At 44.6% G+C, this 71,006-nt stretch overlaps 5 protein-coding genes across 5 annotated transcripts; 4 read left to right on the top strand and 1 right to left on the bottom strand.

Annotated features, from left to right (window-relative positions):
- Window positions 1-17,277: 17,277 nt before the first annotated feature.
- On the top strand, window positions 17,278-20,752 carry LOC123055242 (probable LRR receptor-like serine/threonine-protein kinase At3g47570). Its single transcript, XM_044479228.1, has 2 exons — window positions 17,278-20,209; window positions 20,292-20,752. The coding sequence occupies exons 1-2, from the start codon at window positions 17,278-17,280 to the stop codon at window positions 20,666-20,668; spliced, it is 3,309 nt and encodes a 1,102-aa protein (XP_044335163.1). The 3' UTR covers window positions 20,669-20,752.
- An 8,119-nt stretch (window positions 20,753-28,871) lies between these two features.
- LOC123055241 (E3 ubiquitin-protein ligase AIRP2) lies at window positions 28,872-31,575 on the top strand. The gene is made up of 6 exons (XM_044479227.1): window positions 28,872-29,246; window positions 29,343-29,493; window positions 29,626-29,692; window positions 29,803-30,043; window positions 31,070-31,271; window positions 31,371-31,575. The coding sequence occupies exons 1-6, from the start codon at window positions 29,158-29,160 to the stop codon at window positions 31,398-31,400; spliced, it is 780 nt and encodes a 259-aa protein (XP_044335162.1). The 5' UTR covers window positions 28,872-29,157; the 3' UTR covers window positions 31,401-31,575.
- Window positions 31,576-36,863: 5,288 nt separating this feature from the next.
- LOC101290664 (mevalonate kinase) lies at window positions 36,864-39,831 on the top strand. Its single transcript, XM_044479226.1, has 5 exons — window positions 36,864-37,313; window positions 37,392-37,644; window positions 37,739-37,998; window positions 38,341-38,754; window positions 39,392-39,831. Exons 1-5 carry the CDS (start codon window positions 37,184-37,186, stop codon window positions 39,499-39,501), a joined length of 1,167 nt encoding a protein of 388 aa, XP_044335161.1. The 5' UTR covers window positions 36,864-37,183; the 3' UTR covers window positions 39,502-39,831.
- A 783-nt stretch (window positions 39,832-40,614) lies between these two features.
- LOC123055240 (tetraspanin-19) lies at window positions 40,615-43,628 on the bottom strand. Its single transcript, XM_044479225.1, has 6 exons — window positions 43,231-43,628; window positions 42,246-42,345; window positions 41,833-41,913; window positions 41,637-41,741; window positions 41,037-41,228; window positions 40,615-40,936 (listed from the first exon to the last, which is right to left on the bottom strand). The coding sequence occupies exons 1-6, from the start codon at window positions 43,383-43,385 to the stop codon at window positions 40,922-40,924; spliced, it is 648 nt and encodes a 215-aa protein (XP_044335160.1). The 5' UTR covers window positions 43,386-43,628; the 3' UTR covers window positions 40,615-40,921.
- An 18,989-nt stretch (window positions 43,629-62,617) lies between these two features.
- On the top strand, window positions 62,618-68,502 carry LOC123055239 (general transcription and DNA repair factor IIH subunit TFB2). Its single transcript, XM_044479224.1, has 16 exons — window positions 62,618-62,905; window positions 63,491-63,612; window positions 63,696-63,863; window positions 64,343-64,411; window positions 64,658-64,751; window positions 64,884-64,984; window positions 65,448-65,493; window positions 65,570-65,629; window positions 65,713-65,781; window positions 66,257-66,340; window positions 66,407-66,490; window positions 66,637-66,722; window positions 67,373-67,463; window positions 67,547-67,627; window positions 67,716-67,790; window positions 67,921-68,502. Exons 2-16 carry the CDS (start codon window positions 63,500-63,502, stop codon window positions 68,053-68,055), a joined length of 1,356 nt encoding a protein of 451 aa, XP_044335159.1. The 5' UTR covers window positions 62,618-62,905; window positions 63,491-63,499; the 3' UTR covers window positions 68,056-68,502.
- Window positions 68,503-71,006: the final 2,504 nt, after the last annotated feature.

Below are 71,006 nucleotides of genomic sequence, written 5' to 3'. Positions count from 1 at the left end.
GTGAAGCTGCTTACGTGTTGAGCATCAAGATCTATAGAGATAGATCAAGACGCTTGATAAGTTTTTTCAATGAGTACATACCTTGACAAGATTTTGAAGTAGTTCAAAATGGAACAGTCAAAGAAAGAGTTCTTACCTGTGTTACAAGGTGTGAAATTGAGTAAGACTCAAAGCCCGACCACGGCAGAAGATAGAAAGAGAATGAAAATCATTCCCTATGCCTCAGCCATAGGTTCTATAAAGTATGCCATGCTATGTACCAGATCTATTGTATACCCTACACTGATTTTGTCAAGGGAGTGCAATAGTGATCTAGGAGTAGATCACTGGACAGCGGTCAAAATTATCCTTAGTGGAATAAGGATATGTTTCTCGATTATGGAGGTGACAAAAGGTTCGTCGTAAAGGGTTACGTCGATACAAGTTTTGGCACTGATCCAGATGACTCTAAGTCTTCATCTGGATACATATTGAAAGTGGGAGCAATTAGCTAAAGTAGCTCCGTGCAGAGCATTGTAGACATAGAAATTTGCAAAATACATACGGATCTGAATATGGCAGACCCGTTGACTAAGCTTCTCTCACAAGCAAAACATGATCACACCTTAGTACTCTTTGGGTGTTAATCACATAGCGATGTGAACTAGATTATTGACTCTAGTAAACCCTTTGGGTGTTGGTCACATGACAATGTGAACTATGGGTGTTAATCACATGGTGATGTGAACTATTGATGTTAAATCACATGGCGATGTGATCTAGATTATTGACTCTAGTGCAAGTGGGAGACTGAAGGAAATATGCCCTAGAGGCAATAATAAAGTTATTATTTATTTCCTTATTTCATGATAAATGTTTATTATTCATGCTAGAATTGTATTAACCGGAAACATAATACATGTGTGAATACATAGACAAACAAAGTGTCACTAGTATGCCTCTACTTGACTAGCTCGTTAATCAAAGATGGTTAAGTTTCCTAGCCATTGACATGAGTTGTCATTTGATTAACGGGATCACATCATTAGGAGAATGATGTGATTGACTTGACCCATTCCGTTAGCTTAGCACTCGATCGTTTAGTATGTTGCTATTGCTTTCTTCATGACTTATACATGTTCATATGACTATGAGATTATGCAACTCCCGTTTACCGGAGGAACACTTTGTGTGCTACCAAACGTCACAACGTAACTGGGTGATTATAAAGGTGCTCTACAGGTGTCTCCAAAGGTACTTGTTGGGTTGGCGTATTTCGAGATTAGGATTTGTCACTCCGATTGTCGGAGAGGTATCTCTGGGCCCACTCGGTAATGCACATCAATATAAGCATTGCAACTAATGAGTTAGTTGCGGGATGATGTATTACAGAACGAGTAAAGAGACTTGCCGGTAACGAGATTGAACTAGGTATTGAGATACCTACGATCGAATCTCGGGCAAGTAACATACCGATGACAAAGGGAACAACGTATGTTGTTATGCGGTCTGACCGAGAAAGATCTTCGTAGAATATGTAGGAGCCAATATGGGCATCCAGGTCCTGCTATTGGTTATTGACAAGAGAGGTGTCTCGGTCATGTCTACATAGTTCTCGAACCCGTAGGGTCCGCATGCTTAAACGTTCGTTGACGATATAGTACTATGAGTTATGTATGTTGGTGACCGAATGTTGTTCGGAGTTTTGGATGAGATCACGGATATGACGAGGAACTCCGGAATGGTCCGGAAGTAAAGATTGATATGTGGATAGTAGTGTTTGATCTCCGGAAAGGTTCTGGAATCCATCGGTGATGTTTCCCAAAATGTTTGGGCACGAGAACACTTTATCTGGGCCAAAGGGGAAAGCCCACGAGGTTTTTGGAAAGCGCAAAAGGAAGTTTTGCGGAGTCCAGGGGCCAGACGCCAGGGTCCCTGGCGTCTGGCCCTGGAGTCCGAGAAGGACTCTTGCCATTCAGGTGAAACCGACTTTGTGGAGGCTTTTACTCCAAGTTTCGACCCCAAGGCTCAACATATAAATAGAGGGGTAGGGCTAGCACCCAAGACAGATCAAGAAACACCAAGCCGTGTGCCGGCAACCCCGTCTCCTCTAGTTTATCCTCCGTCATAGTTTTCGTAGTGCTTAGGCGAAGCCCTGCGAAGATTGTTCTTCACCAACACCGTCACCACGCCGTCGTGCTGCCGGAACTCATCTACTACTTCGCCCCTCTTGCTGGATCGAGAAGGCGAGGACGTCACAGCCGAACGTGTGCAGAACTCGGAGGTGCCGTGCTTTCGGTACTTGGATCGGTCGGATCGTGAAGACGTACGACTACATCAACCGCTTTGATATAACGCTTCCGCTTACGGTCTACGAGGGTACGTAGACAACACTCTCCCCTCTCGTTGCTATGCATCACCATGATCTTGCCTGTGCGTAGGAAATTTTTGAAATTACTACGTTCCCCAACACAATTTATTTATGATTGACGGATAAATAGTTATTCCTCACATAGATCTCTAATTTTCTGTGAGGGCCCATTGATGTACGCTGGAGTGGAGATATCGGTATGTGACCGAATTATCGCAGATAGGAAATATTTTGTTGATTTCCACATACTTACTACAGGGGGAAGTAGTAATAATATGCAGTTGGTATGATTTGGATCATACTTACGGTGTGTAAGGCCTGTGTCCAGCAAGAGGCTGGTAAATTTACAATTCTTTAAGAGTGGTCATGTAATTCATTTGACTATCTTTTATAAGAAATTTAGCTAAACCATTCTGGGCATGTACATAAAGTACTGAATGCAATAAAAAAGTTCATCGAATGAGTTCAACAACATTGTTCATTCTAATGGGTTTATAGATCCTGTTTTCAGGAGAATTTGCTCTTACTTTGATAATTTGAGCAATTTATTTAATAAGATTATGCATGGTTGTGTGTGATAAGAGACACACATGAAATCATTTTATAAATGTTTGTAAAAGTATCATGAAGTGTCTTAATAATCCCATATAATGGTTAAGTAATTCACATATATCTTCTAAATGTGATCACAGAAGAATGGCTGCATCCTTTGGAATTTTAAGGTGAGAGTGCCACTATTGGAATCAGGATCTTTGCCGTCAGCCAGCTCTTTGTCGTCTGCTAGCTGACGGCAAAGAAGGTCTTTGCCATCAGCTTACAGAAAGCTGACGGCAAAGAAAGAGCGGACGGCAAAGAGGGTGTTTACCATCAGCCTGCTCTTTGTCGTCTGCTAGCAGACAACAAAGAGGGTGGGTGGTCCACTAACGAGAATGACCTAATGGCCACTTTCATTGCCGAGCCCGAAAGTAGACGGCAAAGAAAATAACCTAATGTATCTAACGGCCGCCCCCGCCCCCAGCAGACGGCACGGATCGATGACTTAGCACACACCCACCCACGACCCACACAGCCCCGGGCCCCACCCACGATGCACACACACACCCACGCCCAACCCACGCACACCCACACCCACGTTGGATCCCATCTCTCTCGTTTTCCTCGATCCCCTTTCTCCAACCCACGCCGCCGCCAGATTCCGGCAATCCCCGTCGTTCCCACCGCCCAGCTCTCCTCCCCGAGGTCACCTCTCCCCGCTCACCATCTCCACCGACCGGTTTCTCTCCTCGCCCAGGAGAGCCACGCCCAGGCACTGGTGGTGGTGCACCGCGAGGAGGCCCCAGCGGCGTCGAGCTGCTGTTGCGGCGGGCTGTTGCTGCGGGCACAGCGACGTCGGCGAGGTCGTGAAGGTCGCAGCCCTTCAAGATTCTCAATGGCGGCGTCTCGGCGCTGATGGCGGAGTCGACGGCGAGCATCGGCGGGTACAACCGGAGGGTGGCCGGCGTGCAGCTCTCCATCAACCACCTCAAGCCCGCCCGCATCGGCGACCGCATCGAGACCAAGGCGAACCCCATCCAGGTCGGCCGCAACGTCCAGGTACGTACAATCCCCACACGAAAGGATATTCCCCTAGTTCCACCGTTGGGATGCTGCTCCTGCGCCGAGCTACTGCTGCTGCTGCCCCCGGTCACTCTCTAAAACAAGTTGAAGAATTACTGGAATCAACTCTAATCTATGAGCATTTAAGCTGCTATTTTGTAGAAATTTTAGTCAAACATATGTTATGCACATGTTGCCTCAAAAATATTGGTTTATATATTTCTCACACATATACCACATGAATATTTACATCTACGAATGGCTGGTCATGGCCGGTGCCTTTTTTTTGTTGATTGTAGATGAAGTCTTCGGTGGATTAATTATTTCGGTGTCTTGATGATGGCAGTAAGATAGCGTGCTTGTCTATGTCCTCTGTTTTTGTATTGTGTCCTAACAATAAATGATGCATTTGTTGATTTGTGGCAGTGGCTATCATCGTCTTATAATCTCCAATAAATGGTCCATTTGTTGATTTGTAGCAGTATGTCTATCATCGGCTGATAATCTACTCTGTACTACGTAAGAGAATGAACAAAAGACATATTAAAATAACTAGCTTTTTTTGGGCCTTTGTAGGAGTACATGTTTTATGTTTGAAGATGACTAATACTATTATTTATTGGTAATACATGGTTGGAGCTCCTCTTGTGGAATGACATGCATGATTGGCTGAGCATGGAAGAGTTGTCAGAAGTAATGGTTTTGCAATACATTTCATCTTGCTTTGGATAGTTCTATATGTGACATTTATATAAACATGTCATTTCAACAGTATGTATTACTAGATGGAACAAGTAATTTACAGTATGTAGTGCTCCCTCCGTTCACAAATACAAGTTGTTCTAACTTTTTTCTGAATCGGATTTATATAAACATGTTTTATTGTGTTCATTCACTCATTTTAGTCCATATGCAGTAAATATTGAAATCCCCACATGTCGGGATGCTGCTCCTGCGCCGAGCTACTGCTGTTGCGGGCACGACAATGAGCCGGGGAGCAACTGCGTCAGGCTGCTGCTACTGCGAGCTGCTGCTGCTGCGGGCGCGACGTCTCTCCTTTCCCCACCTCCGTTGCCTTTTTAATTTTGGTTATGGTGGTTGCATCACCGGCGCGGTCACAAATCAGTATGCAGTGTGCTTGTGGAGTTGGGTCTGGACTACAGTGTCCATCCAGTAGGTTAGGTGTTGTTGCTGCTAGATCCCATGATGCTCACCTAAGTTTTGTGTTATGTGGAGGCCAACCTTTGTGATCTTATTTGTCGACACTTGTGTGGTGTTGTCTTACTTTTTGATACAGGTCGTATGATATATATGTTTTTATGGATGATTTTGTGATGTTCTTATTTTCCTGTGGTCTGTGTTGATATTTGTGATATATGCATGGGCTATACATATGAATATGAATTGTTGAACATACTGTAAATCAATGACAGAGATGGCAAAGAAGGAGATTTGCCGTCTGTGCATCTGGACACTTTGGACACTTTGTCGTCTGCTGGCAGACGGCAAAGACCTTTGCTTCTTTGCCGTCAGCGGCGGATGGCAAAGGCTGCCGTTAGCCGCCTAACGGACTAATAGCGCATTTATTGCCGTCGGCTTTCTTTGCCGTCAGCCGCTGATAGCAAAGGCCCCTTTGCCGTCCGCTTCAAAAAACAGACGGCAAAGAAGCCCCGATCCCTACTTTGTCGGAGCCTTTTGCCGTCCGCGGCAGACGGCAAAGGCCTTTGTCGTCCGCCATCCTTGCCTTTGCCGTCTGCCGTGGCAGACGGCAAAGTAGCTGATTCCTGTAGTGTGCCTTAAAATTGATTTCCTTATGACACATGTGGTGCACATAAAATCTGATGATTTTAGGGAATTTTCCAACTTATTAAGTTGTGACCAATAGAATTGTCAATAATTTTCTAATCATCCCCAAACCAGGATGGATAGGGCTATCAAGTCAAACTAATGTATTAAAATTTAGAAAATTATTGTGTACGCAATAATAGTAAGTATGAATTGATTCATACATTCAAAATTTATGAAATACATGTCCAAAAAAATAGGATATTGAACATCGCACAACATGTAGTAGCACATGTTTAGGCTAAAGATATTTTGGGAATAATCCGGAGATTACATGAGGTCTCCAATATTACTGAAATATTTATTACGCAAACCCATGATCGGTGCAAAGGAATTCACCATCCTTTTATTGCACTAGATTTTTGGTTCTCCTTCTGATGAAGATCTGAGAACAATCATTTACTAGAATAGTTTCTGGTTATAAGTTTGCAAATTTTCAAATTTATCCCAATGAACTTCTTTGCCTTTTTAATAAATTTGTGGTGTGGTTTGAGCATATGTTTGAGGGTTTGGTAATCATAGGTATGATATTTGTAGAACCACACATTTGACAAACTTGAGAGTTGTCTTTGTGATCGTTTGAAAATGATCTATTCCCTATTAAGAGGTAATTATGTCTTTGGTTGTATTTTAGGCTCCACTTTACTTTGAAGTCCTCATGGTTATATTTCGTCGCTACTGACTTGCATGGTATTCAGTACCAATAAGATTTTCAAATGATGGTATCACACTTGATGGGTGAGTCTGATGATTTTTATGGAATTCCATATTTCTTCATCATGGAAAATGGTAGTACCATGATAAGAGGGTGTAAAGTGTATTTAGGGCTTTTCAACCGGATCTAAAATATTTGATCATTGGATCTCAACTTGAAGTTGATTAAATTGACAGAATTGTGAGCAGAGATAGACTTGAGGTCTTGAGAACGAATGGGGGGGTGATCCTTCGCGATGTGCTCATGGCAACATGTTTCTCTTAAGGCAAATATTCGAGGTGAATAAATATTCATCCATTATGTATTAGTTTGAGAACTAAGTGAAGCTGGTGACATATAAAATGCAATATGTACATACTTAGCTATTAAGAGAATAACCATGACATATTTTCCGGAAGGTGGAGTTATAGTGGCAGTAATGCCACAGGTGGATACAATGACTGATGTCATGAATCATCTTAAATGAAATACTCTCACCTAAGATGAATTTAGTGCATTTGGAAATGTCATCCATGTGTTAGATGAAAATGCTCGTGCATTTCTTTAATTTGCTTCTAGGAGTTAGCTATGTATATGGATAAAATGTTTTGTCTGAGAACAATCATGGCCAAGGTGATCCTTGGTGAACCTATGTGTAGTCTTCAATACATGGCATGCGATGCAATCTTCGCTAATGTTTTGGACTTAATTCTAGAAGAGTCAGTGCTAAAAACATATACTTTGTATGTTTGACATTGGTTAGTCACTATTAAAGTATAACCACAATGTGATGTGGACCTTGCAAGAGTGTTGAGACACTGAATCGTTGCCATAAATTATGGGATCCATCTTGATGGATGGACGACACTATAATTAGAAATAGTGACATACGATCCATTGCCATGTATTTTACCAATGTAATAGAAGGTAATCACCAGAGTATGCAAATATTTGCATAATTTTCTATGAATTATTCAAGCAAAGTGAGGCTCAAATAGTTGATATTAGCACAAAAAATACCATTTTAGTGAACAACAACAAATGCTTCAGAGGAGCAATTATATATGTAGCTGATGCTATCGGGGTCATATGTGTATACCACAAATTATATAGGAGTAGATAACACTTTGAAGAGAATCATCGGATACGGTGTAGATCTCACAGTATTGATGGATAATCTGCAAATGGTGCAGAAGATGCCACTACTACCTTATGATCCACAAATATAATTTGGGCTAAGCATGACACTTTATAATTCTTATTTAAATTTCATTAAGATTTGTAAGAAAATTATGTTTATATTGCAAGATCATAGTTGTTGTCATAAATCGTATGTAAAGACATGGATGATGTCTTAAATTCCGAAGGAATTGGGTTTATGCAAATATATGATGCTATGAGGTCTTCAAATAGCAATTTTACATGGTGTAAAACGACGCATATTTATATTTTATGCAATTTAGGAATGCATTGGCCCTAAAGCCAATGACTTAAAATGTATATAGGACAACAACCAGAAGGTTAAAGCGCTAAAATAATAATTAAGCTAAGGGCTAAGCTGCAAAATCCAAATGGCCTGATGGCTAGGTCGTAGTGAATTAAAGTAAGACAGAGGTCTGAACGGACTTATACTTGATTAGCATATAATCCTCGGACAGTTTTTGCATACTGAAACAAGCCCTAGGACTTGAGAGTGAGAAATATAGGTCCTTTCCGTTAGTAGATAAAATAGGAAAGACCAAAATGCAAATGTGCCGAAGGGATAAGGTTTTCCAATCTCTTCTCCCGTGCGTGCGTGGTGGAGGAACCGCACATGCTTCCACCGCATGAGTTTACCTTATCTGTAGTCGGGAGATGAGAGGGGAAAAAATTCACGCTGGGGGCTTCACCGCATGCAGTCCGTTGTCGCTGCGTCGTCGCGCAGGACGGAGCCGCCGCTCCAAGCGCTGGCCGTTGGCTGCGCCTGAGGACGCGCCGCCGGGTACCACGGTCGCTCGTGGAGACGCCGAGGCCAAAACTACCGGAAGCCGAGACGTGTTGTCTATGGTCGCCGGAGCCACCTTCGCCGTTGAGGCCGAAGGCCAGGGCTGTGCCGCTGGTGGACTCCGTCCCGGGCTGCTACGCTGATGGGCGCGGCCTTTGTGCGGGAAGGGCGAGGTCGCGGACGCAGTCATCTTCGCGTTCGCTGTGCTACGAGCCGCCTCCACAAGCAGCAGCCGCGCCGCGGACGCGGACAGCCTTTGCCATGGCCGAAGGGACGTGCTCGGAGGAGCAGCGCCTGGGGTGTCGCCTGGCGCCATAGGGAGTCGGGGCTGATGGCGCCGCCGAGCGTCGAAGGACGCTGTGCATGTCGGCCGTGGGCCGTCGTCCCCACCACCGTTCACGGAACGAAGCTCCGACCGGTGCTGGTTGCTTTCCTTCTTCTCCCTGTTTTCTCTTGGCCTGATGCTCTCGATAGAGACAAAGTGCTGATAACGTGAGAAGAAACAGAGATTGAAAGAAAGAATGGATGCTTGTATTGATAATTTGTTCAGACTTATATACTATCTGAAGAGTCGTTTACAATGTCGGTTGTTACAATGTTTACGTCCTTTGGAAGAGGCAAACTGCCTGTTCGGCATACATAGCGTTTGGACAACGCAGGTCTTCTAACTGCTACTAGTTTAGCCTAATACTAACGCTACCTACTCCTAACACTCCCCCTTGTACGACGTTGTACTTTCTTCAATTGATCATCTTGAAATTCTTCATGTTGTTGTTATTGTTGTTATTACTACTACTACTATATTATTATTATTATTATTATTATTATTATTATTATTATTATTATTGTGGCTTTTAAACCACCTTGTTCCCTTCTGGCCTTTCCTTTCAAGACCCACCTCCCAAACTTTGCAAGTAGTGTTTTTTACTCATTAGAGAGCTACCACATTTTAGGAATGTTACCACACTCCTACGTTGCACCCCTAGCTCAAATATTCTTCTTGGCCTTTTCCTCTTTTAAATTCAAATCATCTTCAAACTTTGCAAAACTTGCCGGATATTTTATTGGAGCTTTGAAATATATGTCAGAGAGGCCACATCTAAAATTTCAGCCCATTTTGAATTTGTTTGGTCCTCCAGATAAATTCATTTCCATCTTATTTCTATTTTGTATGCCCGGAAATGGAAAACCAATCTAAACTAACCCTAGTCGGCCCAATGGCTTTCCCCCGCGCAAACCCAACAACCACCAACATAGTAGGCCAGCCCAACTCGCTTACCTGCTCCCGTGTGAGGCCCAACCCACACGACTAACATGTTCACTGTCGTCTTCCTCTCTCGGAGAGGAGACGCGTACGCGAACGTCGTGCATGCCTCCTCGCCGACGACACCACCCACTGGCCCCACGCCCCCCGGCCTCCATAAAGTCCTCGAGGACGCTAAAACCTAGCCACCTACCCTTCCCTTCTCCCTCATCGCCCCAAGTATGTCGCTTCCCTCCCCTTTCTTCCTCTCCATGAAAATAGAGAGCACGCCAAGAGCATGGCTATTGCGCCATCATGACCAATGGCCACCCCAGCCCATGTCATCAAGCCATGCAACCGGAGTTTTCTATGCACCATTTGTCTGACCACTCTGGAATCTACACATTGCAGCCTGTTTTTGTCTCTCAAGTTTGTTGTCAGTACGTTCAAAAATAGTTTTTTAAGTGGAATAAAAATAAGCAATTTTTCTGAAAGAATTGCTTGCCTTGGGCCACTTTTCAGAACGGGCCAAATATCACGGGATGTGTGGGTGGAGCCTAAGCCCTGCTCTCTCTGGCAATGAATGAATGGGAAATCCCCAGGAGAAAGGCCAACCCTGGAAAATCCTATACAATGCACTTTGCGTCAAAATTTTGGGGTATCACACACTCTTTCTTAGCGATCGAACGAGACGGGACGGCCCATTAGAAGCGTTCCATCGATCCCGGTTTTGGGAACCTGCTGGAAGGTTCCAGCCATGTTTTCCCGGTTTTGGGAACTTTCTAGTAGGTTCCTGAACTGGTTTTTCTTTTTTTGTTTTTCTTTCTTTCTTTTTTCCTGTTTGTTTATTCTTTTCTCTCTTTTGTCATGTTCTTTTTTCTTTGTTTTTTTCCTTTTTTGTGTTTTTGGAAAAATGTTCTTAAATTTCAAAAATGTTTGATTTATCATAAATTGTTCAATATTTCAAAAAATGTTTCCATTTTCAAATTGTATTCAGAAATTCAGAAAATGTTCGTGCTTTCCAAAAATTATTCACAAATTCGAAATTTCTTCAAAATTTCACAACTTCTCAAATTTTGTTCAGTATTACGAAAATTGTCTCAAATTTATAATAATATTTCGGTTTTCAAATTTTGTTTGGGAGTTTAAAAAATGTTCACGCTTTTTTAAGTAATGTTCATGTTTTCAAATTTTGTTCTGGGATTTCAAAAATTGTTTGCAATTTTCAAATATTGTTCGTGCTTCGAATTTTGTTCTGGAGTTTCAAACAACATTGGTGTTTTCAAGTTTTCTTCGCGAGATTCAAAAAAAGTTCCCATTTTGCAAAAATGTTCACGTATCCAAAAATTGTTTTGCCATTCAAAAAATGTTCGTATTTTCAATTTTTGGGGGGAAGTTTAAAAATTGTTTCCATTTCCAGATATTCTTTGTGTTTTTCGAAATGTTTGAGTTTTTGAAATATAACACACTGATGGTTTCATACAGAATTCACCTTTTTCTCCGAAATAATATTTCACGTTCAAAAATTTGAAAAACTTTCGCATCCGCGCTTGGTTTGGTTCTTAAGTATTTGTGCTTCCCACCAAAACACCTAGCTCAAGTGGTAGGAGTACTACTTGTGAAGCACGTGGTCCTGTGTTCGAATCCTGCTTGGCGCATTCATTTTTGCGAGCGAGCGCAATAGTTTCTTCGCTAGCCGGAACGGGAGAGCCACATGGGCCGGCCCAGTCGGGGAGACCCGCCTATGCGTTCCTTCGACATTTTGTCGCAGATAGGAGCTCTCAGCCCAATCAGCCGAATATTGTATTTCTTTTAGGGTGTTCGTCTCCCCACCTGTGCGTTCCCTCGATATTTTGCCGCAGATAGGACCTCTCAGCCCAACCAGCCGAATATTGTATTTCTTTTGGAAAAAACTAACGCCCACACGTGTGGCATCTTGCACATCGTCTACACGCCTCTTTTACCACTCATTTTGCCACATGTGAACAGATGACATCAACAGTTTTTTTTAATTTTTGGCTTAAAAATGTTTTATCTCCTAATTAAAAAATTGAATTAAAAATCCGTCTCAACGAGATCTTCAAAACTAGACCCCATGTTGATATGTTTCGACAAAATTTTTTTGGCCCAAAAGTTGCCATGATAATTACACTATAGTTGCCATAGTGCTTAAACTAAAGTTGCCATGTGACAATTTCAGTTTGTAGAGTATGGAAATTTTAGTATTTTGATGTTGGCAACTCCAGTACTTTGACCATGAAAATTATTTTTTGTATGAACCATGGCAATTTTAAGTGCATGTGTCATGGCAATTTTAGTTTATGGTTCATGGCAAGTCTAGTTTCTTAATTCCTTATTTTATAAATGTCAAATTTTACTTAGATATGTAGAAAAAAATAGTTGAAATATATCATGGCAACTTCAGGGTAAACATCATGGCAATTCATGTGCAATAGACATGGCAACTTTTAACCGAAAAAAATCGTCGAAATATATTGATATGAGATCTAGTTTCGAAAATCTCGTCACGAGTGATTTAATGATGAAAACGGATCTTCAATCGGATTTTTCATTTAAGAGATAAAACATTTTAAAAACTGAAAATCCAAAAAGATTCCCACATGCATGCGGTGACGTGGCGCAGTCTGTGTGTTATAGAGCGTGTGGGCGAGTTTCGCTAACACCACACGTGTGGGCGTTAGCGTTGTCCTTTCTTTTAAGGTGTTCTGGATAGCAAGTACTACTTGGGCCATTTTCATGTTATGTAAAAAAACACTTGCACATGCGTTTAGGGATTTCTTTTCCTTCAAAAAAAGGCATTTAGTGAAATGGAATAAATATTGTAAATTTGAAAATCTGTCTGAGAGCCCTCTATTTCAATGGGTAGACTCTACTTATAGGCCCTAAGAAAATCGTTTGCTACAATGGTCCTTTTATCTTGCATGCTGGAAAACATCTAAGTGTCTGGCTCCTCTTTGATCGTCCATGCCGTACCTGACACCAGGATTCGATGCACAAATCGCCTATCGACCAAGAAATCGATTCCGGCGCCCTCTCCAAGTGTCGCGCATTGGGCATGCCCTTAGACAACGAACTTTTGTTGGGCTTGTTTAGCAATGTTTAAATCTTTTATATTGTTTTGCTTTTGTAAGTGTATTTAGTGTCTCATTTGTTGTCTCCAGTATTGACGACAAGAATGATTAAGGGACTAATGTGTTTGTTTGTATGCATAGGAGAAAATCCCTGAAGATTTAGTTGAACTGTCATAGACGGCCCTTAAGAATGTATAAAATACATTAAAGATTTTGGTGCGCCCTTGTGAAGAATTAGTTGAAGACTTGAAACGCGAAGACTTAGTCGTTTGGTAATTCCTTTTTCTTGTTACTTCAGTCATTCGGAACACAATTCTGTTATGAGGGTTTAGGTGATACGATGATAGTATCTCTGAAGTGATGCTTAAGCCAAACCTATTTCTTCTAGTGAAGAATTTGAAAATCTTGCACGGTGTAGTCATTTTCTTCAGCGTCAGAGACAATATTCTTGGGGCATTGTGGTCAATTAAGAAACCGTCAGTGTGGTTCTCCTACTGCGGAAAAATTGAGAGTTCAAATTTTCAACCGTTGTTGAGCGGGCAACAACTGATTTGTGGGCCTCCACCTGCGAACGATCATATCAGAATCTTGGGTCGCGACCCTGACTATAAATAGCCACCCTCGCATCATTAATCGGTTGGCTGCTTTGAGTTATTGCATGACAAGTGTCATTTGAAGCAACACATCCTCCTGAAGCACTTGAGATAATCTTAGTGAGGAAAACCTCAAATACATAAAGACAAAGTGATTAGGCATCATTGAAAAAAGAAATACTGGTAATTTTTTTTAAGGTTTGTCAATATCTTTGAAAAAAAAAGAAGTGTCCCCTTTGTTTCATAATGTAATACATATAATTTTTTATCGAAAAAAGGCTTTCGCCCCGCTTTATATACAAAGCAACGATCATCAACAGTCCGGTACAAACGCACATCACCACAACACACGCACACACCCAAGGCAGGATACAAAGACGCCGAGCACAGCAACACCACCCCTATCACTACGAAGAGATGAAGCCACATACGATGAACCGTGGACTCCAAGGCAGCGCCTTCAGGAAGGAAACGATACTGGAGCACCGCCACCGCCCGATCCGAGTATCAGAGTTTCCCCTGAAGCAACACGACAGGCAATGAGAGGCGCGATGACGCCTTCATGAAAGGAACGAGCTTCGCTGCCGCCGGAACGTTCGAAGATAGATCAGGTTTCACCCCGACCAACACTCACCGCCACCGAACGCCACACCCCGTCTACCACGCCGCCCACACGGCCATGGCCACCGGGCAGCACCGAGCCACGGGCTCTGCCCATGAGCACCGCCCTACCACCACCAGGGCCGCCACCCCGGCATCCAAGACATTGACACCACCTCACCCAAGACCCGCCGCTACCCCAACCAAAGAGACGAGCGGGAAGGCCCTGACTTTCGCACCCCTAGGCGGCCCTCGGCGCCGAGACCCAATAGGCCGGCCAAAACTGGCCTCCATCGTCCCATCCCGCAGCACCTGGTACCTGGTGTGAGACGAGTTCGATCCTGCGGCATCGGACGCGAGACGATGGCCAACCCTTCGACAAAAGTAACGCCTGGACGACGAGGAGAGGAGTCAAAGGCCGAAACAAGCCGCCTACAGACGAGGCGACACCGAAACATGCCAGCCGCCGCCGCAGCCGACCTGCCAAGCTACCGTGGAGCCACCCACGACCGGAGCAGTAGCCACACCGGGCCACTACCCAACCCGCATTGTCCGGCGAGCTCCAAGCGTCGGAGCCGCCGGGCACGCACCCGCGCCACCGGCCACCATGGCCACTGCCTGCACCAGAGCGCGACACAGGCCCGCGCAGCCACCGCGCCACCACCAGCCATCCCCGTCGCCGCGCCCAGGGAAGCGCACAATGCTTAGATCTGGCTGCTAGCCCCGGCCGACCGCTTCCTCCCCACCATGTGCCTAGGCCACCACGATGACACCGGCCCCTGCCAGCAGCCCGTCGTGGACCGCCGCTGCTCCCCGCCGCCGGACCTCGCAGATCGGGCGCGTGCAACCGCCACACACACTGAGGAGGGGAGGAGAAGAACATAGGGCGCCCATGGAAAGGCCCCGCCGCTGCCCTCACTAGAGCCCCGCCCGGGCTTCGCCAGCGGAGCGCCTCCGGTAGCGGCGAGAAGAGAAGAGGAGGGGAGAAGGCCCAACGGCGCTCGAGGGAGTAGCCCCCCGTGTCGCCATGATACGTCTCCAACGTATCTATAATCTTTTATTGTTCCATGCTATTATATTATTTGTTTTGAATGTTTAATGGGCTTTAATATGTTATTTTATATTATTTTTGGGACTAACCTATTAACCGAAGGCCCAGTGCCAGTTTCTGTTTTTTTTGCCTATTTCAGTGTTTTGCAGAAAAGGAATACCAAACGGAATCCAAATGGAATGAAACCTTTGCGATGATCTTTTTTGGAACAAATGCAATCCAGAAGACTTGGAGTTGAAGTCTGGAACTCCGCGAGGCGGCCACGAGGCAGGAGGGCGCGCCCCCACCCTCGTGGGCCCCACGGAGCTCCACCGACGTACTTCTTTCACCTATATATACTCTTATACCCTAAAAACATCAAGGGGAGCCACGAAACCACTTTTCCACCGCCGCAACCTTCTGTACCCGTGAGATCTCATCTTGGGGCCTTTTCCGGCGATCTGCCGGAGGGGGAATCGATCACGGAGGGCTTCTACATCAACACCATAGCCTCTCCGATGATGTGTGAGTAGTTTACCACAGACCTTCGGGTCCATAGTTATTAGCTAGATGGCTTCTTCTCTCTCTTTGGTTCTCAATACAAAGTTCGCCTCGATGTTCTTGGAGATTTATTCGATGTAATACTCTTTTGCGGTGTGTTTGCCGAGATCCGATGAATTGTGGATTTATGATCAAGTTTATCTATGAATAATATTTGGTTCTTCTCTGGATTCTTATATGCATGATATGATATCTTTACAAGTCTCTTCGAATTATCGGTTTAGTTTGGCCTACTAGATTGATCTTTCTTGCAATGGGAGAAGTGCTTAGCTTTGGGTTCGATCTTGCGGTGTCCTTTCCCAGTAACAGTAGGGGCAGCAAGGCACGTATTGTATTGTTGCCATCGAGGATAAAAAGATGGGGTTTATATCATATTGCTTGAGTTTATCCCTCTACATCATGTCATCTTGCTTAATGCGTTACTCTATTCTTATGAACTCAATACTCTAGATGCATGCTAGATAGCGGTCGATGTGTGGAGTAATAGTAGTAGATGCAGAGTCGTTTCGGTCTACTTGACACGGACGTGATGCCTATATTCATGATCATACCTAGATATTCTCATAACTATGCGCTTTTCTATCAATTACTCGGCAGTAATTTGTTCACCCATCGTAATATATGTTATCTTGAGAGAAGTCACTAGTGAAACCTATGGCCCCGGCCCGGGTCTCTTTCTTATTATATTGCATCTCTTTTATTTACATCACATCTCGTTTTACTATTTTGCAATCTTTACTTTCCAATCTATACAACAAAAATACCAAAAATATTTATCTTATTATCTTTATTAGATCTCACTTTTGCGAGTGAGCGTGAAGGGATTGACAACCCCTTTATCGCGTTGGTTGCAAGGTTCTTGATTGTTTGTGCAGGTACTAGGTGACTTGCGTGTTATCTCCTACTTGATTGATACCTTGGTTCTCAAAAACTGAGGAAAATACTTACGCTACTTTGCTGCATCACCCTTTCCTCTTCAAGAAAAAAAACAACGCATGCTTAAGAGGTAGCACGCCACAGGAGGGCGACGCGGGAGTGTTTTTTCTACGCCTCACATATACTTTTTTTGAAAAGTCAAATCTCACAAATTTTGACCAAGTTTGGGGAGAAACACTTTTACAGTTAGAATGACAAACATATGTCATTAGATTTAAGACAAGCTGTAGTTTCATATTTTATATAAACTTGATCAAAATTTGTAAAGTTTGACTTTTTAAAAAATCTATGCGTAATGGAATGAGGGGAGTACTAATCTAGTTTTAAGTTGCGTTTTGAGGATCATGCCCATGTCTAAAATGTCATGTTATGTGAGCTGGAGAGCCTGTAGGGGCCGAGGGAGTAGCAGACATGTGTGGCTGTGGCATTCTAGACCGGAGATTGTTATCCTTATTGCATTGACTAGCACTCCAGTCTTGGTGGCGTGGAAGTTTTTGTCTCGTTGCCTCGACATTCCAGGACGTATTACATGCGGTGCGTGTTTGACGGGCTTGAACCGACCGATCGCTCTAGACTGTAGTTTGATATAGCCGTAGACTGTGCCGACAAGCCCACCGTGCCGTGAAGCGGCCGGAAGGTGACCAGTGACTACGATCGGTGCACCAGCTTCTGCCACAGAGCAGGATGATATTCTCCACAAACCACGTATAAATTCACCATTTTCACGGTTCACGGCGAAGGTAAACAGCTCCAATGGCCGCTGCTGCATCATCATCCGCCCGCATTCCTCTCATCATAGTTCTGGTGCTAGTACTATCCGCCGTCCGGGCCTCTTCTTCTTCCTCGAGTTCGGCCAATGGCACCGGCAGCGACGCAGACCTCGCTGCCCTGCTGGCTTTCAAAGCGCAGCTTTCCGACCCCGCCGGCATCCTCGCCAACAGCTGGGTAGCCAACAGGTCCTTCTGCCACTGGGCCGGTGTCACCTGCAGCCGCCGTCGCCGGCGTGTTACAGCTCTGTCGTTGCCGGACACTTCCCTCCTCGGCTCCCTGGCGCCTCACGTAGGTAACCTTTCTTTCCTCTCCGTCCTCAACCTTACAAACACCGGCCTTATCGGCTCCATCCCACCTGAACTTGGCAGGCTACGCCGGCTTCGATATCTCTCTCTCTATTGGAATAGCCTTTCTAATGATATTCCTCGTGTCCTTGGGAACCTTACAAGGCTCGAGTTCCTCCATCTAGGTCACAACCAACTCTCAGGTCAGATCCCTTGTGACCTACTGTTGTATATGCAGAATCTTAGAAAATTTACTTTACAAACAAATTATTTAAGTGGCCCAATACCACCCTATATGTTCAACAACACACCTTCCTTGAGGTACATCCGTCTTGGAAACAACAGCTTATCGGGTCCTATACCTAACAATATTGCCTCCCTCTCCAAACTTGAGTTGTTGACTCTGCAAGTCAATCAACTCAGCGGCATGGTTCCACAAGCCATGTACAACATGTCCAGGTTGCGAGTCATGCTACTTCCATCCAATAATCTAACTGGACAAATTCCGGATAATCGAAGTTTCAGCCTACCAATGTTGACAAAAATTTCCCTCACTGCAAACAAATTCTCCGGACGGTTTCCTTCGGGGCTTGCATCATGCCAGTACCTTGAAATATTGTCCCTGTCCACAAATTGTTTTATGGACGTTGTGCCAACATGGTTAGCCAAATTGCCGCATCTCCAGCGGATTTCCTTGGGTAGTAATAACCTTGTTGGCTCAATCCCATCCGAGCTTAGCAATCTCACTAACCTTCCTTTCCTGGAGCTCTCTAATGCCAACCTGAAAGGGGAAATCCCACCACAAGTAGGTCTAATGCAAGAACTCTCCTATTTAAATTTTGAAAAGAATCAACTAACAGGTACAATTCCACCTTCCCTTGGCAACTTGTCCAAATTGTCCTATCTATATTTGGACACAAATCACTTTTCCGGCCAAGTACCCACAACACTCGGGAGAATTGCAACTTTGAAAAGGCTTCTTCTATCTAAGAATAAATTAGAGGGGAATACGGACTTCTTGCTTGCTCTCTCCAACTGCCGACAACTCCAGGACCTTGTAATACCGAATAATTATTTCACAGGCACCCTTCCAGACCATATGGGAAACCTCTCTACACAGTTAATCACTTTTCGTGCAAGTTACAATAAGTTAACCGGTGGAATTCCAGCTACTCTCTCAAATTTAAGCAGTCTGAATTGGATAGATCTTTCCAACAACCTACTAACAAAGGAAATGCCATACTCCATCACTACAATGGAAAACCTTGTGTTACTCGATATCTCAATGAATGAATTGTTAGGCACTATCCCAAGTCAAATTGGTATGTTCAAGAGTCTTGAGCGATTGTTTTTGCAGAAAAATAAATTCTTTGGCTCTATACCAGATAGCATTGGCAACCTTAGCAGGCTACAATACATTGACATGTCCAATAACCAGTTCATTTCTGCACTACCTACAAGTGTATTCCACCTAGATGAACTTATCAGATTAAATCTTTCTCACAATTCCTTTGGTGGTGCGCTTCCAGATGATGTTAGCATGCTAAGCCAAATCGATCAAATAGACCTTTCTTCCAACTTCTTGGATGGGAAGATTCCTGGATCAATCGGGAAATTTAAAATGCTAACCTACCTCAATCTATCATGTAATTTGTTTGAAGGCCCAATTCCAAACCAACTTAATAACCTAACTAGCTTAGAATTATTAGATCTCTCCTCCAATGATCTTTCTGGCACCATCCCCACTTTCTTTGCCAACTTTACATACTTGAGTACCTTGAACCTCTCCTTCAATAGGCTAGATGGTCAGATACCTGAGGGAGGTGTCTTCTTGAATCTCACATTGCAATCTTTGATTGGAAATGTTGGGCTATGCGGTGCTCCACGCATAGGATTTCCACCATGCCTTGACAAATCTCATTCAAGTAACAAACACTTGTTGAAATTTCAAATCCTGATTGTCATTATTACTTTTGGCGGTATTGCAATTTGCTTATACCTATGTATCAAAAAAGAACTTAAGAAGCGAGAGGTCAAAGATTATGTCGATCCAACCGATGGCATGTGCAATAAGATAGTCTCATATCATGAGCTCCTTCGCGCCACCAACAATTTCAGCGAAGATAACATACTTGGCTCTGGAAGCTTTGGAAAAGTATTCAAGGGCCAATTGAGCAGTGGTTTGGTGGTCGCGATAAAAGTTCTGGACATGCAACTGGACCAGGCCATCCGAAGTTTTGATGCGGAGTGTCGAGTTCTTCGCATGGTGCGACACCGCAACCTGATGCGAATACTCAACACTTGTTCCAACCTCGACTTTAGAGCGCTTATACTTCAGTACATGCCAAATGGCAGCTTAGAGACACTCATACACCAGTCCCACAGTACAATGCACTTGGGATTCCTTGAGAGGTTGGGCATCTTGCTTGACGTGTCGATGGCGATGGCGTATCTGCATCATGAGCACCACGAGGTGATCTTGCATTGTGACCTGAAACCTAGCAACGTGTTGTTTGATGAGGATATGACTGCGCATGTTGCGGACTTTGGCATTGCAAGGCTGCTTCAAGGTGATGACAACTCCATGACATATGCGAGCATGCCCGGAACAGTTGGGTATATGGCACCAGGTACTTAGCTACAACCTTTTAAATCATAGATTTTCGGTTCATCATACATGTTGTGATGTTTGTTTCCGTGTTTCTTGAGCAGAGTATGGGTCTCTTGGAAAAGCATCGCGGAAGAGCGACATATTCAGCTTTGGAATCATGCTCCTCGAAGTCTTCACGGGAAGGAGGCCGACAGATGCCATGTTCGTCGGGGAACTGAGCCTTCGGCGGTGGGTTTGTCAGGCATTCCCCTCGGAGCTTGTGCATGTCGTCGATGAGCGGCTACTACAGGGCCCGTCTTCTAGCTGCAACTTGGCCGATGGCTTTCTTGTGCCAGTACTGGAGCTGGGTCTTCTCTGCTCCTCCGACTTACCTGACCAGAGAACGACGACGATGAGCGATGTGGTCGTGAGACTAAAGAAGATCAAAGTGGAGTATATCAAATCGACACCAGCGATGCCGGGGAGCGCAGCACAGTGATTGATCACTGCCCTTTCTTCTATCGATCTACAGCTGGATGTATCTGCTCGTCTCGTGCAATAAGGAGTTAACGACAGCATCAGGTGTTACTCCCTCCGTCCCAAAATTCTTGTCTTAGATTTGTCTAGATACGGATATATCTAATACTAAAATGTGACTTGATACATCCGTATTTAGACAAATCTAAGACAAGAATTTTGGGACGGAGGGAGTACAAATTACTGGGTCTATTGTACCTACGCCTCGTTGGTCCGTGCGTGTAATCATTTCTTGTTCTTTTTTTTTAAGGGAATCAGTTCTTGTTCTTGGTATATATAAGGTGTTGCTTTGAAGTTGCTCCATATATACAGATAGACTGTGATGTTCGTGTCGGAGTTTGCAATTTCAGCATATGAATTGATGTGTTACTCCGGTTTGATGGATCAAATTAATGCCACAAAGTACAACAACCTCACTGGCCGGCATTAGAAACCGTAGGAACGATCTCCAGTTTAAATTAGTTCCAGCTTGAGAAAGAGATAAACGCATAGGCAACCGCTGGCGGATCCAGGAGTTGAAGTTTGCCGTGGGAAAATTGAAGAGCTTCTAAGGTCTCCTTTTTTGCAGTACAAATGCAAGTCTATTCAATCAAAACTGATGAAAGTAATCTACCAAAAGCAGGGAAATGCATCAAAAGATCTTAGAAACTCTTTTTTTTTACTATATACATATCAAATTCAAACGTGACATGTCAAAAAAATCTAGAAGAGCAGGGGGAGAAAGACGTTGCTACTGTTCAGTACCATGCCCCGCTTGAAAAATGTAGAAAAGAGAAAATGCGGTCACACCATGTCGGAGTGCTAGCATGTGATGTTGCAAGCAGATGACTGCAACATGCACGATTCAATCAAACAAACCTAATTTGTTTTCATCAAGTTTGGATTGCTTACCACGAGTGTCACGTGGTGACCACACAATCTGGGAATCAGAATATAAACAGCTCCGGTTTGCTTTGCTCAGTCGATGTGGTACTATATATAAAACTTCCTGCATGCTTTTTTTTAAGACAAACTTCCTGCATGCTTTTTTTAGGGATAAACCAAGCTTTATTCATCAAAAGCCACAGATAGTGGAATACATCTTTGGTCGTGGGGTTGGCCTAGCCAAATGTGACGCCCCGGACCCAAAGAAAATGCATGCTTGGCTAATCTATGTGCCTCAACATTAACGGCACGACCTTCAAAAGTAAAATTACAAACCAAATTTAAAGCTAAGCTATGAACCTCAGTGATGATAGCACCGTTCGCTCCAAGGCTTCCGTTGTTGATAGCTCCAACTGCTCCCTTGGAATCTGATGCAACAATCATACTCTGGATATTAATATCATGTGCCAACGCTAGCGCCTCCCTACAGGCTATTGTCTCCAGAATTTCAGGATCGTCGACACCTGCGACCACAAGAGCTGAACTTCCAAGATATGCTCCCGTTTCATCACGGCAGACAGCTGCCGCTGCACCTCCTAGCCCCTTACGGCAGGCAACATCGACATGAATTTTTGCATGGCCCGCCGGTGGTGATTTGGGGCGTCGGTTGGTTGCAGTGACCACCCGAGCAGCTTGCTGATTTTGAGAAATAGTGGGTGCAGCCAGCACGGCGAGCTCCTGAAGATACCTGTTGATGAAACCGTTTATGTTTTGAGGGCTTTGGAATATACCTTCATGTATCGCTTTCCGTCGTGCCGCCCAAATAGCCCATAGAGTAACCGAGAGCTTCACGAAGGACTCATGCGGTAGTGACATCATGAGGGTAAACAGCCATTGTTTAGCTTTCGGTTCTGTGTTCGTTGCAAGTGTTTGTGCCAGTTCTTCATCAACAAGGGCCCAAGTGCACCTTGACGTAGTGCATTCCAAGAGGGAATGTCTCCATGAGTCTTGGGCGCCGCAAATGCCACACGCGCTGGAAACTGTCATGTGTCGGTGAGCTCGTACATCATTGGTCGGTATAGACTGTTTTGATAATCTCCAAAGGAACATGCGAACCTTCCCCGGTACTGCAGTTTTCCATAGCCTTTTCCACTGCACCTCTTCTGACGCCGTGTTGGAGGGTCCAGCCCTGTTCTCCAACCACGCTTCCCGCCTTTGTCTCGTGCTTACTAGCATGCGGTACGCCGACTTGACTGTAAAGATTCCATTCTGTTCATGGCTCCAACTCCAGAAGTCCTCAACATTCATTGTGCACAACGGGATACCCAAGATAATTTTAGCATCCATGTTCAAAAACATTTCCTGCACCCTCTGTTGGTCCCATGTTGCGGAGGTCATATCAATCAGTTCCGACACCAAGTTTGGTGGGTCGTTTGACAAGCTGCCATAAGGCCTCATCATCTCTGTTCAGGGCAGCCAATTGTCCTCCCAGATTCTCGGGGTCGCTCCGTTTCCGATGCGACGTACTACGCCCTGTTTAAGGATATCTCTGCCCTCAAGAATTGCTCTCCACACTTGGCTCGGGCAGCTACCAAGTTGGGCAGTCAAGATTGTTCCATTGGGGTAGTATATACCTCTGAGCAAACGCGAACACATACTCTCCGGGTTTTGCAAGATGTTCCACGCCTGTCTTGCAAGCATCGAGAGGTTAAAAAGCTCAAAATCTTTAAAACCCAGACCCCCCCCCCATGCCTTTTGGCTGAGTCATCTCCTTCCATGAGACCCAGTGAGGTTTCCTCTTCCCTTCTTTACTACCCCACCAGAACTTCCTAATCAACTTGTTGAGATGTTCACACAAACCTCGGGGAAGCTTAAAACACGACATTGAGTAGACAGGTACCGCTTGAGCTACTGATTTGACAAGCACTTCTTTACCTGCAGTGGACATGGTAGTCTCAATCCATACTTGTACTTTGCTCCATAAACGATCTTTGAGGTACTTGAAAGAACCATTCTTGCTGTTTCCTATGTTAGATGGCATTCCCAGGTACTTTTCATTAAGGGTTTCATTTGGCACATTTAACAGAATCTTTATATCATTCCGAACACTCTCTGGAACCCCCTTGCTGAAATAGATTGATGACTTCATATTGTTTATTCTCTGACCCGACGCTTGACAATAATATTCCAGAACTTGGTTCACCTCATTAGCACCCGCACTATTTGCCTTAAAGAACAGCAGGCTGTCATCAGCGAATAAGAGATGATTAACTGGTGGAGCCAACGGTGCCACCTGTAACCCCTCCAAGTTGGATGACTCACTTCTCGATTTTAACAGGCACGACAGGCCCTCTGCTGCTATCAAGAACAAGTACGGGGAAATTGGGTCCCCCTGTCTGATTCCTCTGGATGGTTTAAAACCTTCAAGCTTCTTCCCATTAAACAAAACAGAAAAATTGACTGTGGTAATAAGGCTCATGACAATGCTTACCCAGTTTGCAGTAAAGCCCAACTTAAGCATAATAGCCTTGAGGTAATCCCACTCAACTCTGTCATAAGCCTTCATCATGTCTAGCTTCAAGGCACATGATTGGTGTTTCTTTGCTTTATTCCTTTTCATAAAATGCAGACACTCATAGGCCATGATAATATTGTCAGTAATCGACCTACCTGGTACAAAGGCTGATTGTTCCTCTGAAATTATATCTGGCAAGATTACCTTAAGCCTGTTTGAAATTACCTTCGAAGCAATCTTATAAAGTACATTGCATAAGCTGATAGGCCGGAATTGGGACAAGAGTGTGGGATTTTTCACCTTTGGGATCAGAACCAAAGTAGTTTCGTTGATGCTCTCCGGTGACTCTCTTCCCTCCACTATTTTAAGGACTGCCTTGGTGACCTCATCTCCGCACACATCCCAGTGGCGCTGAAAGAAATGAGCTGGGAAACCGTCGGGCCCCGGAGCCTTTGTGGGGTACATTTGAAAGAGTGCGGTTTTGACCTCTTGTGCACTATATGGAGCATTTAAGCTGTCGTTCATCGCTGTCGTTACCTTCCGAGACACCGTGTCTAGCACCCTGTCCATGTCATGAGCACCTTGCGATGTATACAGTTCTTTGTAAAACTCTGTGGTCAATGTTTCCATCTCGCCCGTCTCCGAAGTCAACTGCCCATCCGGTCGCTGGAGGGATTTTATCTGGTTCTTTCTCCTACGGCGGCTAGCCCGGAGGTGGAAAAAATAGGTATTTTTATCCCCATGCATAAGCCATTCTATTCTAGCTCTCTGCCTCCACAAAATTTCTTCCCTGTGAAATAGTTCCACAAGGTTGTCCACAGTCTTTAATTCAGCCAATGAGGGAGCAGATCTTCCTCGGGAATCACGCATCTCCTGTAGCTGGCGCTGGAGTTGGCGAATATGCTGCCGGACATTCCCAAAATGGACCCGATCCCAATGTGACAGATCGCCCGCCAGGTCCCTGAGCTTGTCCCCCACTTGCGCTACTGAATCGCTCGGGACTTGTGCCCATGCAGCATGCACTACATCCACCAGCGCTGGGTCGCGCTCCCAACACAATTCATACTTAAATCTCCCGGGGGCCCACCTGCATGCATGCATGTTCTTTAGTTTCAGGTAGATCGGTACGTGATCTGACGACGCCGCCTCCTTATGCTCGGTGATTGCGTCCGGGAAGGCGACGCACCAGGTCATATTTGCCACGCATCTATCAAGCCGCACTTTAGTAAACGTTCCGCCAGAAACTTTTTCTCAAAGGTCCAGCTTCTTCCAATGAACCCGATATCCATCAGGCCACACATGTCCAAAGCCTCCCGAAAAGCGTCCATTTGGGCTTGGCTTCGATTACCCACACCGTCATGCTCATGCACTTGAAGTACCTCATTAAAATCACCCATCACGACCCAAGGTAAGTTGCTAGAGCCAACTATCCCCTTGAGCATATCCCAAGTCTTATAACGCTGATTTACTTGGGCTTCACCATAAACGAAAGTCGCTCTTATTTTTGTGTCAACCAGTTCATCAACAATCACATCTATATGATACTCAGAGTAACCAACAACCTCAAGCTTTATTTCATCATTCCAAAAAATTCCTAGTCCACCACTTCTACCTCGACTGCTTACAGAAAAACTTTTATTAAAACCTAACGCTCCTACCATATTCTCTACTCGAGAGCCCTCAATTTGTGTTTCAACAATGCATAAGATTGAGGGGGCAAGTTGCCTCGTGAGGTCACGAAGCTCTCGAACTGTCGCGGGTTTGCCAGCCCCGCGGCAGTTCCAACACATGAGACTCATTGCGCTAGGCGCGACTCCCCATGGGAGCCCGCCAAACGCGCATCATTGGTTTTTTGGGGAGCTGCAATCTTTGCCCGAGCTTCAACTTGGCCTGAAGGATTCTGCTTGACTCTTTTAGGATCTTGTTTCGGTGGTGGACTGGACGGCAATTCAGGAGGTGGCATGAGGCAGGGCAAACTTTGTTTCTGCAAAAGTGACGGTGTAGCTAGAGACACCCTTGGGTCAACAACAGGGACTGCACTCCTCTTTCTATTGCGATCTCCCTCTTCCATAGCAATATCTGACCGAGAGTTCTCTGGATCATCCTGAGCATTGGGCTCGAAGGGGTTCTGCTGATAAGTTTCCCTGCCACGTCCTCTACCAGCTCGGCCTCTTCCTCGGCCTCCTCTGGTGTTGTTCCCTTCTCCTGGACCCCTTCCTGGGCCTCTAAACCAAGAAGCTCTAAGATCCTTGAAAACCATCGCCTTGGGTGGGTGAAACCATCACCGCATTCCTTGAACAGATGTCCCAAATTACCACAAACAGCGCACCAATCTGGCAATCTCTCGTATTTAACCCTGAAGATCTCCCTGTGGAGCACCTCCTTCCTCCTTACGACCAAAGAGACAGCCTTCTTCAGCGGTTTAGTGACATCTAGCTTTATCCTTACACGGACAAAGTTCCCTTCAAAGTCCTGTGATTTTGGTTCGGCATAGATGAAATCACCCACTATTGACGCTAACGCCTTAACTTTAGAGAAAAAGCCATCCGGGAGATCATGGATTTGCATCCATATATCGATCTTATCAAGATTCACCATCGAGGGTTTTGTGTAACCATCATATTGGGCAAGAATTACTGCTTTACCTTTGAAGGTCCATGGCCCTTCTTCCATAACACGCTCCCAATCTCCAAGACAAGAAAACTGCAGGGTGTAAAGATTATCCTCAAGTGGCCGGATCTTCACCTCCTGGGCCAGATCCCAGGCCGCCCTCATATTTTTGTAGAACCAATATTGGCTGTACGTCTTGTCTGTAAAAACCCTAGCGACCGCCATCCATCTGGTGGCCTCCTCCGGTAGCTCGGTGTCATCGATCACCACGTCCTCAAGATCGTCCTCCTTCAAACCCAATTCTGCCATCATCGCCTCAAGATCGGATGCGCCCGAACCCTGACCTAAGTCCTCCGTCGCCATTAGATCACTAGCCCGTGGTTTCAGTCCGCGAGCGGTATGGACCCCAGCGATCCCTTCCCCCAACCCCGGCTGGGTCCTTGCGGCCCCGGCAATCGGCGCTGATGGGAGAAAGAGGGGGGAAGTCGAGTCTCAACGGTGGCGGACGAGAGTCGCCGCCGAGAGGAAGTAAACCCTAACGAGAGGGGGAAGAGTAGTGGTGTGGCTGCGGCATTGCATGCATATACATCGACAGAAGTCTCTTCGAGTCATGGGCCTACAGAGAGGAGGAGTACATCGATCTGGGGCCTTTTTAGCCCAACAGGCCAACACCGGAAAAAAGAGCTAGAACTATTCCAACGTTGAAAGGGAAAAAAAAGTACAGCCCAAAAAACAAGCAAACAGTAGAAATCTTATACCAACGGAATAAGAGTGGAAAAATCGAAACGTAGCACCACCAAAGCATCCCGGTATCAATATGTGCTGCTGCAATTCGATTCGAAACTTCACACACAAGAAGCAGATTACATTGCATGCTTGTCATCCTAACTCTTGTTTAGAATTCCATCGCAAAAAAAAAAAAAACTCAAACTCTTAGTTATGGAATTGATGCTCAAGGCCCTTACACCTAAACTTATGTCACCAGTTTATCAATGTCTTTTGTCCAGGTAGGTAATAATTTTGTCCTAATATTTCATAACCTCATTGCTTTACTGTATTTTAAGAGAATGTGAAAAAAAGGACGTTTGCACATCTTTTCATAAAGAAGAGAGGCGGGCTAAAAGATTTTTTATTAGACGACAACATAAAATTCTCATAACAGTTTTATCTTCATCATCTCTAGGAAATAATATATAAATCACCTTCCAACATAGATTCAATCCGTCTTTTTTGAATTACGTAGGCCATACAAACTCAGGATACACAACTCAGCCGATATGTTTAGAAATTAGATGAGGTTCACCTGAATTGAAGTGTACTTGAAGGGTTGGGCGTGCTTCGCTGGTGTTGCTGTGATTTCATAAAAAAATTGTTAACTGATTTGACCCGCGGGGAGGATGATGGAGTGTTTTTCCTTTTTTTATAATGCTATGCCTTGGTAGGCTTTTTCTCGACGGTGTGATTATGCGTTGTCTGTTAATCAACTCATACTTATATGGAGTTTCTTGCATTGATGGCCACATATATTACATTGGTGCTACAGTGTTACATATTGACACATTTTTTTGTAGATGGTGAAAGAGTACCCGGGATTGATGTGTTTTTTCAGGCTAGTTACTGACGATTAATTTTAGAAATCATTGACCCCGTCAAAATCCAAAATTAAACATCCCGCCTCAACTAGGGAGCTCCTTGAGAATCGTTGACCCGGTTAAAATCATGAATGAACCAAGTAGAAACTCTAATCCTAATTGAATTGGAGGGCTTCAAATGAGGGAGCACCGTCAATTAGAAAATGTATTTTTTTTTTGTTATACTGATTGTCAAATTTGAATATCAAAAGATGTGTGTCCGACGTGTAAATAGGGACGAAGGCAGTAGGCCGAGTTCGGGAGTTGAACTTGTCTGTCAGTATGGGCACGCGAACTGATGACCGGGCCCACGTGACACGAGACCGCAGCGCCCGGGCGGCCGCCCCCGTGCCCTCCTACCAGCAGCACCCCGACGCCCGCGCGCGCGCACCCACCCCTATCCCGCCGACACCCCGGCCCCACGCAGACCCTGCCCCACTTCCCAGCGTCTAACCGCAGGAAACACCGACGACCCGCCCGCGCGCGGGGCCCCGCCTGTCACTTGGACTCCTCGGAGCGGTGGGAGCGGACGCGTGGCGGCGGCGGCGGGTCTCCCTCCGCCCACGCAACCCGCCTATAGCAACAGAACTGGCGGGCGGTGCGGTGTGGCCGGCCGAAAAGGAGACGACCACCAACTGGAGCAGGGAGTGGAGGCCTGCCTACTTTCGGTGGGGAGTGGAGCGGAGCGGGGAGCCGGAGAGCAGCCCTCCACTTTCGGTGCCGCTGTCGCCGTCGCGGTCGAGGGTTCTCGCGCGCGCGCGGCGGGGGTTCTACCTAATTCGGCTCTGTTCTGCTCTGCTCTGGTGGCAGAGCAGAAGGGGGAGTGGGGAGATGGTGGCGGCGGCGCCGTGCGCCGCGCGGAGGTCCTTCAGGGACTCGCTCAAGGTGCTGGAGGCGGACATCCAGCACGCCAACAACCTGTGAGTCCTTCCGCCGTTCCCCCAAATTGAAGAATCCCCTTTCGTCAATTTCTTCCAGGTTTGGGTCGTGAATTCGTGCCTTGTGCCGTGGTGCAGGGCGTCCGAGTGCTCGAGGGACTACGACGGGGCGTGCCTGCAGATGCGCATGTCCTACAGCCCCGCCGCGCGCCTCTTCCTCTTCCTCCTGCAGTGGACCGACTGCAGCCTCGCCGGCGCCCTCGGCCTCCTCAGGATCCTCATCTACAAGGTCCTACTACTTTTGTCCGTCCGTCTGTCTGTCAGTCTGTGTGCCCATGCCCCTGGTTTCCTTGCAGAATTTGTGGTGATTGTGCTCGTGTCCTCACGGAATCCATCCTCTCTGCTTCCATTGATTCTGCAGGTTTATGTGGACGGCACAACCACCATGTCCACCCACGAAAGGAAGGCCAGCATCAGGGAGTTCTACGGTAAACACACTGTTATAAACAACTGAAAAGAACAGCAGATGTTCTCGCAATCAGCCTTGTGGTTTCAACTTGTGCTACTGTACTGATGCCCATCCTCTGTCCGTCCACAGCGGTGATATTCCCCTCCCTCATGCAGCTGGAGCACGGGATCAGCGACTCCGACGACCGGAGGCAGAGGGCGGCGTGCTCCGAGAGGTACAGGCGGAGAGACGAGCCGGAGGACAGCAAGAGGCCGGTCTCCGAGATCGACGCCGAGATCGAAGAGGAGTGCGGGATCTGCATGGAGCTCAACAGCAGGGTCGTGCTGCCCAACTGCAGCCACGACATGTGCATCAACTGCTACCGTCAATGGTGAGCGAGAACGAGCACAGGATCCTCCCGTCGCGTTACCATTTGTTTTTCAGTTTTTCTGCCATGTTCAGTTCACTTCACTTCAACCAGAGCAAACATGTTTGGTGGTCCTTGGTTTAATGCGAGCTTCAGAGGTAGCTTAGTCGACACTTCATTCTGGTGTTCTTAAGTGCTTCAGCAGTCGCCACCAGAGCCTCTTTATGCAGATGGCAGTGCACTAGTATGAGTAATTAAGATGGCCGCGTGAGCATCATTTATGGAAAATAAGTAATTAAGATGGCCGCGTGAGAATCATTTATGGAAAATACTATGCAGCAACCTCTGCATCTGCCAGTTTTGTCACTTAATGTTATTAAGCATTAGAAATTTACAAAGTTAGTTGTTTCTTGAAAAAATTACAAGTTAAGTTCACCGAGTACACGTGACACAAGTGAAAATTTTGAGGTTTTAAGCTGTAAAAATAAGTTGCACTCTGGTTCAGCTAGAACAGTAACCGCAGAGCTTTGAAACTCTGCTGCTGCCAAGTTTGTAACTCTGTAAAAATAAATTGCTGTGTTCATATGCAGCAACCTCTGCATCTGCTTGCCAGTTTTGTCCTTGCTTCTTACAAGGCCTGGCCTTCTTGCTTTGCCTTACTGTTATTAAGCTTTAGAAATTTAGAAGTTTAGTTACTTATCGAAAAAATTACAAGTCGAATTCACCGCGTACATGTAAGTGAAATTTCTGAGGTTTTAAGCTGTAAAAATAACTTGCGCTCTGGTTCTGCTAGAATGGTTGCCGCAGAGCTTTGAAACTCTGCTGCCAAGCACAGGGTTGTAAGTTACATGGGACTCCTTATCCGGTAGACGAAGAAGGAATGCCCCAGACTAACAGATTCATAGCTCCTCAAAAAAATTGTTTACCAACTTATACCTTCAGAGCATGAGCAGAGGAGCTTTCTCTGCAAATGAACAATTACATTTCACAAAACTGCCCGCTGCCAAACGACTGCCGTGGTCACTGAACCGTGTGTTTGCCTGGTTGCAGGCGCTCGAGATCTCAATCCTGCCCCTTCTGCCGGGACAGCCTCAAAAGAGTAAACTCCGGCGACCTATGGATGCTCACCGACCAGCGCGACGTGGTCGACATGGCGACGGTGACGAGGGAGAACATCAGGCGCCTGTTCACCTACATCGAGAAGCTGCCTCTCGTCACGCTGGACAACATCTTCGATGCCTATGATTCCCATGTAAAATAACTTTGAGCCGTTGACGATGACTTGCTCTCGACTGTTTTTTCTTTCTGGGAGCGTTGACGCATGGCTTGTTGTTGTTGTTGGTTCATGCAGAGGATGTTCCTCGTCCTAGGATGTGGCTGACCATGCATGGATGGAGCAGCCTGACAGAGAGACCCAACCTGTGTGAGCACCCTAGGGTCCTCAGGCTTTGTAAATACATGTACAGATTTACAGTTTGCATGGAAATGTTACAGGGAAAAGTCAGAACAACAATATGTTATTATGCAGACATATAGTGCATGTACTACCTCCGTTTTGAAATACTCCCTCCGTTCCTAAATACTTGTTTTTCTAGGCATTTCAAATGACTATCACATACGGATGTATGTAGACATATTTTAGAGTGTAGATTCATTCATTTTACTCCGTATGTAGTCACTTGTTGAAATGCCTAGAAAGACAAGTATTTAGGAACGGAGGGAGTATAAGATGTTTTGGATTTTCCAATATGGACTACATACGGACTGAAACGAGTGAATGGATACGCTAAAACGCGTCTATATACATCCGACTCAAAAAATAGTTATAACATCTTATAATTCGGAATGGAGGGTGCATTATTTATGTGCTGATGTGATTTACATATGGTTTCAACTGAATGCATGGCTGCATCAGCTCTCCTTTTCTTTTCTCTGTGCGTGCGCGATTGCTGCCATTAAAATTTTGTCAGCTTATTCTAACCTTTTCTGGTGATTCAGTTAAAGAGGTTGCTTAAGATGTTTGCCTACAGATTTACGGGTGAGGATAGCAAGTCACTCTGTTTGTTCTGTTTATTCGGTTTACATGGTTCGGTTTATATGATTTTTTGGTTTGTGCAGTATTAATGCTTTAGTAAATATGGTATGAAATTAAAATACGGTTCGGTTTCGGTATATATCAAATTATTTTGGTATATTTTGGTATATATCATAATAACCAAAGTTGACGCGAATTTGAAAATGACGTAATAATAATTTATAAATTTATGACTCAAAACACATATTATTTTAGACAAATACTATATAACTATATATAAGTATATATGCATGAATTGATTCATCCCTTGATTGTTATGGATGTGCTTAGCATTTTTTCAAGAGAAAAATAACTATGTTACAAGAAAAATGTACGTGCTTGGTAGTGAATTTGACTCATGTACAAGAAAATTGGTTTGGTTCGGTTTATTTTCGATATGGTTTATCGGTTCGGTTTCAAATGCACAGAGTGAATAGCAAGTAAGTTTATCAGTGGAGTTTTCTTTGAAAGAAGTTTTGTCAGTACTACTACATAGGTACAGTACAGACCACAGTACACTGCTGGACGCTCGTAAAGCAAGTACAGTACATGCCCTGTGCTGTACATACGGACGATTGGTACAACCGACTTTACAGTTCATATAGTACTACGTACCACAGTACATGATGATTGGTACGGACTTTAATAACGCGGTAGATGGAATTTAGGGGCCAACATAGCAGGACCACTAATTTCTGGTTTTTTTTTGTTGTTGTTTTTTTAGCATCAGTACAGACACAAGCGCTCATATACACGCGCATACACTCACCCCTATCTTGAGATTTACGAAGTTACCGTAGGCGCCTCGTCGTCGACGGGAACGTCTCCTCCCACTGAAAGCGCATCGCTGGAAATCCTGAAATAAATTCAGGAATAATGCGAGCACCAGGATTTGAACCCTGGTGGGTTGGGGATACCACTGTCCACCTAACCATCTCAACCACAGTTGGTTTTTTTTTTGTTGTTGTTGTGACGAATGTTTTTGACTGTTTGCAAAATTTCCATGAAATGACATTCTTGGTAGTTGTGGCAAAAAAATATATCAGCACTCCAAAATGCTTTAAAAAAGCATCGGGTTTTTTTTGCCACGACATCCACGCATTTCATTCCTTGCTGGAATTTGTGAGCAATCAAAACATTTGTCAATGCCCCCCCCCCCCCCCTCAAGATCCAAGTTTTTTGTTTTTCTTTTCCAATTTTCTGGATTTCACTGTTCATTTGAGCTCGAGCTCAGAAACACCACACGTCCGGGAAATTTTTGCATTCCTAATTTTATGAGGGGAAAAATCACATGAGCAGAAAATGAATAGATTGAACAACAAAGATGTTTTTTTTTTCATAAAACATGGGTCATAAGAAGAAAATAGCTTTATGACCCATCTCAAGCATGGCGAGATCTTGGAAAGAGCTAATTGCACGTGCGTTGCAACGGGTCATACGTTTGAACACCAATAGAACCATGTCATGGTTTTCAAATCTTTTCTACTACCTCTATTACTGAATATAAGACACACTTGCAGTTCAATTTGAACTGAAAAGGGTTTTATATTTAGTTACAGGCGTAATGTTTAGTAGTCTAAGATTTTCGATGATGATGATTAGTTCGGTCGTTGTGGTCTGACTTTACTATAGATTTTTGACCACATTCTCCATAGGTCCCTCTTAGATCTTCTTTCTGCAACTACTAGCAGTTTCATTATGGGGCAGCTCATGATCTTCATATTGATCTATTGCCCACGTTCGGATCTATTATTTCTTAGCTAAACAGGTGAAACATCCATCCAAATTGGTTATACCATGGAATCACAGCCAAACTATAGCTTACACCCACCTTATTCTAGTGGATCTTTTCTGCATCAAGGTTCTGCAGTTAATCTTCACATTACTCGTAGCTAACGGTAATACCAAGATAAAAACCAAAGTTGTTTGTAAAAAAAGCAAACTAAACTTTTTTTGTACCTAGTGACACACCCTAGCGTTCATTGGCAATATATATCAAAGCATATCATTTTAACTTATAATTTGGACATCATACCAACATGTCAGAACGTGGATCTGAGATTGCTAGGTGAGTAATATGACATTTTAGAGCTTAGAATTAAGATAAGTGGCTTCAAGTTTACTCAGTGTAGGACGGGTGTATGGGATGGGCAACAACGTCATACACCAGCTGATGAAAAATCAATGGCTGGGCTAAAATGCAATGTAATATCATATTATAATCAATACGGATTCAAGCAAATAAATTTAATCGATATGGTCATCAACAAATTGGAATGTACCAGTGGCGTAGCTGGAGGGTGGACAGGGTGGTCCATGGACCACCCTGTACATCGGCTCGGTACTTTAGTATACATGTAAGAAAAATTAATCAGGCCACATTGCACATCTAAGGCCCAAGCCCAAAAACTATGAATCTGATAACTAGCTCACTCGTTCCTTCCTATGTTGTAGGTGTACGCTTTACCCAAGAAATGTTCCCTCATATGCTTAAAGCAGTTTTCTTGTACCCTAGAGGATGGACTTGATCACTTGAAGTCTCCAACCGACCACACCGCGACGGCGAACCCTAGCGTTTAGCGTGACAGAAGCCGATGACGCATTGCGCCAGGTAGGCATAAGGCGGAGGAGTGCCAGCGAGGCGGATGGCTAGTAATGCATGCACATGGTAGAGCTAAACACCGAGACAGGAACTCCACCGACTTCACACCTTTCCAATTTAAAATATGATTTCCATTTTTAATTCAAAGTTTGATTTTGCCTTCAAGGTTTAACTATGAGGGGGTTTTAATGTAGAATTGTCGCAATTGGTTGAGGGGTTAGACTTGGGAAGTGGTTTATTAGTCCCATGCCCACGTTTGGTATGGATGAGGATAGTTTGTGGGAATTTAAGAGGGAATTAATTAGTTCCGTTGCTTGTGGGGTGTGGACAACAAACAATTTTCTCACTTCCCATTCCCCAACTCAATTACCAGCCCCCCACCAGGGAAGAGATATGGGGGAGTTGCACCCCTTAATTCCCTTTCCCATGCCTTCTTTAATTCCCATGTCCTCCAACCATACAAGGATTTTAAGTCCTGCACCGCAGGAACTCCCATTCCCCAATGCAAACTCCCGTGAAACAAACACGCTGTGAGTGTTTTGGGGGAGGGTGGAGGGCAAAGGATATAAAATTTCCTATCCAATTCCTTTCATTTTATTTTTTAAAAAATAAGTTTAAAGCCGGGGGGAGGGTGCCCCCCTCATCTTAACACACATAGCTCTGCCTTTGCTAAATATATTGGTATGTTATATTTTTTATATAAATATTATGTATATCAATTGGACCATCATGGGCGAAAATCCTGGCTACGCCACTGGTATGTACTTTGCCGCAAGGAATAGACTCGAGGAAACTGGAATACCTCAGTGGGATTTTCGTGCCATCCATCACGGAAGCAGCAGACAATCGAGGATGGAAGAGAGAGAAAATATCATGGACTGATGGTTACTACCCTGCAATCGGAGGAATCAAAGCAACAAGGAAGAAATGATAGGGACATGGGCATGGGAGAGAGGGGATCCGTCACCGTTCACCCCTGCCAACGCTCGTCTTTTAATCACCACCACCACTAGCCGAGGGAAAGGAGATAGAGGAACCCCAAGTTAATGCATGGGGGAGAGGGGCATCACCTCGATGAGCGTACCACTGGTGGACAAAGGAGTCCTGATGGAAAAAGAGAGGGGGAGGGGTGTCACCTTGGCGCTCGTAGATGGCCCTAGTCAATGGCAACCGTTGGCCCTTGCTCAAGCACACTGCCGACTGGAGGAGGGGGGCACGTGCATGGCGTTGGGTTGATGGAATCATGTCGACGAAGAGGTGAGCGAGGCATGGAGACACAATAGTCAAAATACGGTTTTTTTGGATGGAATATTTGGCGTCAGCCTATAGGTTTTCTGGACTGCTCGACGATTGTCATTGATGAGACATGCCCAACGGATGCGGGTGGAGAGGCATCACACCGGTGGGATAGGAGGTTGCATGGAAGGGTGAGAGTATGGGTAGGTGAAGGCAGGGTAAGTTTTTACTGCCTCCGTTTCAAAATGTAAGTCTTTTTAGAGATTTCAATATGAACTACATACGGAGCAAAATTGGTGAATCTACACTCTAAAATATGTCTAGATACATTCGTATGTAGTTTGTATTAAACTCTTTACTAAAAAGACTTATATCTAGAAACAGAGGAAGTATTTAGTTGAGGTTTTGATAAGATTTGATTTGATTTATTGAGTTAATGCAGGACGTGCGACGTACATGAGAAAAATCAAACGAATGAGGGACAAGGGTGAAGGCGGACGTACAAAAACCAACTCCACTGTAACAGTAATCTTAGAAGAAAAATTATAAGACCGGATCATGGTGCTAGAATGAAGCCATAACCAAGAGACCGAACAATCTACCATGATTGAATACTCGGCCTATTACCGATCGAATCTAACTCAGACCTCTTGGTTTTTAACTGGTCGGCTGAAAATCGAAATGCCTATCGATCTCTAAAATATAAGCCATGTTGCCTTTTTAACGGCCAAACTTTCTAGTGCTCGATTAAGTTTGCAGAAAATGTTGTCCGCATCTTTAATGCCAAACAAATAAAATAAGAAGAAAAATATTTTTTTACGACGGATCTAATGATATTGAATTGATGTCATAAATGCTGGCATTCTTTCCATAGAATTAGACAAACAAACGTGGTAATTTCTGAGTTTTTTAGGAAGATTTTGACAAGGGGGGCTGCTAATCCTAATCCAAAGTTCCCGTCGCTGCGTTCAGGCAGCCGCCGGCGACCAGTGAATGCTTCCGCATCCCACCGCGCGTCAGGAAGCAGAGAGGCCAGCGTCCAGCCGCCAGCTCGCCCACCCTACCCGAGCTCACCCACATCGGCAGCCGCCGCCGCGACGCCACCGCTATGCGCAGAGGAGCGCCATTATTTTGATCCTCTGATTCTTTCCCCACGTTGGGCGATACTTCCTATGCGCCACCGCCGCCCGCGGATCACACAGCGGCGGCAGTAGCGCGAGGGAGGCGGTCAGAGGCCGAAAGATTTGGATCGATGGAGATCCGCGCCCGCGCGCCCGGCAAGATCATCCTCGCCGGCGAGCACGCCGTCGTCCACGGCTCTGCCGCCGTCGCCGCCGCCATCGACCTCTACACGCAGTCCTCCCTCCACCTGCCCCCCTCAGGTCTCCTCCTCAGCCCAGCAAACGCCATCCGACTCCCGATTCCTTCCTAATCCTCACTGATGTTCTTGCCTTTCGCAGGTGAGGGCGGCGCCGGCGAAGTGGAGGTTGACCTGACGGACTCGGGCCTCGCCTTCTCCTGGCCATGCTCGCGCCTCCTCGAGGCGCTGGGGGAGACCTCCCGCAAGGCGGAGCTGCAGGCCCCGAGGCCCTGCTCCCCGGAGGAGCTGGCCGCCATTGCCAGGCTCGTGGAGCTGCACGAGATACCCGAGGCCAAGATCTGGCTCTCCGCCGGCCTCTCCGCGTTCCTCTACCTCTACACCTCCATCCTGGGGTCTGTTGGCAGCTTTCTTTCCCCAATCAAAATCAAATCTTAGTAGTTATGCTGAACCTTCCTGACAGTAAACTTGATGCAACTTCTTGTGTAGGTGTAGGCCTGGGAAGGTCGTGGTGAGCTCTGGCCTGCCGATGGGCGCCGGGCTTGGCTCGTCGGCTGCGTTCTCCGTGTCGTTGTCGGGCGCGCTGCTGACAGCGGCAGGTGTGGTTTCTGCTGAGGGCGCCGTTGGCGGAACGGAGTGGCAGTTGTTGGGGAAGGATCATCTTGAGCTGGTTAACACGTGGGCGTTCCAGGGGGAAAAGATTATTCATGGCAAGCCTTCTGGCATTGATAACGCTGTCAGCACTTTTGGTATGCTGTTCCTCTTGGTTGGTCAGAATCTTTCAATTCACGCCAAAATGCGTTACAACTAAGATTTTTTCCTCTAGTGGAGATATCAGTATTGAGGTTATATGTGCTTGTTTCATGAACCTATTCCTCGACGGCGCTGCTGTTGTACGTTAAAAGTTTAAATCGACTGCCTGTTATTGCCAACTAAAGTGTGCCCCATCTTTGTACTTTTAACTTGAATGTGAGTATTCTGTAAGTATAGGACTTCCGTCATGAAACATCTTGTATTTTTAACTTAAATTGGAGTATCTTATCACTTTACATGGCATTGGGATTTAAATACATATGTTACGTGACTATTAGGAAGCATGATCAAATTCAAGAAGGGAGAATTGACGAACCTCAAATCTGGCAATCCAGTCAAAATGCTCATTACTGATACAAGGGTTGGTAGGAACACCAAGGCTCTGGTTGCTGGTGTGTCTGAAAGAGCATCTAGGCATCCCGATGCTATGGCTTCCGTCTTCCATGCAGTCAACACTATTAGTGAAGAGCTTTCCAGCATTGTTGAGTTAGCTGCTACTGATGAGATAGCCATGACCTCAAAGGAAGAAAAGCTAGCAGAACTCATGGAGATGAACCAAGGTTTGCTCCAGTGCATGGGAGTCAGTCATGCTTCTATAGAAACCGTGCTGCGCTCGACATTGAAGTATAACTTGGTCTCGAAGCTCACCGGAGCTGGTGGTGGAGGCTGTGTTTTGACGTTGATACCAACTCGTATCCTTTTATATCTTATCACTTGTGTAGCTTTTATATCGCTTAAATACCATAGATCCAGCATATCATTTCCTTTCAGTTGATTCATTCATGACATTTTAACTGAATGTTTCCAGAAATCAGAGTGTGCACAAATGCAGTCTTTGGCATTCTCTTAGTGAAGAATGTAAATATTAAAATGATTTGCCAGTAAAAGCTAGATCCCCATTACTTAAACATTTTTACATGTGAAGATTTTCTGAATTGTTATTTGGTAATTCTGTCAAAACTTATTAATGTAGCAAGGAGGGACTGGAAATTGCTTAATGTTTACTGATGGTTTGTACTCCCTCTGTAAACTAATATAAGAGCGTTTAGATCACTATTTTAGTATTCTAAACGCTCTTATATTAGTTTACGGAGGGAGTACTTGTCAAAATCCTTTAATTTCTCTGTGGTACAACTGTACCCACTTAATGAATAGGTCTGTTAGATGCATGCGAACCAAGGGTTTCACAGTTCTTGTATGCTGATTTAATCTGGAATGCTTAATTTATGTTTGGTACACTTTCGAGTTTCACAAACATTTTGATATATAATCCGTTTGTCTATATCTCCTGACTTAGCAGCGATGCTTCCTTGACATCATAACTTTCAGTATTGTCCAAGTTAGTTTTGGAGAAGGTCACCACGGAGCTAGAATCGCATGGTTTCCGCTGCTTCAAAGTCGAGGTCGGTGGACAAGGTCTTCAGATTCACCAAGGATAAGATAATGCTCGCTCCTGTTTCAATGGAGATGTTGTACACTATTTTTAGGTTTGCTTGACCTTCCGAGATGAAAGCATTCTTCCTATTCTGTGCCTAGCAGACCACTCACTGTATCAGTCAATAAGCGAGTTTGCCAGTCGCATGATTGTTGTTGTATCAAATCAATAAACCCTGTTCCATAGTCGGGCGATGGGCGTGGTTGGAAGGAATATTTGAGGTGCCATGTTGCATCTGATCTGATGTATCATTGTTATCAAAGTTGAGTTCATTGGGTTGGGTCATTTTTCTTGCAATAAATGAACTCCCTGCCTGCTCTTTGGTGTGTGTAAACATTTGCAGTTTTGGTGTCACTGAGTGCTCACCGTTCGTAATTACAGTGAGCTCTGATTGGAAGTGTAGGGTTGTGCTCAGGTTTTTGTAAATGTCTGTAGATAACATTTACTCCCTCCGTCTGGAATTACTTGTCGCCCACTGAAACTCAAATAGACTAGCGTGTGTATGTAGTGCAGTACTGTTTAGCATGTGTATGTAGTACTCCCTCTGTCTGAAATTACTTGTCACAAAAATGAATAAAAATAGATGTATTTAGAACAAAAATAGGTGTCTGTCTAGATACATTCATTTCTCTAACAAGTATTTCCTCTGACAAGTATTTCCGGACGGAGGGAGTATTTATTTATGTCTTGGTTCAGAAAACAAAAGTCAGAACATCTTGTATTTGTGAACGGAGGGGGTACATAACCATTTCAGCTCTCTTTTTCCTCTACCGCCAGTTAAAAATATTTGGCCTTATTCTAGTTTTTCTCGACACGACTAAAAATTACTTGCAAGGTAAGGAAACTTATCTGGAGATTGTTATTGTCTGACTGACATTTTTCCGTAATATACTACTCCCGCTGTAAACAAATATATTTGTTTACAGAGGGAGTGGTACATAGGTACAGCCGTACAGGCTTCACAGTACGTTACTGATACCGATCGACCCGGGTAAGTACCTTACAGTACACTAGGTACAATTAAGTGTTCAACTAAACTTTGAAATTTAGCATGAAAAAGGTCCCATCCCAATTTCTGTAAACATAAAAAGAAACATAAAATGCATGACATTCAGACTATCAGGGTGATTTTCTTTTTGTATTGGGTAAGACATTGCATCAATCCATCATCTATTTGTGAAACATTTTACAACATTCTTCGCATACATCAGGGGAGGGGCTGTAAGATTAGTCACATGCTACTCAAATACTTGCGCATGTCGAAAGGCAATAAAAGCCATTCGGGTACCACACCGTCGTCGTACCAATCCTCACTACTACTGCAGAGAAAAAGTATCATCATATCCTCAGGTCGGTCGTAACCCTCAGGGATCAGGACAGCGAAACCTTCCGGAGGGTTTTCGACATGTAAGGTCAGAAGAATCTTATTGTTGGTTGGCCTGAAAGGAAACAGTTGCAAGGCTTCAGTGACGGTGTACAGATTGACAGTGCACCAACGTAAAGAGGGAAGAGATGCTTGTAGATAGATAAACATCTCACCTTGTCTAAGATTCGCACATGCCATGAATCAATCCTGCGAGGTGAGTTAGGTTCACCATAGTTTGGACCATGCTGGGGCTTGTTCCTTAGGAGAGGCAGCCTTGCGGGCACTGCATCATCGTCACTGTCGTATTCGATTTCATTGTCGGGGCCAAGGGCCCTGAGTACCATCGCAAGAATGATTGACAGCGCCTGCGAATGATCAAATAAACAGTATTTACAGACAAAATCATTTATGCCCAAAAGTTATTATTCTCTGAAAAAGTACAGTGGCAGTTGGCCAAATGCAGAAATGTGAAAGGTAATTAGATGGTTATAATATTATCTGAAGTCCTGCTTCAGCAATATATTTAACATAATTTATCAACTACAGGTTGGTACCATGCTTACAAAGCAGATAAGCGTTCCTCAAATTGCCTTGGCAGAACAATTTATTACACATGCTAGAATTTTACACAGTACGATGGTGTCTAATCTCAAGCATATTGATGTACATTTACAGAGTTTCTTTTAGCGAATATAGTAACACAGTTTTTCTATTGGAAGCATGGGAGGCAAACAAGAATTAAGATTTGAGTTTCATTGCATAGAATCGCTCACCTGAGCAGCCACCACCGAGAGGGCTACCCATTCACAAATGTCAAAATTTGATCTCACGAAATGCTTGAATTCATCAAACTTCCCGGATGGGTCATCTGGGAAATCCTGCAGGTTTGGGGATTATCAAACCATCACAAATCAAATGGCTGATATATTAGAAATAGCAAGTATATATAGCAGCTGAAGCGCTCCTTACCTCCTCCCAGTAGCTATTCAGAAATACATCAGCGGCGATTGCAGCCTCCAGTATAACAAGCAAAAATACAAAGATCATGTGCTACATACATGTCAGGTTAAGGCAAAATAGTCCATATCACCAAGACACAGTACACGTAAGGTCACAGAGGTCCAGGAACATAACTGGGACTTAAGGTTTCAGTGAATTATCATTAGGAGCCAACAGTTCCATTTCAAAACTCATGATCCTTTTTCAGAAAAAAAATATCATTTATATTTAAAATGGAGATATCTGGAAAAAGACGTAAGGTCTGGTCTTTATGCGGCAACGCAAAAGGCTTTGAGGAATTTTGTTAAACCAGTAGCAGCTGCCATGTAAGCCTAGTAAAACACGCTAACACAACTCCTGGTATCAGACGCTAGGAAGGATACACAAGACAGGCAGGGGCTGTTTGCCGTTTCAGCGGCGATATGGCCAGAGCAGGTCAGCAAGCACATGATGATCCCCAGGCTGAGAAGAGTGTAGATAAACCTGCACAACAAGTGAATTTGTTTCAATCAAAACAGCCATTTCATATTCGTATATTACATATACGCGAGCAAGACACCTGAAAATTCCTTGGATACTGGTGGCATGGATTCCCAACAAATTTGTCAGGCCCAACATAAAAAACATGGTAGAATAAGCCATTGGGTGCGCGTCAAGGCGTCGACGTCGTAACAGCAAAGCAAAGGGGAAGATGCCGATCACAACAGACGTGTCTAAGTTGGCGAAAGCGATTGTTGAGCACAAATCGCTGTTGTTTCTTTATCCTCCATGAGTGCCCCAGCCTAGCCCACCAATCAAGCGCACAAATGCATCCATCCATCCGTTGCATCACGTCGTGACGACACATCGCAGCCGCCACCTAAATTTGTAGGGGCGGCGCAATTCCACCGTAACCACCGAATGGCACTTGCATCCACTGCTTTTTCTTTTCGTCACTGCACACAAAAAATTTGCTGCAATAGTGGCTGCTGAGTGTCCCGCCCGTCAGCAGCCGGGGAAAAAGGGGGGCGCTTTTGGGCTTGGCTCGGTTCCTACGCCACTTCCCGATCCCTCTCGCTCTCTCTCCCTCTCTCTCTCGTTCGTGGTGATCCCTCGTTGGTTGCTGCTGCTTCTGGTGAAACAGTGAAGCGGATACGCGCATTCCGCTGGGAATTCGGTCGGGGGTGGGTGCGGCGGGTATCCGCGCGGCGGATTTCGCCGCGAATTCGGTCGGAGGAATCGGGAGCGGCGGCAAGAATGGGGGGAATAAAACAGCAAATCCAGCAGTGAGCAGGTAGGCGAAAGCAGAGACTGCGACGCGAGTCGCCGCGCTACGCGAGATCTGCTTGTGGAGTTGAGGGAGGAGGAGGGGGAGCGAGGGGAGGGTACCAGGGGGCGGGGAGGTGGCCGGCGGCCTGCTGGGACCAGGCGCGGAGCACCCAGAGCGCGTAGAGGATGACGGCCATCCCGGCGAGCCCCACGACGGAGTTGGCCGCCTTGAGCGCCGTCTGCACGCAGCTCCGCACCGCCGCGCGCCCCGCCATGCCCTCCGTCTCGCCGCCGCCGACCACCAGCTCTCCGTCCGGCAGGCGGCTCGCCAAGCTCGGGTTTTTTTCTTCTTGAGCGGGAGCGGGAGCGGCAGCGGTCGCAGGTTGGGTGGGAGAGCGGAATGGGGAGCGGGGCGGGGCTGCCGCGGGAGACCGCGGCTGGGGTTTGACGGGGGGACGGGACGACGGTGGCGTGGGGGGAACGGGTGGGGAAGAGAAAGAAAAGACTTGTGAAGACCGGAGAGGAGCGGAGCGGGGAGAGGGAAGGGAGTGGGGTGGGGTTGAGCGGCGGGGCGGGCGGACGTGACGGCTCGCCGGGAAACGGGAAATGGATATGCGATTTGGAAATTTGGGACAGCGATGGTTACTCACTTGTGTTGAACTTATTATTAATAATGTCGACCGTAGATGTGGAGGTGTTTGTTTGTTTGTACGTACTCGATATATCCGTATTTACTCATGTATATCTCTATATTTATTTTTACATGGCTTCACGGTCTTCTCTTGTCTGTCCATCGGCGGAAAAGAACCCTCCCCCTCTCTTCTACGGCCGTATAAGATAGTACTTCCTCCGTCTCAAAATAAGTATCTTAACTTTGTACTAGCTTTAGTACAAAGTTGTATTAATGTTGAGACAATTATTTTAGGACAGAGGGAGTGTAAAGCTGTGTTTGTGTTTGCGGCTATTGAACGTCTGGTTGTCTGAAGGCTTCCGCATAACACGTTTGCATCCATCGACCGTGGTTGAAATTTAGGATGGTTGTTTTTTTTTTCTTTTTGAGATATCTGAAACCAAAGGTTGTTGTTGGTGGGTGTGTGGTGGAAAATTCCGGCATTTATTCGTGTGTTCGTAAATGTGCACTTGATATCTCTGCATTTAATTCATGTATAACCTCGTGATCATCTATTTTATGATCCGAAAGATCCGCTCTTTTAAGCCCGATATGAAGATTCTTGTCCAAGATCATTGGGCATTTCAACCGCCATATCATCTTGATTAATGCACATAAGTCACTCTATTCTCATAGTTATATATGCTTAACCATTTTACCATCCGTGAACTCAACATAACTCAGAGGTTTAGGTATGTTGTGTTGGAATCAACCAGCATCGGTTCAAGTCCTAGATTTGGCATAGGTGATCACATTTTTCTAGGTTTATTTCAGGCTTTTTTTTTGTTCTATGGGAGATGACTTTTTTGTTGACATGAGGCGTTTATGTTGACTTCGTCAATCTTAAATTTGTCGCCTCAATCTCTTAAAGATGCTTATAGAAATAGTGTGTATGTGCGTGCTTGGTGCTTCCATATAAGTGTGAATATGAGCGTGCTGTTCTACCGTATTTTTACAGCTAAAACCACTGTCCACTGAAGAAATACCATTCCTTCCCTAGGAAAACATCGCTCCTCTTTTCACATGTCCGTTGTATGCGACATGCTTTGACAACTTGTGCAAATTAATTAGTAAGATAAATAAAATCGTAAAATTGGTTAAGTAATGGTGTTTACCTTGCCGGTGAAACTCAGACCACACGTGTCTGCCCTCTGAAATAATCTACCACCAACGCCACGTTAAATTTTGGCCTATAAAATGATTTGGAAGATGGGACACGACTTCCTTTGAAGGGCTTCATTAATTGATCGATACTACCAGTAGTTGTGAAGATCAAATGGACACCGCTGTCAAATCGTACTTCTTTATGCGATATGAAAATTTCGAACAACGGTAGTTACTTGTGATGTGGTTAATGCCGACAGTAGATGTAGATGTTGATGCGGAGGTAGACATGGAAGTGTTTTGTTTAGTGTGCTCGGTACCTTCATATTTATATGTGTATCTCCGCATATTATGTTTGTATGACTTTGGAGTCATCTCTCATCTATGTATGTCGAAAAGAAATCCCCTTTCCCGCATTCGTATAACATTGTGGTTTGTATCGTGGCTTATCAACCCCTCAGTTGTCCCAAATTAAAGACCAACATATAACACATTTGTATCCATTGACCATAGTTGAAATTTAAGGTGGTCATTTTCCGAGATGTCTAAATCAAGGATCATAGTTGATGGTTGGGTGGTAGAAAACCCCTCACATTAATTTGTGTGTTCAAAAATATGCGCTTGGTATCTTCGCATTTATTTGTGTGTCTAAAATCACCGCATATCTGCTTTTCAACCGCCTTATCACCTTCATTAATACACATTATTTGTATTATTCTCGTAATTATGTACACTTGTGATGTGGTTAATGTTGACCGCACATGAATACACCCACTTTGGTTTTCGAAAGGATGTGACACACGCCGGGAAATGAAAATGTCAATTTGAAATTTCGGATAACGGTTATTACTTGCGCTGAGGTTAATGTCGACCGTAAATGGTCGTTCAAAAAGAAAAACATGTTAGTATCTACGTTTTAGTGGCTTTGTGGTAGCCTCTTTTGTGCATTGGAGGAAAATAGTGAACTCCCGCCCCTTCTGCATCATATCAGATTGTGGCTTGTGGAGTTGCCTTCGACTATCCCGAGTCGTCGACTTTTCGACAACGGTCTGATCCTCCTGAGTTTAACTCGGTCATTTCATGGCACTGGGTTATTTGTCACGCTTGGTTATTTATCGTATTCTCGGCGCACTTGATAATTAATGTGAGATTATTTATCGTATTATCACAACTGTGTGCACGTTAACTAATTCTTCTGGAGTAGAGTGCTTTGGCATGCCCATCATGGCATGCTTTGACCGCTTAGCCGGCCGGTGAAACACGCGCCACACGTGCCTGCCCTTTGACATAATCCAGTGCCCCCCGTTTGACTTGGAGCACGGGAGTCTAATTTGGCCGCCCGGGATCATACGATCATCTTGTACCTTTTTGCTCTGGTAATGGTTACGAATTTGGTACATAAGACTCTACTAATTGCTGGATGTTGTAATATGCTTTTTAAAAATTTATTTATTACGTTCTCAATGAACTTGTACTATGGCAGTTTGATGTTTTTTAGCTGTTTATTTTCTGCTCTAGAAAAATGGTGAGGATCAAAGGCTTGACGGAGACAGGAGAAAAATGCATGTGGTACCTTTGCGTTTGTGCGGTGCGTACTGGACGTGCCCTGAACCACTGATTCCTTCCTTAAATGAAAGCGATGGAAAGTCGCACTCAACTCGCTAGGGAGGTCCAAACCAGGGCCCTGTCTCGTTGATACGCCACCTTCCTGTACGTATGTTGCTACGTATAAGTACACGTTCACATGCCAGATAGTTACTTGTGACGAGGTTTAAAGTCGACCGGAGATGGGATCCCTGTACGTGCGCCTGTTTTCCTCTCGTCCCTGGCGGCTGGAACCCTAGCTGCCGTCAGGGGAGGCTGATTCTTCCAACGCCGCTCTCCGGTGGCTTCTCTCCGTCGGCGACCTCGGTCGTCGGTGATGAGGGGGGTCGCCGGATCCACGCCTATGGATCGCTTTTACTTTCTCGTAGTCTAGGTTTTTAGATTGTTCATTGTCTTTGCTTCGGCGGTGACGATGACAACGTTGAATAAAGATTCTTCGGATCCTTCCCTGACGACGTCATCGGTCCTATGGTTGGGGATGGATTTGGAAACCAGTCTGTTCAAATAAGGATGGCGTGGCGGCGACGGCATCCTCGTGGTGGACCTGTGTCCTCGGGCTCCGCCGTTACCATGGTGTTTGCTCCGGCGTCGGCGCGGAGCTTGGGAGGTAGACCAGGAGCGGATGCAGATTGTGGTCTGCATCGATGACATCTGGAAGACGGAACATGTGTTGGGCTCGTGGTTCGTGGATGGCAGATATGGTTTCCTCCTTCGGCGTCTTAGTCGTGGTGGGGTGCCGGATCTAGAGTTCGATGGCGTGTCCGGGGTGTCGCCGCGGTCTGATTCGTTCAACGGTAAGGGCTTCACATTTGGTGAGCCACCTTGGAGGTTCGCAAAGCTGCATATCAGCGATGGAGCCGCGTCGAGCTCAGGTGAGGAGGTGATCTGTCATTCTTTTCTTTGGTGGCTGCTGTGGTGGTGCCGGAGGCAGGTGACGGGCGTTGGTGTCAAGCTTAGAGATGTCCTGCTATCTTTTCAGTTTTGTCATATCGGTCAGACTTGTACTTTGATCTTTATGATATGAATGAGACACGTATTACCATGCAGAAAAAAGAAGTAAAAATACAATCAAGACCGAAGAATCTTATGAGTTTGACACCAACGCCCGTACCTGCCTCCGGCACCATCATAGCAGCCACCGAAAGAAAAAATGACAGATCACCTTCACACCCGAGCTTGAAGCGGCTCCATCGCTGATAAGCATCTTTGCAGACCTCCAAGGTGGCTCATCAAAGGCGAAACCATTGCCATTGAACGAATCAGACCGGGGCAACACCCCAGACACGCCATCAAACTCCAGATCTGGCACCCCCACCCGACTAAGATGTCGGAGGAGGAAACCATACCTGCCATCCACGAACCACGAGCCCATCACACGTTTCATCTTCCAGATGTCGTCGATGCAAACCACAATCGGCATCTGCTCATCGACTACCTCCCAAGTTCCGCGCCAACGTTGGAGCAGACGCCCCTCGCAACGGCGGAGCCCGAGGACACATGTCCACCACAAGAATGCCGCCGCTGCCACAACATCCCTGCTTGAACAGGCTGGTTCCCAGATCCTACACCGACAATAGAGATGATCGCCTCATCGGAGAAGAATCCAGAGCTTCTTTATTCAGCATCGTCGTCGTTGTTGTCGAAGCCAAGACGTTGAACGATCCAAAACTCTAAGCTTCTTGGGCCCTAAAACCTAAAACTAAAACGATCCACACGCGCGGGATCCGGCGACCCCCCTCACCACCGACGACTAAAAGGTCCCCGGCGGAGGAGAGCCGCCGGAAGACGGCGCGGGAAGGAGCGGCTCTCCTGGTGGCGGCGGCTAGGTTTAACTACAGGAGATAAACTACACGTTCACATGCCCGATAGTTACTTTTGATCAGGTTTTATGTTTCCCGGAGATGTGAAGGTGTTTCTTCGTACTCGGAATTTTTGTATTGGCTTCACGGTCCCTTGTCGTCACTGTCGGATTTTTTTATGGGGTAGTGGGGTGGCTCCTCTTCTGCACCCGTATAAAATTGTGGATTGTTTTTTTAGAAAAGGAGGACAACCCCGACCTCTGCATCTGAGAGATGCATGCAACCATTTTATTAATTATTCACAAAGACCTTATAAGATAATACATCAGTAAGTCTGAAGCCACCTTCTTGGCAACGTATGTCGCTACTCCTATCCACTTGATGAAGGGGTGCCAAAAGTCCGAACTGAATACCAAACATACCTCGCACCAAAGCCTAACATCTAAAGGTAGAGGCCCAACCAAGCCGCATTGCCGGATCTGGGGCACACACCGGTCCGGTACGCTCTCAGTGGTCACTGCACGTGCACGCTGCATAGGCCGCCACCACTATCTTCCACCGATCTATCTTCAAAGCAAGTATTGATGCATCAACCTTGCCAGGCCTAACTATCGACGACGCCACCATGACGCCAGGCAACGCCACCATCCTGCGCTCGCGCATCAACACACGTCCACCGTCTGTCCACTCGAGTCGGTACCGCTGTGTTGGGGAACGTAGCAGAAATTCAAAATTTTCTACGCATCACCAAGATCAATCTATGGAGTAATCTAGCAACGAGGGGAAGGGGAGTGCATCTACATACCATTGTAGTTCGCGATGCGGAAGCGTTGCAAGAACGCGGATGAAGGAGCCGTACTCGTAGCGATTCAGATCGCGGTTGATTCCGATCTAAGCGCCGAACCACGGCGCCTCCGCGTTCAACACACGTGCAGCCCGGTGACGTCTCCCACGCCTTGATCCAGAAGGGAGAGAGGGAGAGGTTGGGGAAGACTCCGTCCAGCAGCAACACAACGGCATGGTGGTGACGGAGGAGCGTGGCACTCCACCAGGGCTTCGCCAAGCACTGCGAGAGACGAGGAGGGAGAGGGGTAGGGCTGCGCCAAAGAGAGAGGAAGTCTCATGTCTATGGCAGCCCCAAAACCCCCACTATATATAGGGGATGGGGAGGGGCTGCGCCCCCATCTAGGGTTCCCCCCCAAGGGGTGCGGCCAGCCCTAGATGGGACTTGGAGGGGCGGCCAAGGGGGGAGAGAGGGGGGCGCACCACTAGGTGGGCCTTAGGCCCATCTGAGCCTAGGGTTTCCCCTTTCCCCCTTCCCTACGCCTTGGGCCCCTTGTGGGAGGCGCACCAGCCCACCTAGGGGCTGGTCCCTTCCCACACTTGGCCCACGCAGCCCTCTGGGGCAGGTGGCCTCACCTGGTGGACCCCCGGGACCCTCCCGGTGGTCCCGGTAAGTTACCGATAGCACCCGAAACTTTTCCGGTGACCAAAACAGGACTTCCCATATATAAATATTTACCTCCGGACCATTCCGGAACTCCTCGTGACGTCCGGGATCTCATACGGGACTCCGAACAACATTCGGTAACCACGTATATCTATTCCCTATAACCCTAGCGTCATCGAACCTTAAGTGTGTAGACCCTACGGGTTCGGGAACCATGCAGACATGACCGAGACGTTCTCCGGCCAATAACCAACAGCGGGATCTGGATACCCATGTTGGCTCCCACATGTTCCACGATGATCTCATCGGATGGACCACGATGTCGGGGATTCAATCAATCCCGTATACAATTCCCTTTGTCTATCGGTATAGTACTTGCCCGAGATTCGATCGTCGGTATCCCGATACCTTGTTCAATCTCGTTACCGGCAAGTCTCTTTACTCGTTCCGTAACACATCATCCCGTGATCAACTCCTTGGTCACATTGTGCACATTATGATGATGTCCTACCGAGTGGGCCCAGAGATACCTCTCCGTTTACACGGAGTGACAAATCCCAGTCTCGATTCGTGCCAACCCAACAGACACTTTCGGAGATACCTGTAGTGCACCTTTATAGCCACCCAGTTACGTTGTGACGTTTGGTACACCCAAAGCATTCCTACGGTATCCGGGAGTTGCACAATCTCATGGTCTAAGGAAATGATACTTGACATTAGAAAAGCTCTTAGCAAACGAACTACACGATCTTGTGCTAGGCTTAGGATTGGGTCTTGTCCATCACATCATTCTCCTAATGATGTGATCCCGTTATCAACGACATCCAATGTCCATGGTCAGGAAACAGTAACCATCTATTGATCAACGAGCTAGTCAACTAGAGGCTTACTAGGGACATGGTGTTGTCTATGTATCCACACATGTATCTGAGTTTCCTATCAATACAATTTTAGCATGGATAATAAACGATTATCATGAACAAGGAAATATAGTAATAACCAATTTATTATTGCCTCTAGGGCATATTTCCAACAGTCTCCCACTTGCACTAGAGTCAATAATCTAGTTCACATCACCATGTGATTAACACTCACAGGTCACATCACCATGTGACCAACATCCAAAGAGTTTACTAGAGTCAACAATCTAGTTCACATCACTATGTGATTAACACTCAATGAGTTCTGGTTTGATCATGTTATGCTTGTGAGAGAGGTTATTAGTCAACGGGTCTGAACCTTTCAGATCCGTGTGTGCTTTACGAATATCTATGTCATCTTGTGGATGCTACCACGCGCTACTTGGAGCCATTTCAAATAACCGCTCTACTATACGAATCCGGTTTACTACTCAGAGTCATCCGGATTAGTGTCAAAGTTCGCATCGATGTAATCCTTTACGACGAACTCCTTTTCACCTCCATAATCGAGAAAATTCCTTAGTCCACTAGATACTAAGGATAAGTTCGACCGCTGTCATGTGATCCATTCCCGGATCACTATTGTACCCCTTGACCAACTCATGGCAAGGCACACCTCATGTGCGGTACACAGCATAGCATACTGTAGAGCCTACGTCTAAAGCATAGGGGACGACCTTCGTCCTTTCTCTCTCTTCTGCTGTGGTCAGGTCTTGAGTCTTACTCAATACTCACACCTTGTAACACAGCCAAGAACTCCTTCTTTGCTAATCTATTTTGAACTCTTTCAAAATCATGTCAAGGTGTGCGTTCTTTGAAAGTATCATCAGGCGTCTTGATCTATCTCTATAGATCTTGATGCCCAATACGTAAGCAGCTTTATCCAGGTCTTCCTTTGAAAAACTCCTTTCAAACAACCCTTTATGCTTTCCAGAAATTTTACATCATTTCGGATCAACAATATGTCATTCACATATTCTTATCAGAAATGTTGTAGCGCTCCCACTCACTTTATTGTAAATACAAGTTTCTAACAAACTTTGTATAAACCCAAAAACTTTGATCACTCCATCAAAGCGTATATTCTGACTCCGAGATGCTTGCTCTAGTCCATGGAAGGATCGCTGGAGGTAGCATACCTTTTAGCATCCTTAGGATCGACAAAACCTTTCTGACTGTATCACATACAACCTTTCCTTACGAAAACTGGTAAGGAAACTTGTTTTGACATCCATCTGCCAGATTTCATAAATGCAGCTAATGCTAACATGATTCCGACGGACTTAAGCATCGCTACGGATGAGAAAATCTCATCGTAGTCAACTCCTTGAACTTGTGAAAATACTCTTTGCCACAAGTCGAGCTTCATAGACGATAACATTACCGTCCATGTTCGTCTTCTTCTTAAAGATCCATTTATCTCAATGGCTTGCCGATCATCGGGCAAGTTCACCAAAGTCCATGCTTTGTTCTGATACATGGATCCTATCTCGGATTTCATGGCCTTGAGCCATTCTTCGGAATCCGGGCCCACCATCGCTTCTCCACAACTCATAGGTTCATCGTTGTCCAACAACATGACTTCCAAGACAGGATTACGTACCACTTTGAAGTAGTACGCATCCTTGTCGACCTACGAGGTTTGGTAGTGACTTGATCCGAAGTTTCATGATCACTATCATAAGCTTCCACTTCAATTGGTGTAGGTGCCACAGGAACAACTTTCTGTGCCCTGCTACTCACTAGTTGAAGTCATGGTTCAATAACCTCATCAAGTCTCCACCACCCTCCCACTCAATTCTTTCGAGAGAAACTTTTTCTCGAGAAAGGACTTGTTTACTTCCAGATCTGAAACAGGAGGTATACCCAACTGTTTTGGGTATTCTATGAAGATGCATTTATCCGCTTTGGTTTCGAGCTTATCAGCCTGAAACTTTTTCACATAAGCGTCGCAGCCCCAAACTTTTAAGAAATGACAACTTAGGTTTCTCTAAACGGTGTCGTCTCAACGGAATTGCGTGGTGTCCTATTTAAAGTGAATGCGGTTGTCTCTAATGCCTAACCCATAACCGATAGTTGTAATTCGATAAGAGACATCATGGTATGCACCATATCCAATAGGGTGCAGTTATGATGTTCGGACACACCATCACACTATGGTGCTCCAAGCGGTATTAGTCGTGAAACAATTTCCACAATTTCTTAATTGTGTGCCAAACTCGTAACTCAGATACTCATCTCTATGATCATATCACAGACATTTTATCCTCTTGTCACGACGATCTTCAACTTCACTCTGAAATTACTTGAACCTTTCAATAATTCAGACTTGTGTTTCATCAAGTAAATACACTCAGCATCTACTCAAATCATCTGTGAAGTAAGAACATAACGATATCCACTGCATGCCTCAGCACTCATTGGACTGCACACATCAAAATGTATTACTTCCAACAAGTTGCTCTCTTGTTCCATCTGACTGAAAACGAGGCCTTTCAGTCATCTTGCCCATGTGGTACGATTTGCATGTCTCAAGTGATTCAAAATCAAGTGAGTCCAAACGATCCATCCGCATGGAGTTTCTTCATGCATATACACCAATAGACATGGTTCGCATGTCTCAATCTTTTCAAAAATGAGTGAGTCCAAAGATCCATCTACATGGAGCTTCTTCATGCGTTCTATACCAATATGACTCAAATGGCAGTGCCACAAGTATGTGGTACTATCATTACTATTTTATATCTTTTGGCACGAACATGTGTATCACTGCGATCGAGATTCATTTTAGGTGCAAGACCATTGAAGGTATTATTCAAATAAACAGAGTAATCATTATTCTCCTTAAATGAATAACCGTATTGCGATAAACATAATCCAATCATGTTTATGCTCAACGCAAACACCAAATAACAATTATTTAGGTTTAACACCAATCTCGATGGTAGAGGGAGCATGCGACGCTTGATCACATCAACCTTGGAAACACTTCCAACACATATCGTCATCTCATCTTTAGCTAGTCTCCGTTTATTCCGTAGCTTTTTTTCCGAGTTACTAACACTTAGCAACCGAACCGGTATCTAATACCCTGGTGCTGCTAGGAGTACTAGTAAAGTACACATTCATATAATGTATATCCAATATACTTCTGTCGACCTTGCCTGCCTTCTCATCTACCAAGTATCTAGGGTAGTTCTGCTTCAGTGACCGTTCCCCTCATTACAGGAGCACTTAGTCTCGGGTTTGGGTTTAACCTTGGGATTCTTCACTAGAGCAGCAAATGATTAGCTGTTTCATGAAGTATCCCTTTTGCCCTTGCCCTTCTTGAAACTAGTGGTTTTACTAACCATCAACAATTGATGCTCCTATTTGATTTCTACTTTCGCGGTGTCAAACATCGCGAATAGCTCAAGGATCATCATATCTATCCCTGATATGTTATAGTTCATCACGAAGCTCTAATAGCTTGGTGGCAGTGACTATGGAGAACCATCACTGTCTCATCTGGAAGATTAACTCCCACTCGATTCAAGCGATTGTGGTACTCAGACAATCTGAGCACATGCTCAACGATTGAGCTTTTCTCCCTTAGTTTGCAGGCTTAAGAAACTTGTCAGAGGTCTCATACCTCTTGACATGGGCACTAGTCTGAAATCCCAATTTCAGTCTTTGGAACATCTCATATGTTCTGTGACGTTTCAAAAACCGTCTTTGGTGCCACAATTCTAAACCGTTAGCATTACGCACTGAACTATCACGTAGTTATCAAAACGTGTATGTCAGATGTTCCGCAACATCTACAGACGACGCTGAGGTTCAGCACACCGAGCGGTGCATTAAGGACATAAGCCTTCTGTGCAGCAATGAGGACAATTCTCAGTTTACGGACCCAGTCCGCATAATTGCTACTATCAACTTTCAACTAAATTTTCTCTAGGAACATATCTTAAATAGTAGAACTAAAGCGCAAGCTATGACATAATTTGCAAAGACCTTTTGACTATGTTCATGATAATGAAGTTCATCTGATTATTGAACTCCCACTCAGATAGACATCCCTCCAGTCATCTAAGTGATACATGGTCTGAGTCAAACTAGGCCGTGTCCGATCATCACGTGAGACGGACTAGTCATCATCGGTGAACATCTCCATGTTGATCGCATCTACTATACGACTCACGTTCGACCTTTCGGTCTCTTGTGTTCCGAGGCCATGTCTGTACATGCTAGGCTCGTCAAGTCAACCTAAGTGTTTCGCATGTGTTCCGAGGCCATGTCTGTACATGCTAGGCTCGTCAACACCCGTTGTATTCGAACGTTAGAATCTATCACACCCGATCATCACGTGGTGCTTCGAAACAACGAACCTTCGCAACGGTGCACAGTTAGGGGGAACACGTCTCTTGAAATTTTAGTGAGGGATCATCTTATTTATGCTACCGTCGTTCTAAGCAAATAAGATGTAAACATGATAAACATCACATGCAAATCATAAAGTGACGTGATATGGCCAATATCATCTTGTGCCTTTTGATCTCCATCTTCGAGGCGCGGCATGATCACCTTCGTCACCGGCATGACACCATGATCTCCATCATCATGATCTCCATCATCGTGTCTTCATGAAGTTGTCTCGCCAACTATTACTTCTACTACTATGGCTAACGGTTAGCAATAGAGTAAAGTAATTACATGGCGTTTTCATTGACACGCAGGTCATACAATAAATTAAGACAACTCCTATGGCTCCTGCCGGTTGTCATACTCATCGACATGCAAGTCGTGATTCCTATTACAAGAACATGATCAATCTCATACATCACATATATCATTCATCACATCCTTTTGGCCATATCACATCACATAGCATACCCTGCAAAAACAAGTTAGACGTCCTCTAATTGTTGTTGCATGTTTTACGTGGCTGCTATGGGTTTCTAGCAAGAACGTTTCTTACCTACGCAAAAACCACAACGTGATATGCCAATTTCTATTTACCCTTCATAAGGACCCTTTTCATCGAATCCGATCCGACTAAAGTGGGAGAGACAGACACCCGCTAGCCACCTTATGCAACTAGTGCATGTCAGTCGGTGGAACCTGTCTCACGTAAGTGTACGTGTAAGGTCGGTCCGGGCCGCTTCATCCCACGATGCCGCCGAATCAAGATAAGACTAGTAACGGCAAGTAAATTGACAAAATCGACGCCCACAACTACTTTGTGTTCTACTCGTGCATAGAAACTACGCATAGACCTAGCTCTGATAACACTGTTGGGGAACGTAGCAGAAATTCAAAATTTTCTACGCATCACCAAGATCAATCTATGGAGTAATCTAGCAACGATGGGAAGGGGAGTGCATCTACATACCATTGTAGATCGCGATGCGGAAGCGTTGCAAGAACGCGGATGAAGGAGTCGTACTCGTAGCGATTCAGATCGCGGTTGATTCCGATCTAAGCGCCGAACCACGGCGCCTCCGCGTTCAACACACGTGCAGCCCGGTGACGTCTCCCACGCCTTGATCCAGAAGGGAGAGAGGGAAAGGTTGGGGAAGACTCCGTCCAGCAGCAGCACAACGGCATGGTGGTGATGGAGGAGCATGGCACTCCACCAGGGCTTCGCCAAGCACTGCGAGAGACGAGGAGGGAGAGGGGTAGGGCTGGGCCAAAGAGAGAGGAAGTCTCATGTCTATGGCAGCCCCAAAACCCCCACTATATATAGGGGATGGGGAGGGGCTGCGCCCCCATCTAGGGTTCCCCCCCAAGGGGTGCGGCCGGCCCTAGATGGGACTTGGAGGGGCGGCCAAGGGGGGAGAGAGGGGGGCGCACCACTAGGTGGGCCTTAGGCCCATCTGAGCCTAGGGTTTCCCCTTTCCCCCTTCCCTGCGCCTTGGGCCCCTTGTGGGAGGCGCACCAGCCCACCTAGGGGCTGGTCCCTTCCCACACTTGGCCCACGCAGCCCTCTGGGGCCGGTGGCCCCACCTGGTGGACCCCCGGGAACCTCCCGGTGGTCCCGGTACGTTACCGATAGCACCCGAAACTTTTCCGGTGACCAAAACGGGACTTCCCATATATAAATCTTTACCTCCGGACCATTCCGGAACTCCTCGTGACGTCCGGGATCTCATCCGGGGACTCCGAACAACATTCGGTAACCACGTATATCTATTCCCTGTAACCCTAGTGTCATCGAACCTTAAGTGTGTAGACCCTACGGGTTCGGGAACCATGCAGACATGACCGAGACGTTCTCCGGCCAATAACCAACAGCGGGATCTGGATACCCATGTTGGCTCCCACATGTTCCACGATGATCTCATCGGATGAACCACGATGTCGGGGATTCAATCAATCCCGTATACAATTCCCTTTGTCTACCGGTATAGTACTTGCCCGAGATTCGATCGTCGGTATCCCGATACCTTGTTGAATCTCGTTACCGGCAAGCCTCTTTACTCGTTCCGTAACACATCATCCAGTGATCAACTCCTTGGTCACATTATGCACATTATGATGATGTCCTACCGAGTGGGCCCAGAGATACCTCTCCGTTTACAGGGAGTGACAAATCCCAGTCTCGATTCGTGCCAACCCAACAGACACTTTCGGAGATACCTGTAGTGCACCTTTATAGCCACCCAGTTACGTTGTGACGTTTGGTACACCCAAAGCATTCCTACGGTATCCGGGAGTTGCACAATCTCATGGTCTAAGGAAATGATACTTGACATTAGAAAAGCTCTTAGCAAGGCCGCAATCTGCTGCCGGCTGTGTTTCTCGACGCAAGGAGAGCAACTAGTTGACGAGCGCTCCTTCGGGAGCCTCGCAACGATCAGCGTCACTTGGCGCGCTCTTAGCCGTTCGTCACGTGTCGCGCTCTGGACGCTTCCTCCGGATTTATTTTTGTTTTTCCGCATGCGTTTTCGGCTTTTTAAACTTTTTTTCCGGGTTTTTTCGACGTTCGCTTTTCCACCGGTCTTCCTTAGCTTTTGGATCAAAAAATAATTTGGGAAAAAATTGCGTGAAAAAACGCATTTTTGCTTTTTTTTCCTTTCGCGAGAGTCACGGTTTTGGTTCCGCGAGAGGCATGGTTTTGCTTTCGCGAGCAGGGAGCTGGGGTGCCCTAGCCAGGAATGCCGAAGGCGAAATGGTACTGGCAGCGGCGAGCGGGCTGCAGAATATGCAGGATGCCATGCATGCGGAAGCGTCTGCACTGCTCAAGGCCATCCAGATCGCTGAACAATTTGGGATGGGTCGGGTGATCTTCCAGACGGACTGTCTCCCCTTGCACCAAGCAACGGCATGGTCGACGTCAGACCACAACCCCCTGGGAGTCTTATTCAGGGAAGCAAAGTCCCAAATGCAGCAAGTTTTTATTGATGCCAATGTAGTTTTCCGGCCCAGGAATTGTAACAAACCAGCGCATGTGCTGGCAGCCTCTCACGGTCGGAACCTCCCAAATGGCCAGTGTGCTTGGCTCGAGGAGTTCCACGTTGATGTAATCCGAGATGTGGCCGCCGATCTGGCCGGTCCACCGTAATTTTGGAATGCAAGGTATTCCAGCTCAAAAAAAAAGAGAAGAAATCAAAGATCTTCGTGTTGTCGGGTGAGTGGTAGAAAAGCGCTACATTTATTTCGTCGTGTTCAAAACTGTGTACTATCTGATATCTCTGCATTTATCCGTGTGTCTAAAGCCACCCGAAATATATGTCGTATTCCCGTGTGTACACTTAACTATAACTTACTATGTATGGATGAAAAATCACTACTCTTCACTTGTGATTTGATCACTTGCGCAAATTAATTAGTGAGAGAGAACGGGAGAGGTTTAAAGGATATACTAGGGCGTTACCTTCCGGTGAAACACGCGCCACACAGGCCTGCCCGCTGAAATAATCTACTTGCCAGCTCAAAAAAAATCTACTGCTGCCTCTGAATTTTACCACACATGAATACTGCCTTTTTGTCTTTCAGATAAGATAACACGACTTTTTTAGGACGCCATTAATTGCTCAAAATACTAAACATTTTTTTACATTCACAATCTACATGTATGTTTCCGGTTTTAAGCCAGTTTTTCTTCTTGCTTGACAGAGACACGAAGTATGCCATGTACTACCTTGTCAGATAATGGCTTGGCTCGTTCAGTGTACAAACATCGCAGAGATCGAAGCTTTGATGGTTGGCAGGGAGTTTATTCCACAGAAATGGTAGAGATCAAAATAAAGTGTCCAATTATTTGACAAATTATAGTCATACTGAGTGTACCGTTGTTGCGTGGTTACACCAAGAACCACCGTGTCACTTTAACTCTATAATTATGAAATAAATCTCTTTTTAACCCTCAAAAGAAAGTGTGGTCCCGGTCCGGAACCACTCTGATTCCTTAATGAGGAAAGCGATGGAAGGTCACAATAGGTGGGGATGTCCAAATCCAGCCTCCCTGTGTGGGTCTTCCGCTTTGTGCGGAAGAACGATGGGCAACCTTACTCCGTGTACACACACATACGTATTCACATGCTAAATACAAGTTGTTTCATTCCATTTTATTTTATGTCTCCTTGTCAGGTCAAACTATTGCAAAAATGATGCATAGTTGGGAAATGCTAGGATGTTTTGCAAACTACGCTAAAGCCATGGTTGAAAGAGGTGATTCGACACTAGATCATTTTATTGATGCCAAAATTGATTTAGCTATTTTCTTCTGGATGAACGCTAGCTAGATTTAGGTCCGTGTAGAATTGGGTATAAATTATAAACTGCAAACATTTTTTTAAACATGGTGAGTTTTTAAATACAAGTCGATCATTCTCAAATACATGTTGAATATTTCTTGAATAAGTTTAAACACCTTTTAAGTGCACGATGAACATTTCTTAAACAAGCGATAAAAACCAATTTTGTAAGTACCGTTGAAGAATCTTCATATGCATAAAGGATATTTTTAGATATAAGATGACTATTTTGTGATACAGGCTGAACTTGTTTTACATACGTGATGATTTTTTTAATAACATTAAACAATTTTGAAATGAACGATAACTATTTCTGAATATGCGTTAAAAATTAAATATATATTTTTTCGTTGCAATAACACTCTGTAAATTCACGAGCATTTTTAAAAAATCAATAGAAAAATCTTGAACATTTTTTTTCAAATTCGTGAAACATTTTTGGTTCCACGAACAGTTTATAAATTCGTGAAACATTGATTTTAGAGCATTCCATGGAAAAAATATAAAAACGAAAATTATGTGAAAGAGAAAACTGAAACAAGAGGAATATGCGGTTTTTTAGAAATACAAGAAGAATATGCATGCCTGCCCTGTGCCCCCTCCCACGCATATTCTTCTTGTTTTTCTGGCCACGAGAGGGGGCAGGCCACGCCCAATAATGAGGAGCTTGCTCGGCTAGTAGCAATACACAACACTACGCACTACCCAAGATCCTTCCTTGCCCGTTTCCCCGCCGCAGCCGCCTGCTCGCGGCGAGGAGCTCGCCGTCGCCGCCTTTGCCCTTCCGCTCCTCTGCCATCTTCTCCCCCACCTGCGGATCATTTTGCTGCCGCTGCACCCCCTTCTCTGACTCAAACATGTCTTAATACATTATGCATCGACCATGCCTGAATTTAAGGTGGTCCATTTTTATAATCCAAAAGATCAAAGATCATTGCTGATGAGTGCGTGGCAGGAAAAAAAACCCAACATTTACGCATGTATGTCCAAAAGAACGTGATCGCAATCATCTTACTCGTCTATAAAAAGAGTCCACAACTGTTATCCAGGAAAACAATAATTCTACACTCTTTTACATTGGTGTAGAGTCCCCTCTCATTGTTTGCGGTGCCCCCTTCGTATCGTCATTTCAACCGCCCTATTGCCTTGACTATAAACGTGAGATTATTTATGTGCATCCTCTTCCGCACCTGTATAAATTTGTGGATTGTAATGTGACTTTTTAACTGTTCAGTTGTCCTTTTCGCAAAAAAAAAACTATTCTGTTGTCCTACATCAAGGCCAACATAGACCATGTTTTATACCCCTCGACCATAGCTGAAACTTAAGGTCGTCGCTTTCTGAGATATCAAAAATCAAAGATCTTCGTCATTGTCGGGTGGGTGGTAGAAAAGCGCTGCATTTATTTTGTCGTGTTCAAAACTGCGTACTATCTGATATCTCTGCATTTATCCGTGTGTCTACACCACCCGAAATGTATGTTTCGACCGCCCTATCGTCTTAATCAATGCACACTATTTGTCATATTGCCGTCTGTACACTTAACTATAACTTACTATGTATGGATGAAAATCACTACTCCTTTCACTTGTTATTTGACCACTTGTGCAAATTAATTAGTGAGAGAGAACAGAAGAGGTTTAAAGGATACTAGGGTTCGTGAGAGAGGAAGGGAGGGGAGCGGGGGAGAGGCGGCTGGAGCGGGGGAGCAGAGGAGAGGCGGCTAGGGTGTGTGAGCGGCTAGGATGGAGCGGAGATGCGGGCCGGCGCCTCGTGGTTGTGGGGGTGGAGATGCGGGACGCTCGCTCGCTCGCTATGCGCACTATTCATAGCGACACGTGGACGGCGCGAGCCTGCCTAGCACCCCCTTCATCCTTTGTATGTTCAATACTAGGGCCACACGTGCCTGCCCTCTGAAATAATCTACTTGTCAGCTAAAAAAATCTACTTGTGCCTCTTTGAATTTTGCCACACATGAATATTGCCTTTTTGTTCTTTTGGATAAGATAACATGACTTTTTTAGGACGCCATTAATTTCTCAAAATACTAAACATATTTATTTTCTTTCACATTCACAATCTACATGTATTTTTTAGGTTTTAAGCCAGTTTATTTTTTGCTTGACAGAGACACGAAGTATGGCATGTAGCCATGTACTACCTTCGACCGCTTTGTTAAATACAACTTGTTTCATTCTATTTTATTTTATATCCTTATTAGGTCAAACTAAGGTTCATAGTTGGGAAATGCCATGATGTTTTGCAAACTATACTATAGCCATGTTTGAAAGAGGTGATTTCAAGCACTATACAAATTTATTGCTGCCAAAGTTGATTTTTGTTTTATTTTCTTCTGGATGAACACTAAATTTAGGTCTGTGTAGAATCAGGTATAAATTGTAAACCGTCAACAATTTTTAAATGCGCAACAATTATTTTTACTACATGATGAATAATTTTAAAATGCAAGCTGAACATTTTTTAAATACGTGATGAATATTTCTTGAATAAGGTTAAACACTTTTTAAGTGCACGATGAACATGTTTTAAGGAAGCAATGAAAACATTTTTGTAAGTAGCATCGAAGAATTTTCAAATGCAAAAAGGATACTTTTTAAATATGCAATGAATATTTTAAAATACAAGTAGAACTTGTGTCAAATACGTGAAGATTTTTTAATAAAGGTATTTTTTAAATGCATGATAAACAATTTCTTGAAATAAGGTTGAAGAATTTTAAAATGCGTGAAGAACATTTTAAAAATACGTTATGTATCTTGAAAACACGAGACGGACATTTTACATGAAAGTAAAACATTCGTGTTTCTAAATGCATGATGTAAATTTTTTAAATACGAGATGAACATTAAATTTACGATTTTATATTTGTTGATCTATGATATGTTTTTAGTTCCACTAATATTCTTCAGATTCACGAGCATTTTTTTTAATAAAATAAGTAAATTCTTGAACACCTTTTGAAATTCATAAAAAAATAGTTTCACTTACAGTTTCGAGAATTCATTGATTTGTTTATAATTATAAATGTTATTTTTAAGTTAATTTTACTCTTTTAGCAAGTTAATTTTTGAAAAAACGAAAATAATGTGAAATAAAAAACCGAATGAACAGGAAATGTGCGTCCCTTCATCGCGCTGGGCTAGGCCCATCAACGAGGAGGTCTGCGCTCGTTAGAAGAGACGCCCAGGGAGCAGCCCGAACCCCGGCCCAGCCTTGTCTTCCTCCGCTGCTTCCCCGTCGCTGCCGCCTGCTCGCGGCGAGGCGCTCGCCGTCGCCGCCTCTACGCCTTATTCTTCACCACCGCCACGCCCCTCCGCCATCTGCTCCTACCACCCCCCGCGCACCCACCCCCGGGCCGCTGCTGCTGCGCCCCCTTCTCTTCCCCTCCCCATCTGGCTTCCCCGCCGCCGCGGGCGACCTCGGCCTAGGGCATCGGCGGCTGCGGAGCTCTTCCTATCGCTCTGTGGGAGCGGCCAGGCGCAGGTTTGATGCCCCAGCAAGCATTGCTAGTCGATTCCTCGTTGATGAACTGTATTATATGCAATTGCTGTATTATCTTTAGATTTGGTGGACTTGATGGCCTGATGTGTTTTTTCCCCAACTGCCCGAACAACATTTTATTTATCACAATGAAAACAGCATCCGCTCGTGTCGGGTGGTCTCGTTAGTGCCCTGTAAAATATCAGTGTGAACTGATTGCAAGCGCACAAGTTAACCTGGATGCTAAGCGCGGCCTTAGGGTTCAGCCTGTTTGGTTCAATTCAATCTTGTTCAACCCTACTTATTTATACAATTTAATCTTCTAGGCCTGTACCCCAGGTCTAGCTAGCATATTAGACAAATTAGTTGTGATCTGGTACCTATGTCAAGTTAGCAACCAATCCTACTGCTGAATGAAACTTTTGGGAGTTTATCTAGTACCTATGTCAAGTTAGGCATTGGCTGATCTTGTATGCAGTTTAGTCGGAATTTCCAGTTTGAGAGCATTCATATTATGGTACCTATCAAATGCTTCCATCATTATTGCTTAATTCATTTTTTTCCTACCCCGCCTGCTCTCTGTAGGCGCTGCTGCAAAGATGCCTCAGGTGATGGTGGTCGCGCGGAACTTCATGGACATGGTGGCCGCACTGCCTGCCGCCAAACTAGACATGCTCTACGATTCCGCCTTCATCTGTGAGGCTGTACTCAGGTCTCCAACCAGCCAGTTGCGCAACACATTTTGGCGAGGTCTTGTTGCTTTCATTGTGATTTTTCACACTTTCACTTCTGCAGGTCGTTCCCACCGCTGGCAAAGAAGTACGTGATTCAGATGTTGTACGTGTCGGCACCGATGCTTGCTGCGGCTATGCAGGAGTGGGTGCTGGATGAGTATGCCTCCAAGCACAAGGTTGCCATCGATAGGTTGCTCCAACTCAGGGTATTTGTGGAAGTACGTGACAGGTAAGACCTCATCCACCTCCATCTGGTGCTTGGTATGTATGGTTGAGATTTTCACGAAGATCTTTTTAACATTCCTGGATCTGATCGACTAGCAAAGAGCCAAATAATTGGAACTTACAAGCCAGAATGGTGATTTTTATTTGCCATAGTGACCCAGGGCTGCCGGTGCGATGCCATCTGTTATATCTTTAGCATGCATGAGCGATTTGATCTATGGTGGATACCAAGTTGCTGAAATATTAGCGGAAACAAAATTCTAATTAGAGGTAGTAAACAGTGCCTGGCTCCGTTATTTTGATGACTATTCTGTATAAGTGTAGCAATAGGAATTCTTTAGTTTATTAGGTTTTGAGTTACTTGCATGATGCAAGTTAGTCTATGCAATTTCTAATTCACCTGCTCGTGTACTGTGTGCATACTTTGTAGTCTACAAATGAATCATGCAATTTCTAGCTCACTTTGTTTTGATGCACATACAGAAGGAAGGAGGTGAGCTACAAGATGAATAATAAGTTTCAAGCTAACATGCAAAAGTATTTGGTTAGTGGGTAAGTTTTTCTGAACTATTTTGTTGAATACAACACGGATATTTTATTCTTCTGTTTGAAGCTAATTGCTTATTGTCTCACTGTTATGATGTTTTCAACATGTTTTATTCATCTTAGAATATGGAATCATTTTTTTATTATGTTAGAAATCACTAGGATGGTGCTTAAGGTTTTACTGCTTTGGCTTTTGTTTCGTAAGTTCCATGAAAGTACTAGTTGGTCAAATTCCATTTCTTTCTGCTGCAGCGGGTGTTTGCCAAGGGAACCACTACCATTCAGTGTCACTGGCAGATTGCCTACACTCGTGGAACTAGAAAATTATGCTCTTGATCAATGGGAGGTTAGGATGAGAAAGCTCATACCCTATTTTTTTCTTTGTTCGCTCATTGGGTCATACTGTTTGCACATTTGGTAGAATACATGTGTTCACTTCAACTAGTAATGCGTGTTCCTTTTTTTTACGGTAAAATAGTGCTTCTTGCTGCAATTGATCAACTCGTCTCAAGTTGAGAAAGGGACCACTTTCAGCTCGTCTATGATGAAGACGTTCCAGCGAGGTCTTCTGAGTTCAAGGTTCAATTCTAATTGCCCCCTTGTTTGACAATCAGTTGCGTATAAACTAGTGAGTAATGACAGCCAAATTTCATTTCAATGACATGACATGTAAAGTTAGCTCTTTCTCTTGCTAGTACAATTAGGTATAATATGCAGTGTCGGTATGGACATAGTAATATCTAACAAAAATTAGACTAGTAAATTTAAGAAACCGTGAGCTGACAGTAAATTGCTGTTTGTTTACGTTGATTGTGTTCATGTCTCCTGGTTGCAAAATGGGATTAACTGGCGATCCTAACAATTCATTCAGTTGACTGGCTTGATATATTCGAATTTAGATATTTTTGTAAATCATGTGGATGTGGGACTTCTAAAGCCAATAGCCCTGTTTTATCTCTTTCTTCTTCCTTTTCAACTGGCTGTATGTTTAAATTTATAATGAATTCAATATCATGAGTTCATAATACAATACATTTCGCAGGGATGGTGAAGCTGCAAAGTTAAGTGAGAATGGCTTCCAGTTTCTGGTCTGTGCTTAGCTCACTTGAACAAATTATCTGTCAGATTTCTGCCTTCAGTTCTCACTCTTTTCCATTTGTCTAGCTGATGGAGACAAATGCACAGCTTTGGTATATAATGAGAGAATACATTTCATCCGCAGAGGTATTGGTGTCATTTTATCTTTAGATGCCTTTTGATTTGACATGAGTATTTTTCTGTGCTGACTCGTATTTTTTTTTGAATAGGAACGTGGGGTGGACCCCACGGACTTGATATCATTTCTATTGGAGCTTAGTTTTCATACACAAGGAGCGGTAAAGTAAAACATTCTTTTTTACAAGATTATGTTAAGAACCATTCAGAAGTGAAAAGTTACGCAACCTTTGTCTGCAATGATCATTAAAGTCCTATTTCTGACGGCACAGTTTTCTTTCAATAATAGTAGGGAATATTATTATGAGCAAGAGGTGTACAGACGTAAATATTATTGATTTGGGGTTTGTTGAAGAGAGATCAATTGTAGCAGTAATGCGATATATGAATTAGAGCATCTCAAAGATACTAAAGTATATTCTAGTATTTGTTCTGTTCTATCTAATAGGCAGGGGTTGAGGGCCATCAACGTTTTTCCGCCAGATTATATTGCTTAAGGAAATATTTAATTCCAGTGTTTAAAAGAAGTTAAAGGGCTGTTCTGCACATCTTTTTGTTCAGACCTTGCTGCTCGGTATGTTGGTTGCAACTTAAAAATTGACCGCAAGTTTTCTTATCTCTCTGTTCATGCTTCAGGCTTACAGCCTAAGTACTCTGACAGAAGTCCAAAGAGTTGCAATTATGGATCTGATGGAGCTCGGGTTAGTCAAACTGCAGCAGGTAAAACTTTTGAATTTTTTTCCTGGTCAGCTTGATAAATATGATTTTAAGAGTTAAGAATAACAGGGCCGGAAAGATAGCTGGTTCATACCTACAAAATTGGCTACAAATCTCTCATCGAGCTTGTCAGATTCAGCTGCCAGCAAAGAGGTTTAATAACATCCCATTTCCTTTGCTATTGCAGTTTTATGCTCTCCAGATCTTTCATAACTTCCACCAACTTGTCACCTAAGTGACACATAATGAAGATGAACTATTTCCACCTACTAGTTGATACTGTGATATTGTTGTGGCAGGGTATTGTGGTTGTGGAGACAAACTTTAGGTTGTATGCGTACTCTGCTTCCAAGCTGCACTGTGAAATTCTACGTCTTTTTTCAAGGTACATCAGCCATCAGATGAGTGACTTAACCTAGCTCGTCTCTGGCATTTTTACACTTTGGCTACTGCTAGTAGCTCCAGCATGTTCCTAGTGCTCTTGGTTATCAATACATGAAATGCTCGGTGTGCAGAAGTGTTAACATTTTTCTCTCTCTGTGTGTGTGGGCGCGTGCACTTTAGCGGTTCTATACTGCTTCCAGATTGTTTTACCAAATCTGGCAGAACTGCGTCGAGTGGCATTTTTCTATGCTAGTTCAGTTATTTGGATGATCCTGGCAGCTTTGGTTCGCTTTTGTTCAAAGCAGCAACTAGGGCTGTTGATCTTCTTTTTGAGATGCCTTGAATAACTAAGCAATGCCAACTTTCCTACCGGAGTCGAGTACTAAATCTAGGAATACAAAATGCAGCAACACTGGGTTGCCTGTTAGCTTATTATAAGCTAACTATGTATGGGCGTCCAAGATGCAAGGCCCCTCAAAAATGTTGAACCCGATTCTGCTTGTAAATCTAGTTATTGTCTTAACCCTCCACGATCGATCGAAAAGATTGTTGGCAGTTGCATACTGGTAGCTGTATTTTGTTAGTCCTTCATACCCCTTGTGTTCTCAGTTTCAATCTTTGTTGAATGCCTTAACAAATATGGTCTTGTAGGGTAGAGTATCAACTACCAAACCTTATTGTGGGAGCTATTACAAAAGAAAGTCTGTATGGTGCATTTGATAACGGGATCACCGCTGAACAGGTATCGTCTTAATTACACGTTTCTACAGGATTCATTGTTACATAGACACATGCAGTTATGCTTTTTTTCTTTTTCTTTGTCAGATAATTTCATTCCTTCAGCAAAATGCCCACCCTCGTGTCATCGACAAAATACCGATAGTCCCAGAGAATGTTACAGATCAGGTAAGCACAGCAACTCATCCCTCATATACCAGACACCATCTGTTTCAACAGATACATAAAACCAAAGAATGCCAAATCTCCGATGCAGATTAGGCTGTGGGAGAACGACCGTAACAGGGTCGAGATGGTCCTGTCACACGTATACGAAGATTTCCCGAGCAAGGTATAAACCTTTCACCCACCAAACCCTGCCAGCTCCTGCGGATGGACGGTGCTTGGACACATTTGAAAACCTGTACTCTAGTAGTCTGATTACCACTATACTTACATCTGGGTGCCACTTATTTGTCCAGGACATGTTTGAGCAATGCTGTGACCACGCAAGGGATAACGGGTACTTGCTGTGGGAGGACGCGAAGAAGATGCGATTGATAGTGAACGCGGAGTTCCACCAAGAAATGCGGGAGTTCCTCCGCAGGCAAAGATGATCCAAGGGAAGTGATCATCTGGAGAGAAGAGAAGAAGCTACTTGTCTGTACCACACGCTCCTTCATGTGAGGAAGTCCTGAATCCACCTACCCACTAGACAAGTCTTTACAAGATCCAACTGCCGGAGGGCAGAGTGGTAGTCTGGTAGATGTTGAAATCATTTGGACTCGACGGTCATAAATCCAATGTAATCATATGTTTGATAGGTTCAGTCTGCAGTTTGCGCCATGCTAAATGTATGTCACACAAGGTAGTGGATTATTCAGTTAGGCAAATCAAAATCCGATGAACTGTACGTGCTCCACTTCTCCAGTTCAGTTTTGCGTGGAAGTCGCGTACAATTGTGATTAGCCTGTGTCAGTCAGTTTGGAACCAGACAAGTTTGCAAAACCGCATCAAGACAGGATTGACAATTTGGATTTTTAGTAAAGTGGTTTAGTATCTTTTTAACAAAACACGTGGGAGTTTATGAGTATTCACACTGGTATGTAGAGTTAAAATACAATGAGCGCTCAATTTGATGTTCAGACGTAGGACAACACCAAAGTTGAAATATGGCCTCACATTAAACGAGTGTTCAGTATAGAAACGAATTTATATTAAAAAAACTGGTTTCAAATATTTGAACTAAAGTTCCACTTTTTGTTTGTTCACAACATCGACACCAAAGATATCGTGGCAGTGGTCGTCAACTGAACCGGAGGCAAAATTGGCCGTCATACAACTGAACCGGAGGCAAAACCGGTTAACGTGGTTAGTACCAAATCCTTCTGAGATGATATTGTTTCCCTTTGTTATCCACATTATGTTAACTTGAGAAATTGAAATAGGAATTTGCCTATAAATGCGTGTTTGAAAATCAGACTTACCTTATCTTGCGGTTGGATGGTTAGAGGGACAGTGGTATCCCCAGCCCACCAGGGTTCAAGTCCTGGTGTTCGCATTATTTCTGGATTTATTTCAGGATTTCCGACGATACACTTTCAGTGGGAGGCGACGTTCCGGTCGACGACGAGGCGCCGGTGACTTCGTAAATCTCAAGATGATGCTGGCTCAGTCTCACGAAGGTGCTCAGAGCGCTTGCGTCTGTACCGTGTTAAAAAAAATAGGAAGAAACTTTTTTTTTGGGGGGAGGGGGGGAGGGGAGAGGAAGAAACACTTGAATATTAAAGTAGTAATTGTCATTGGTGACGATGCAAAAGGAAAGAAACATGAAGAATCTTTAATCTACACATAAAAAAGATGGCTGATAAGTTTCGGATAACAGCAATCGATCAAGAGTGTGTTTCCTGCCTATTTTGTATCAGTACACGTTTTCACACCAACAACGGTTCCATTTTTAGATGGAAATACGCGTACGCACCAGGATTAGGCCTCAATAAATAGTTACCTTTTTCATCCCTCAATCCAAAAAACAGATTGGCCCATGAAAGATACCAATATATATATGCCCCCATACGCGAGCCTGTCATCCAAAGTTCATCGAGCAAACACACAAACACTGCAACCTACCACCGGACTTATCCCACAACTTTGTCAACTCTTCCCCTTGAAATGGAGAGTGTTCCAGTGTTGATTGTTGGTGCTGGGCCAGCAGGCCTCGCAACGGCAGCATGCCTTGTCAATTCTCGATTCCTTATGCCATCGTCGAGCGTGAGAGCTGTAGCGCGTCACTCTGGCGCAACCGTGCATATGATCGCCTCAAGCTGCATCTTGCAAAGGAGTTCTGTGAGTTGCCACACATGTCATACCCTGTAGATGCACCAACATACATACCAAAAACTTGTTTGTGAAGTACTTGGATGATTATGTTGAGCATTTCAACATTCAACCGAAGTATCTCACCAGCGTGGAGTCATCCACATATGACAATGATGAAAAATGTTGGTCCATTGTGGCAAAGGACATGTCAAAGTGCACCACAGTCAAGTTCACGGCAAAGTTTCTTGTTGTGGCAAGTGGTGAGAATAGTGCAGAGAATATTCCAATGATCCCTGGACTAGAAAACTTTCCAGGTGATGTCATCCACTCCTCAAGCTACAAGTCAGGCAAGAGCTACTCTGGCAAGAATGTATTGGTCGTTGGATCTGGCAACTCCGGGATGGAAATTGCTTATGACCTTGCGACCCATGGTGCCAACACATCGATTGTTATACGAAGCCCGGTATGTACATGCACTATATATTTTCATTGGGTGCATGAACGCAAATTCTTAGTATAGTTACTAATAGAAGAGATGCAATTTTCAGTGTTATTACTAATAGGAAGTATTTCACATAGAAAAAGGAGATGGACTGTTTATATCACACACAAACAACTAAAAGACTAGAGGAACCACATGACAAAATTTAATTCTTGAAAGAAGAAATTCTATGCAATTTTATTTATCATGCATACTTCAAAAGAGGTGTGACATGTTTTGTGGTTGCAGATTCATGTAATGACAAAGGAATTAATTCGTTTGGGGATGACACTTGCTCACCATCTTCCATTGAATCTAGTGGATAAACTCCTTGTGATGGCAGCGTATTTAATATTTGGAGACCTGTCACGACATGGCATCACAAGGCCAAAAATGGGTCCAATGACCCTCAAATCAGAAACAGGCCGATCTGCGGTGATTGATGTTGGGACTGTTGGATTGATCAAAAAAGGCATCATCAAAGTAAGTATATCCTTGACATGACATAAATTTATAACATATGTTGATTTGATATGCCAAGTTATCAATGTATTTTTATCTCCTATAGGTTCAAGGGAGCATTAGTAAGATCAAGGGCAACATAGTTAAATTTCAATGCAGTAAAAGAATCTCATTTGATGCGATTGTGTTTGCAACTGGATACAAAAGCACGGCAAATATATGGCTCAAGGTAATATAGCTTGTGTTTGAACATGTCTGAGTTTGTTTTTCTTGGTGTAGCCATTATTAAATCTGCTAACAAGCTCT

This window comes from Triticum aestivum, chromosome 2D (assembly GCF_018294505.1).
Source record: "Triticum aestivum cultivar Chinese Spring chromosome 2D, IWGSC CS RefSeq v2.1, whole genome shotgun sequence".
Taxonomy (NCBI): Eukaryota; Viridiplantae; Streptophyta; class Magnoliopsida; order Poales; family Poaceae; genus Triticum; species Triticum aestivum.
Note: the sequence above shows the minus strand (reverse complement) of the source record. Positions and strands in the feature narration are given on the sequence as shown.

Bases quoted from the DNA above. Each gene is read 5' to 3' on its own strand.
- LOC101290664 (XM_044479226.1), top strand. From the start codon at position 37,184: ATGGAGATCCGCGCCCGCGCGCCCGGCAAGATCATCCTCGCCGGCGAG. The intron at 37,314-37,391 runs GTCTCCTCCTCA...TGCCTTTCGCAG, and splicing joins CCTCCACCTGCCCCCCTCAG to GTGAGGGCGGCGCCGGCGAA. The intron at 38,755-39,391 runs GTATCCTTTTAT...CATAACTTTCAG, and splicing joins TTTGACGTTGATACCAACTC to TATTGTCCAAGTTAGTTTTG.
- LOC123055242 (XM_044479228.1), top strand. From the start codon at position 17,278: ATGGCCGCTGCTGCATCATCATCCGCCCGCATTCCTCTCATCATAGTT. The intron at 20,210-20,291 runs GTACTTAGCTAC...TTTCTTGAGCAG, and splicing joins AGTTGGGTATATGGCACCAG to AGTATGGGTCTCTTGGAAAA.
- LOC123055239 (XM_044479224.1), top strand. From the start codon at position 63,500: ATGCCTCAGGTGATGGTGGTCGCGCGGAACTTCATGGACATGGTGGCC. The intron at 64,752-64,883 runs GTTAGGATGAGA...ACGGTAAAATAG, and splicing joins ATGCTCTTGATCAATGGGAG to TGCTTCTTGCTGCAATTGAT. The intron at 65,782-66,256 runs GTAAAGTAAAAC...TTCATGCTTCAG, and splicing joins GTTTTCATACACAAGGAGCG to GCTTACAGCCTAAGTACTCT.
- LOC123055241 (XM_044479227.1), top strand. From the start codon at position 29,158: ATGGTGGCGGCGGCGCCGTGCGCCGCGCGGAGGTCCTTCAGGGACTCG. The intron at 29,247-29,342 runs GTGAGTCCTTCC...GCCGTGGTGCAG, and splicing joins ATCCAGCACGCCAACAACCT to GGCGTCCGAGTGCTCGAGGG. The intron at 29,693-29,802 runs GTAAACACACTG...GTCCGTCCACAG, and splicing joins CAGCATCAGGGAGTTCTACG to CGGTGATATTCCCCTCCCTC.
- LOC123055240 (XM_044479225.1), bottom strand. From the start codon at position 43,385: ATGGCGGGGCGCGCGGCGGTGCGGAGCTGCGTGCAGACGGCGCTCAAG. The intron at 42,346-43,230 runs GTACCCTCCCCT...CTTGTTGTGCAG, and splicing joins GGCCACCTCCCCGCCCCCTG to GTTTATCTACACTCTTCTCA. The intron at 41,742-41,832 runs GTAAGGAGCGCT...CCAAACCTGCAG, and splicing joins TGAATAGCTACTGGGAGGAG to GATTTCCCAGATGACCCATC.